General features: G+C 43.9%; 1 protein-coding gene and 1 non-coding gene across 2 annotated transcripts; both read right to left on the minus strand.

Annotated features, from left to right (window-relative positions):
- Nucleotides 1-15,988: 15,988 nt before the first annotated feature.
- Nucleotides 15,989-16,116, minus strand: LOC127205414 (small nucleolar RNA SNORA40). Its single transcript, XR_007832629.1, has one exon. It is a non-coding gene; the product is annotated as a small nucleolar RNA SNORA40 (small nucleolar RNA).
- Nucleotides 16,117-41,265: 25,149 nt separating this feature from the next.
- On the minus strand, nt 41,266-41,952 carry Sf3b5 (splicing factor 3b subunit 5). The gene has a single exon (XM_051164137.1). The coding sequence runs from the start codon at nt 41,780-41,782 to the stop codon at nt 41,522-41,524; it is 261 nt and encodes an 86-aa protein (XP_051020094.1). The 5' UTR covers nt 41,783-41,952; the 3' UTR covers nt 41,266-41,521.
- Between the last annotated feature and the right edge of the window lie 21,890 nt (nt 41,953-63,842).

A 63,842-nucleotide genomic window follows, 5' to 3' on the forward strand; every position in this document is an offset into this window, starting at 1 on the left:
GATGAGGAGGTAATGATTTTTAATGTTTTTAATGTTTTTTTTTTTTTTCAGCAGCTAGACCTTGGGAAAAGTGAGAGGATACAGGCACTTCTGGCCACATCCGGGATAGATGCAGCATGAACACCTCTCTTGCTTCGTAAAAACAGGACATAAAACCTTAGCTACTCTTCGCTCATACGTTCGACCCTCTCCACATCGTGAGCTTAGATGGCTGAGGTGATAATCACAGCACCGCCCTGCAGCTTCACAAATCCTGGAAGATGTTTTCATAAAGAAGGGTAAAATTGCTTACCTGCTGCTTACACATAACAAGTCATCCCTCCTGCCTGTAACCACACCTCCTAGTTGGCTTTCCATCGCTATGATAAAGACCATGACCAAAGCATCTTGGAGAGAATAGGGCTTGTCCTAATCACAGTCCATCACTGAGGGGAACCCAGGAGACCATGGAGGAGTGCTGCTTACTGGCTTCCCCCACTTGGCTTGTTCAGTCTGTTTTCTTTTACATCCCAGGTCTTAGGATGGCACAGTACACTGGGTCCTCCCACACCAATTATTAATCAAGCAAATGCCCCCACAAACATGTCCACATGCCAGTCTGATGGAAGCATTTTTTCAGATGAAGTTCTCTCTTCCTCCATAACCTTAGCTTGTGTCAAGTTAAACACACACACACACACACACACACACACACACACACACACACACACACGCCTAATCAGCACATCAGACCCTGGCAGAATAAGTGACAGAGAGGTTGACTCTGTGTGGCCATTCGGTAACAGCGTCTTGCTAGCACCTATGAGGAACACAACGGATCCCATCATACCGTGATTTGTCATGGAACTGTTTGATCACTGCAAAATACCATCTGATCATTTTTTTTCCCCTGCGTATCCTCCCTAGATGCCCTCCTGAGACCTCCATAGATGCACAAGCACCAGCATTCATGCACACAACACACACACACACACACACACACACACACACACACACACACACACACATACCATGATTAGCTCGTGCCTCTAACAAATTTCCCAACAAAGTCTAATCTCGGTGCTAGGGCTCCAGAAAGACTCACTAGATACACATGGCATTCCTTCCACATCTCAACTCCACATAGGGTCACATAATTGAATGGGGCAGGAGGTGGATGTCACAAAAACTTGCCAGTGGTGAAAGATTTCTGAACATGCAATGACCAAAAATTAATTCAAACTCAAACATGTAATGTATCCAGTTGCGCAGTGTGTTTCACTGCAGCCTTACCTAGAAACACAGGGTGTACTCTAGACTACACATGCCCTTGAACCGCATAAACACTAACATATGTTGCTGGAAACATCTCAATTCCAATGCAAGACTACAATGTGCTGTCAACTGCTGTGATTTTGCTGTGCATACAAAGTTTTCTGATCTCAGTGAGTTCAAGGCCAGCCTGGTCTACAAAGCGAGTCCAGGACAGCCAAGGCTACACAAAGAATCCCTGTCTTGAAAAACCAATAAATAAATAAATAAATAAATAAATAAATAAATAAATAAATATAAAATGATTTCATTACGGAGAACAAAGAATCACTATTTTCCTACCATCATGCCTAGACATGTAAGTATCAAGTCAGTATATCTTTTGATAGTTTCATACTAAAATATCTAATTTTAAAGTTTTTTGCTTGGATTGCTCATTTGAGTTTCCTTTTAAAATATCATTCAGTGAATTTCAGCTTGAGACTAGGGCAAAATTTCCGGTAATTTCTGAAATGATTCTAAACATGTGTCTGTTGTGATTTCCACTGTGTACTTATGCAAAGAGGCAATCTTAGCATGGCTTATGGTGGTTGTTTGAATGACACTGATCCCCATAGGCTTGTATATTTGAATACTTAGTCCCCAGTTGGTCGGATTGTTTGGGAAAGGTTAGGAGGTGTAGCCTTTTTAGAGAAGGTGTGTCACTGAGGGTGGGATTTGGGGGTTCAAAAGCCCGTGCAATTCTCTCTCTCTTTTTTTTTTTTTTTTTTTGGTTTTTCGAGACAGGGTTTCTCTGTGTAGCCTTGGCCATCCTGGACTCACTTTGTAGACCAGGATGGCCTCGAACTCACAGCGATCTGCCTCCCTCTGCCTCCTGAGTGCAGGGTTAAAGGCGTGCTCTCTCTCTCTCAATATCTCTCTCTCAATATCTCTCTCTCTCTCTCTCTCTCTCTCTCTCTCTCTCTCTCTCTCTCTCTCTCTCTCTCTCTCCTCTCTTTGTCTTGGGCTTATGGATCAAGACCAAGACTCAACTCCCACTTCAGCGCCACACCTACCTGCCCGCTGCTCTTGTCACTTAGTCATGGACTCTCATCCTCTGAAGCTATAAGCCCCAATGAACTCCTTCTGCTGTAAGTTGCCTTGGTCATGATGTCTCACCACAGCTGTAGAAAAGTCACTAAGACAATTATTAAATCCAAATGTCAATCAACTCTGAATAACACCTGAAGATGTTCTACATCCTGTAGTATAAAATATTCAGTCAAGTTTAATTCCTTTATGCAAAACAAATAAGTAAATCCATCTCATTAATACATAGATTTGTTTTGTCTTTAATAAGTAGTAAAATTAGGTATGTCAAAGAAATGTTTTAAAATAAATTTGTATATGATTACCAGTAAATGTTTGATTTATATACCTGTTTTATTTACCTATATACCTGGGATACTGTACAAATTTCTCAGACAAAAAGGGTCTGCTGTCTGGGAATGGTGGTGCATGCCTTTAATTGCAGCATTCACCCAGAAAGCAGAGGCAGGTGGATCTCCGTGAGTTCAGGGTTAGCCTGGCCTACATAGCAAGCTCCAGGCAAGCCAGGGAGACATATTCAGGTCCTGTCTCAAAAAGGGGAATGGAAGGGAGCAGTGGAGCAAAGACTTCAGAAGTCCTACTCCATATCACTTCCTTACCTCCTTCAGGTTTCTGCTTCTTGCTCCCCATAGCCGGAAGTTATCAGGATCACAGGCTCAGGCAAATTAGGGCCTGAAGGAAGTTATCACATCATCATCATCATCATCTACTACAATTGTACCATCAGCCAGATTTTGTTGTTGTTGTTGTTGTTGTTGTTTTTCAAGACAGGGTTTCTCTGCATAACAAGAGCCCTCGCTATCCGGGACTTGCTTTTTAGACCAGACTAGACTTGAACTCACAGAGATTTCCCCTGCCCCTGCCTCCCCAAATACTGGGATTAACCTAAGTTTAGGGTGAGCCAGTGATTGATTGATTATCTCTAATTAAAGAAAAATATAAGTCCCTCCAAACTCTTACACTGAAGCAAAATAAATAAATAAATAGATAGATAGATAAAAGTTGGTACCATTGCCAGAATCACATGCAAAAATAATTTTTTATACTAAAATTTCTCCTATGAGTGATACCTTGCAACTTGGAAGAGATTGCCATCTTATTAAATAAAAATCTACCATATGAGCTGGGCACAGTGGCACACGCCTTTGATCCCAGCACTTGGGAGGCAAAGGGTAGACAGGTTTACAAAATAAATCCAGGACAGCCAGGGGTTGTTACCCAGAGAAACCTTGTCTCAAAATAAAATTAAAAAAAAAAAAACAACAATAACAACAACAAAAATCTACCACAAGTTGCCAAGCACAGGCAAAGACTGGCGGTGTGCTGGAGCCTGGGGAAGGAAGACTTGAATGGAACATCAATGCATCCTTAGACTCCTAAGACTTTACCCAGTACTCCTGAAGACCAGAGGACCACAAGCAGCCCTCCACCCTTACTTGCTTTTATTGCCTAAAATGCTCAAACTGGCAATATAAAGGCCTGGTATGCATCTCCTTCTTTCTGATAGAAATTACTATTCTGAAAATGGGATATGCCCATATCTTATTATGAGTGTGTCTATAACCCATGTGCTGCTGACTCCTTTATTTTGTTTGGGGGAGGGGTTCAAGACAGGGTTTCCTCTGTGTACCCTTGGCTGTCCTAGATCTAGCTCTGTAGCCCAGGCTGGCCTCCAACTCACAGAGATCCACCTGCCTCTGCCTCCTGAGTACTGGAATTAAAGGCGTGAGCTACCACCACCCAGCTGTCAATTGTCAAAGTTCTCCGGGCACATCTCCCCTCTAGTGTCTTTCCCCAGGGATCCTGTGGCTTCCAGTTCTGCAACTTCCCTTTCCTATCAAAGGGAAATACTGTTTACATTTTGATAAACACTTCTTGGGTATCTATTGTTAAGAGTAGGGATCTGGGGCTGGGCGTGGTGGCACACGCCTTTAATCCCAGCACTCAGGAGGCAGAGGCAGGTGGATCCCTGTGAGTTTGAGGTCAGCCTGGTCTACTAGTGAGAGTCCAGGACAGCCAAGGCTACACAGAGAAAACCCTGTCTCCAAAAACCAAGAGAGAGAGAGAGAGAGAGAGGAGAGAGATGAGAGGAGAGAGAGAGAGAGGAGACGAGGGAGAGAGAGAGAGAGGGGAAGACAGACAGATACAGAAGAACAGAACGACTGAGACAGAGAGATCTGAAATGGTTTGGATTTTGTCTTGAAAAATTCTCATGTAAAAAAAAAAGAGTTATGTGGAGGAGGAGACCCACATTTTAACATGAAATCCATTACATCTTGTACACACCTTATTCACTCAGAAGGTGACTTCTCTTGTTATTTTTGGTGTACCCAACACTTTGAGTTTGACTTGCCACCTGAGGTCAGGTGTGGGAATTCCCCCTTGTGTCATTCTGTAAGCCTTTGAAATTTTTCAAATTTTGGAGCATTTGGCCTTTCTGGCTTTCATATTAGGGATATTTAACTTACAGATTTCACAGCCTTTACTTAACCCGAACTGGAACTTTTTGTGATATTTTAATAGATTAGCGAAACGTGTTAAGTAAATAGCTGCTTCCTGCCTCTGCACCTCCCTGGCTCTTCCAACACTAGCTGTGAATTTGTGGGAGCTTTGTTAGCGGCTGATCAACTCTACCCATTAATAGTTTCCCATCCTTGAAGCTGCCCAACAAGGAAACCTACATTATAGTTGGGGGAATCGGGGACCACTTGGGGAGACCTCTGGCTACTAGTACCTTAATTCCTCCTCCCCCCCCTCCTCTTCTTTTCTAATTTATTTACAACCACCTGTCATTCCACCTCCAAGAATCTGATGCCTTTTTCTGAACTCTGTGAGTGCCTGCATTCACATATCCACTCATACACTGATATACATAATTTAAAAATAATAAAATAAATTAAATAAAACCATAAATATAAAAAACGGTCTATAGGTATTTAGCATGCACTTTCTAAGACAAACGAACAGGAAGCAACCCCTCTCAAACAGAACCTTCTCACAAGACAATCTCCATACATGCTTTCCCTAGTCTTGCTTTTCAATGAAGGGATTTTTATTGTTACTTTTCCATCCCAATTTACCATCATGAATCAGATCTGACCCACATCCGTGAGTCTTGTAAAGCTCATGGTCCTCCTCTCTTGCATGTCTACAGGGACTGCACTGACGGGGAAAGGAGATCAGCTCCAGGATCATTGGCTGCAGAGGAAAGCTGCTCAATTGAGGGGCGGGAAATGGCACTTCCTCATGATATTATAGGTGTGTTACTGGTAAAAAAACCGTTTCCCCTTCGCTACGTGACCTCCTTTAAGCTGTTTCCACTGTCTCCTCCCTAGAAGGAATTAACTCACACAGTGTGAACTGTAACGGATAGATATGTACCTCCAGGGCATGCTTCCACGGCCAGGGTAGGATCGGGTAGGATCAGCCACAGTCCACAAGCGCACCGGACTTCATCTGAAAAGACATGCACCTTCAATTCAGTCATGTGTTGGGAGCACCAGCTGATCCCGCCCAACAGCAGGGTCTTCCTCTGCACAGAGCTCTCAGTTGGGCTCACAGATCTCCCCTACACCCCCACTCCCAACCCCCATCACCCCTGCCCTGGGATCCTGCAAAGCCTGCCAAGATCAAGGGCGGCAGCAGTCACTCCTGCTCTCAGCCTTGACATAGGAGGCACCTCCAGAACACCACCTCCTCACAGACCCACTGTAGCACCCCCACTTCACAGGGGGGGCCTGATACATCTGACTAGAGACTTGTCCGAGGTCACACAAAGCAGTCGGTTATTCTAACTTGGCACTAGTTAGTCCAGGTCTGACTATCATTTTATACCGTCTCTTTGTACGTGTTCGGAACTAACTTCTGAAGCTGATGGTCTCCACATGTCTAGTAAAAAAGGGTTAGGAAGATAGTCTTCCCAAAGACAAGCTGGCAGTGAGGTCAAGTTCACTCATTTCTAACTGCCTCCCCGCCCCCCCCCCACAGCTTCTATGTTCAGTATTATCTAAATTCTCCCCTCCCCATTTTTTGTGTATCCTCTTTAAATTCCTCTTGCTGCTTTCCTTCTGTGCCCCTCCCTCTATCGCCACGCTAATCTTCCCTACTCAACAACAAAAACAACAACAACAAATCTTTAAAAATGTGTGAAAATAATGTATCTACACGTTATCTTTAAAGCATGTATTACTTATGTGTAGGTGTGTGTCTGTGTGCATGTATATGCACATGTCCAAGTGGGAGCTGGGAGCCCAGAAGAGGGTGTCCTGAAGTTGGAGCAACAGTTAGAGCTGGTCTGGGTCCCGACAACCAAAATTGGGTCCTCCAGAAGCACTCTTTCAACTGCTGAGCCAGCTCCCTGGCCCCTTATCTAACTATTATTTTTTAAGCGCATCTAACTGGTAAGAATGAAGGGAATATTTTTGAAAATTAAGAAAAAAAAGCCCCTTTCTTGGGTTAATTTTCGATACACCAAAGATGAAATGACAGAATGCGCCACATAGAATTTTTAAAGTGTCATTATGAAACCAAAAATCATTTCCATTTTAGATAATCCATATATGATTACACTTGAATTTTATCAGATGGAGGTGGGGGGGGGATGGGGGAAAGGGGGGGCCGAGTGGAGAAAGAAGAGACTACTTCCCCAGCATGTACCCCTTGCTGTGCACGGCCTAGGCTCCCCTACCAGGGCCTCACAGCAGTTCTTTGTGTACGTTTATCATCGTCATTACAACCTGTTTACTGTTATTTTGTGTCCTAAGTCCACATTAGGCTCTCCACTAGATGGAGAGAGGGAAAAAAAAAAAAAAAAAGCCTCCGCATTGTATTCATTTTTGGATTCCCAGAAAGCTGGGTACATGAAGGTCCTCGGTGCAGGTGCATTGGATGGTAGATCAGAAATGCTCATTTAACTGGAAAATATGTGGCTTTCAGACAGACTAGGGGCAGGGGCACTTAGGTGATGGCTGCCTCTTGATTTGGTTAAAGTAAAAGAAAGCCCTTGGTTCCTCAGAAGAGGAAACATGCACGTTGCATTTGTATGAACTGTCCTTCACATCTCACCCCCATCCTGGCGAAATAATTTTCCAAATGACAGATGACTCCCAACACCCTTAAAGGTCTGATTCCTTGAAAACCAACCCTCCTCTCCTCCTGGTAATGACAGGGCAACTCTCCACATTCCTCTCGTTTGGCTGAAAGCATTGTGTACATACGTCGGACCAGTTTTTTCTTATTCTGATACCCTCTTTGCACACACTTCCCGCCATTCGATAGTATTTCGCCATTACACAAAGTTCTTAGGGACCACTCCCAATTGTGCTCAAGTATGCTCAAGGCCACCCATGGAACCCTGCTCTGTTAGCTCAGAAAAACCCTATGGAGGAGCCTTTAGCAACTAGCATGTTGTGGTGTCGGCCCAACAGTCTTCCTAAAACATAGAAGCAAACTCTCTTAGTGGTGCCATTGTTTATTCTTCTGAAGATGCAGAAATCAGTTCCTGCAACTTTCCCTCAATTAAGCCAAGTAGATGCTCGATACCATAACACGAGAAAAACACCCACAGTTGTCACTTCAGTTTTGTTGTTCAGTGGGAGTGGCTCCTGCTGCCCCCACCTCTGCACACTGGGTGAATGACACCCAAGGAATTGCTTTCCCATGCGAAGGTCCCTACCCTGAAGCACCTGCACCAAACCCACACAACCCTGAGGTCGCCAATGTCGCCACCGCGGGCGGCCGGCGGCGGGAAGCATGAGCAGCCCACCCCTAAACGCTCTCCTTTTTCTTCCGAAGCGTGTGGGGACTTCCCCGACGGCCGTCAGCAGCTTTCTTCCCATCAGCTCAGTCCCTTAGGGGATCCGCCACAATGGGACTTCGAGGTTCTCACGCTTGGAGGGGGGTAGAGGGATCAGAAGGTATCAAGAGGGTGCGGGTGCGCGGGCCCTGCTGCACTGGGAGAGGGCGCGGTGGATGGGTCCCCTGCTGGCTCCCGCGTCACCGGCCCCTCCCCCCGCCGGGGACCAGGAGAAAAGGGAATCCTGAGGTGCATGCAAAGGAGCGGAGCCCCCCCCCCCCCCGCCCCGCGCTTCCACCGCTGGCTCTGCGCGCGACACATGGCAACTACGGCCCCTTGCGCCATAATCCTGGTCTTCTTGTCGCTTCATAGTTCCCACACTTGTAAAAGTTGCCCCGCCGAACACCAGCTGTGGCACCGGGCCCCTTGCTTGGACCCCAAAAGCGGGGAGGGAATGAGGGGCGAGCGCGGAGCAACCCTCCTAGCCTGGGCGGTCCGGGACTTCCTCCCTATTATCCATATCAGGGCTTGGGGCTTAGAGACACCCTCAGTGGCCAGGCTCCAACCCAGCTCTTTATTAGTGTACAAACCTTGGCCGCTTAACTTTACCCCTTTCTGCCAGAAGTGGGGACGCCATGATACCTGTCCACGATCCATCCATGTGTCCTGAGGCCCCCGGGGCGTTACAGCAGCAGGGAGAAAGTCTTCAAGAGAAACACAAAGTTTTGGGCTTCCTAACAAGGCAGGCCAGCCCTTAATGATCATTAGCTTCAGGCGCCAACACCCTGCTCTAATCTTTATTAAATTGGTTGCAAGAATTAAATGAGGTGAGCCTGTGAGAGGCTGTGCAAAGGTGCCTGGCACACTTCAACAGGTGGTCTGTTGGGGGGGGGGGGGCTCATTTCTCTGTAGCTGGACCGGTGTTTAAAAGGCACAGTAAATGTGCTTTAAATGCAAACGCGTGCGCAGCAGAATGGCAAGTCAGAGCTCCATAAACGAAGGCACAGAGAAGCCCTGCAGCTTCCTCCGGGTCTCACAGAACAGAATTGCCACATTACAAGAACCTGGTTTTTCCATGGTCCCAGCTCACTCGGAGTGGTATGTAAATACGTAACTATAACCTCTTGTTGGGGCAAGAAAAGGAAAGAAGAAGAAATTCCCCGTGAAAGAACAAAGTACCACTGAAATACCTGTTTCTAAATTCTCACTGCAAAATTTCCCCAGCCAAGCACAACAACAAACTAAGGACGACAGCGTACGTGAAACACTGGGCTGCTCCAATGCCTTCGGGCTACACATTTGCCCGCTGTTAGCCAAGTGCTTTTACTTTTTCCATGAGTTATTCATTCGGCAGCAGTTCAAGCAAAGGGTTTTACATTCCACCCCCACCCCCACCCCAACAACCCACCCCCGCCCAAAGATTTAGAAATGAAGGCAAACAACATAAATGGGAGGAACCCTGTCAGAGAGCAAGGCAAAGAGCACTTCCGGGCCTTCCCATATTGAATATCCGCATCTCTTTGCTGTGGTGACTCTCCAGTCAGTGATGGATGCTCTAAGTATTTTAACTTAAACAAATTCAAATCAATAGCCAGGATTTGAATCTAGTTCTGCCTAGGTGTCATGCCCCCCTTTCCCCCACGTGGCCCCATGGGCCCTGCCTCTTTTTTGTTTCATTACAAGAAAAGAGTAAACCACTCACCCTTCATCCCAGCACTCAAGAGTCAGAGGCGGGTGGATCTCTTAGGAGTTTGAAACATGCCTGGGTCTACAAAGCACATTCCAGGCTAGCCAAGGCTACAAAGTGAGACCCTGTCTCAAAAAAAAAAAAAATTATATATATATATATATACACACACACACACACACACACACACACATATATATAGTGTGTATACATATATGTATATACACACACACACACATCTATATATACATACACATTCATGTCTTGCAAAAGGAAAAGAAAAGGTGGGGAAGTGAGGGACATCAAATTTTGATAGTCACCTTCTTAAATAACTCTCTTTAGCAAGATAACTAAGCACCAAACACGGTTTTCTGAAGAGGAAAGAGTCTATCACAAACAAGGCACAGACAGGAAGCTACTGGATGGATTCATTCACAACAGACTTGGCAGAATAGTATTCCCCGGTCCCTCTGAAGTCACAGGCCTTCAAAGCACTTGGTTCTTGGGGGAGGGGGGAGACAAAACAATGAAAAGCTGTCTCCCCCCCACACACACACTTTTTTTCTTTCTTGGGTAATTGGGGTTTTTGTTTGTTTGTTTGTTTGTTTTGTTTTTGTTTTTCGAGACAGGGTTTCTCTGTGTAGCCTTGGCCATCCTGGACTCACTTTGTAGACCAGGCTGGCCTCGAACTCAGCGATCCGCCTGCCTCTGCCTCCCGAGTGCTGGGATTAAAGGCGTGCACCACCACGCCTGGCTTTCTTGGGTAATTGTTAGCTAATAAAACAGTCAAAATAAATTTTAGAAGAGAGCTCAAGGAGAGCGGTAGAAAGAATGGAGTAATGACAAGCCCTCAGCGAGGGGGTGGGGTGTGAGAGGCACGCCCTCCTTTGTCTGCCTCTCAGGGGGAGAAGATTTCCCGATTTGTAAGAAACTTTACAAAAAAAAAAAAATTACAAAAGTACGTGGTATTTTCCTAGCTAAATTGTGGAATGGAAGCCATAGTCTAATGTGTTGTTTTGTTGGTGGTGGGAATGAGAATAAGGGACAGGCTATATGGCCAAATGTTTAGCCATCTTGTCAGAGCCTAGGTTCCTATTTCTCCAGCAGTCTGTCATTTACCAGAAACCAACTGACCCTGTCATGGTTCGGCAGTTAGACACCTGTTGTGGTTTGTTGTGGGGGATAGTCATTCTAAGACCCCTGAGCTACTCCTTTCTGCCTATAAACTAGCTTTTCCAATAAGACTACTGATAAAATCAGATTAAAGGCCAGCTGGCTGTGAGCAGCAGTTCCGGGAACTTTTTCCTGACTAACCAGATCTTTTACAACTTCCCTTTCTCTCTGGAATTTCTCCCTCTTCTGTGATTATAGCAGCTATAAAGGTAGATACTTGCTGCTGGAGCATTCCAGAGTTAGGTATCCATAGCAACCCTCGCTTACTCAAATACCCATGCCCGAGTGCCTATAAAAACTCTGTAAGAATTCTCAATAAAAGGGGCTTGATCAGAATCCAGACTTGCCCTCATTACTTTGTGTCTCCTGTCCCCCCACTTGTTTGCCCCCTCCACAGGTACCCAATGAAGACCCCGCAGACCAAAACAAATGGGGAAGCAGCGTTTTCTACCCAAGACAAAATTTGAACCCTCCATCTGTGCGCTTCCTAGAGTCTGAACAGGGCAGTCCAGCTAAGGCTTTGGTCTGGGTAGTGAGTGGGAAGTTACTTCTTCAAGAAGAGAAGACAAGTTCACTACCTCTTTTCCAACAGGGGAGCATTCAGGCAGGAAGTGAACTTTCAAAGAGTTGCAAAAGCAACTGCAATGAAGGGACCACCGTGAGAGGTTCCACACGCAATCTTCCAAAAGACAGGGCAGCGGTTCTCAACCTTTCTAATGCTGTGACCTTTTAACACAAATCCTCATGTTGTGGTGACCCCTGCCCCCCTAACCATAAATTTTTTTTTGTCACTACTTCATAACTGTAAATTTGCTACTGTCGTGAATCATAATGTGAATATCTGTATTTTCCCGTGGTCTTAGGTGACTCCTGTAAAAGGGTCATTCGACCCCTGGCCCCACTCCCCCAAAGGGCTGAGACACACAGGGCTTGATAGGTGCTGTTTTTCCAAGGGTCCCAGGAAAAGATTCAATAGCAGCTCTGACAGAGGAAAAAGAGCTAGGCTTAGCGGTTACCCTGTGTAATCTGACTGCAGGCTCATTTGCCTTGGCTTACCATGGTCAGCTCTGTGCAGGGGAATGAGTCAAGCCCCACCCCAGTGCTTGATAATGCGCTCATGAGGGAGACAGGAGGAACTCATGTTCCAGTGCGTGGAACACGCTCTTTCTGTGGGCATGTTCTGAGGCCCTCCAGTTCTGCAGACAGCCTTCACTCTTAATGAGCTAATGCAAGCAAGTCCTCTGACTGGCCAGAAAACAAAGGTTCCCAACTGCAACGGGCATCAGCAGTTCTCAGCCTGTAGGGCTCAACCCCCTTTCACGGGGATCGCCTAAGACCAGCTGCAGAGCAGATATTTACATTAAAATTCATAACAGTAGCAAAATTATGGTTATGAAGTAGCAAGGAAAATAATGTTATGATTGCGGAGTCGCCACAATACGAGGAACTGTATTAAGGGGTCACATACAGCAATAGGAAGGTTGAGAATCACTGGACGACATGATCTTTCATGACAGTCATAATATAATCTATTCAAGTGATTGGGACATTGGGCTATGACACCAATAGCCATCTCCTGCCTGGTGTTGCAGGGAGGGGCTGGGAGACTAACTTTGTGTGTGTGTGGGGGGGGGTGCTAACAGGCTCAAGACTCCAGCTGGGGCTTGTAGAAACTACTGCAAAGGACTTTTTAGTAATTTCTTCCTTCTAGCTATAAGAACTTTTTATTTTCCCTCATGATGGTTGATGTGGTGCCACCCCTGATCACGTGGTCCTACCTTGTATAAGAAGTCTGAGCAAGCCAAGGAGAGCAAGCCAGTGAGCAGCATTCCTCCTTAATCTCTGCTTAAATTCCTGCCTCCAGGTTCTGGCTAGAGGTCCTGCCCTATTTCCCTTCGTGATGAGCTGAAAGATGTAATTGTTATGCTGAGATTACCCAGATCGTGAGACCCCCCCCCCAAAAAGACCACCAAGACTTGATACCGATGCAATATACACAGGGTCCTGTATTATGGGCTCAGAGCTTCAGATCACAATCCTTCCTGACACAGCAGGATAGGAGAGTGATATCAGAGCTTCAAGGACAATGGGTTTATAAGGAAAAACTGTAATTAGGGGTGGGGTCACAGGGAAGTACGGACAAAACCATAAGCAGGGAGTCGTGAGTCTCAGGAATGCAGTCCTTCAGGCAGGTTGGGTGGAAGCTGGATCTCCAGGGAAAGTTGTGAGTCTCAGGAATTTCAACCTTCAGGCAGGTTGGGTGGAGGCTGAATCTCCAGGGAAGTTGTTTTATTTCATAGGATCATTGGGCATTAATTGTATCTAACTGTTCAGGTGCAGTTTCTGGAGAGCTGGCAGGTGTCATTTCCAGAACACAGGGAGAAGGGCACCCAGAGAACAAGTTCTCATACAGACCATCATTAATTGCAGAATATAAATTACATATCAGATATGGCATTAATTTTGCCCCTACAAAATAAACTCCTTTCTTTCCAAGTTCATTTTGGTCTGGATCTTTATCACATCAACAGAAAGCAAATGAAAACACCAGCAGTGGTAGCCAATCTTGGTTGCCAGCTTAATTGAATCCTGAATCCATTCACTTTGCCCTTTTCAGTCAGTCTCGGATCCCAACTCATGAGATTTTGTCACCCACAGTTAGGGTGGGTCATCCCACCTGAGTTAGCCTAATCCATACACTGAGGCTAACCTAAACAGGAGTAGGTGAATGTAGGTGCTGTCAAGGTGACAGTATTAACCGTCATGGTAACCTCGCCAAGGCAGAATTATTTAATTTTTATTTATTTTGGCTTTCTTGACAAGGTTTCTCTCTGTAGCCTTGGCTATCCTGGACTGGCTCTGCAGACCAAGCTAGCTTGGAACTTACAAAGATCCGCCTGACTCGGCCTCCCTGAGTGCTGGGTATGTGCCACTGTGCCCGGCTCAAAGGAAGGATTTGTACACTCATGATTTTCTGTAATCGTACTTGTACTGACTACTTTGATGTCAACTTAACACATGCTAGAGTCGTCTGAGAGGAGGGAGCCTCAGTTTGAGAAAATGCCTCAGTAAGATCAGGCTGTAGACAAACTGGGTCAGGCATTTTCTTATTAGTGATTAATGGGGGTCGGAGGCCCAGCCTGTTGTGGGTGGGGTCTGGGCAGGTGGTCCTGGGTTGTATAAGAAAGCAGGCTGGGAAAGCCTGTAAGCAGCCCTTGGTCCACGGCCTCTGCATCAGCTCCTGCCTCCAGGTTCCTTCCTTCTGATTTCTTGTCCTGACTATGATGGACTATGATGGACTATGCTGTGGAAGTGTAAGCCACTTTCCTCCCCAGGTTGCTTTTGGTTATGGTGTTTCATCACAGCAATTGAAATACTAACTATGACTCACCTGCTGAAAAAAAGGGGGACAAGAACTGCAAGCAACCCAAGGAAATCTCACTCATTTCTAAGCACAGTTATTATATTAAGAAACAAAAGGAAATCCTACACAAAACTGTTGTCACAAAGATATTATTTCTGTGCTGAGGAAATAAGAGGATCCATGACAGTTTGTTGCCTGGTATTGTATGGTTCTCTTAACACTGAAAATTCCTTCATCTCTATCCTTTCCCAAACATGAGGTCCCTCATGGCTAGACCATTCCCTCCATCTTATCTCTACCTGCTTCCCTCTCATGTCATTGTTAAGACAATTGTAAACCATTGCTAGACATACAGTTCCAAATCAGTATCCCTGAAGGATGCTCACGTACCCTTGTTCCTATTGTACATCTTTCCCCATGGTGTCCGCCAGCCTCTCTCACTCAGTATTCAGAGTGGAACTCGGTGACTTACCATACTAACCACTCTGGAGCAGGAGTGCTGGCACACATACCTTCAAGTACTCAGAAAGCTGAGGTTGGAAGATTATGAGTCTAAGGCCAATCTGGATTACCTAGTGACTGCCTCAGAAAAATACCATCACCCTTCTCCCGGACACTCACATGTGCAAGCTTGGAGCCTTCTCATGACTCCTTTTCTCCAACGTGCCTCCCAAATGCTATTAAAAGTACACTTAGAATAAACTTGGCTAATTTATTTTTATGGTACATGTCTAGTTTTGTCTTGCATTATAAAATGTGACTATTTTAAAGATAATTTTGCCAAAATAAATTTGAACAGACATATACAGATACCTTGATTAACAGCACGATGCTATTAATCATCCCATGATCCTTTATTTCTGACAAGGGCATGATATAAAAATCCAACTTCTACCTTGAATAATTTAATTGTATCGGTCTAAAATCGCATACAGTTATAATATTTTTACCTACAATAAGGGAATATTAAAATTTCAAAGCAATATGCCAGTCATCTTGAAAAGAAATTTTGTTATAAAAATTTAAACATGCATAGAAACAGTAAAATGAACACCCATAGGACTCCCTTGCAAAAACGGGAGGGAGGAGCAGATAGAGAGAGCAGGAAGAAGCAGAGTAGGGGGACTGTCCCGAAATCAGTTTATTCTACCCCTCCCTGTCTCACTATGCCATTATAAAAGTGTTTTGTGAAAGGGAAACATGGGCTTCTTCACACAGTATATGAACGGGGCACACAATGCTATTACAAAGCCATTTTATCATCACCAATGCTGATAGTCACAACGGCATCGCATGATTCCTACTCCCTCCAGACTAAAATTGTCTCTGTCTCGAATATGTTTCCCCCAGTTAGTTTGTCTTGTATTTTGGTTAAATTGTAAAGTACATAAATTCCAACCGCTGCTTTGGGTTTGAGCTCTGAAGTCCTTTTTAGTCTTTCTGTTTTTCCATGTCGCTGACTTGAAGAACGAACCAGGTCCCTAAGTCCAAGCTTTGTTTGCTTCCTTCCTAGCTGGGGCAGGTTAACAATTTGTCCCTCTGTTCTTGTGTGTACTGTGTGCTTGTGCAAATCACTTGAGTTTTCTTTTTTCTTTGTGTGTGTGTGTGTGTGTGTGTGTGTGTGTGTATCATACTCCTTTTTCATGGATATCAAAACTCATCCTGAACAGTGAGTCCTGGGTTACTAAAGAGGATTTCTTGCTGCTGTTGTCCTCTATGACTTTGCCTGCCAATTGACCAAAACAACACTCAAGTGCTACAAGACTTTCCCCCCTTGCATTTGCTTCTCTTGTTTCTTGACATTTTTGTTGATGTTATTGGTTTGGTTTGATTTTTTTGAGACAGGGTCTCTCTGTGTAGCCTCAGCTGTCCTAGACTCGCTTTGTAGACCAAGCTGACCTCGAACTCACAGCGATCTGCCTGCCTTTGCCCCCCAGGGGTACTGGGATTAAAGGCATGGTACTTCTTGACATTTCAATCAAAGTCAGTTGCAATGAACTAACTAACTAGTCATGGTCTAGCAATTTCCCTGAAAGTAGAATGGTCACATATTGTGGGGTGTAAGGAAACATCAATGGATAAACCAAACAAAATTATTTTATAAAATGCCCAGAAAACTGTCCTCATTCTCTTAGATAGCTGTATTAGATTCTGTTTGTTTTGTTTGTTTCGGTTTTTCGAGACAGGGTTTCTCTGTGTTATCTTGGCCATCCTGGACTCACTTTGTAGACCAGGCTGGCCTCGAACTCACAGCGATCTGCCTGCCTCTGCCTCCCGGGTCTAGGATTAAAGCTGTGCGCCACCACGCCTGGCTCTGTATTAGATTCTGAAGGCTCTCCTGGAAGAATATTGTCTTGTTAAGAAATGTGTGCATTTAGGGCTGAGGACATGGAACCTGCGGCACAAATATAAAAACCCATATTTTTTTAAAGCTGTCTTTGTCAGTGCATCCCTGTAATGCTATTTCTGGGGAGACAGACTCAGGAGGACCCCTCTCTTGCTGAAGGGTCAGTCTAGACAAATTGCCAAGTTCCAAGGTCAGGGAGCCACGTTGGTTCTTAGTTACTGTTACTTAGTTACTTAGTTCCTACTAATGTGAAGAAACATAATGACCAAGGCAACTTATAAAAGAAAGCACTTATTGGGGGCTTGCTTACAGTTCAGGAGGAGACCAATGAGCATCATGCTGAGGAACATGGCAGCATTCACGGAGCTGGAGCAATTGCTACGGGCATATGTCCTGATCCCCAAGCTGGAGGCAGGCTGGGGGCCAGGGTAGAAGGACTCAGCCTGCTGTAAGTTTTTAAAACCTCAAAGTCCACCCCCCCCCAAGTGACCTACTTCCTTCAACAAGGCCACATCTCCTAATCCTTCCCAAAACATTGCCACTATGTAGGGCCCATCATTCAAACAGATGAACTTAGGGGGCCCATTCTCACTCAGACCATCAAACCTTGTCTTAAAAAATAAACTGAAGAGCAATTGAGGAAGTCATCCGACATTGGTCTCTGGGCTCCACATGTACAATGACACACATGTGCACACGCATAAATATGTACACACATGTACAGTTCTAGTTTGCTTTCTATTGATGTGATAAACTCTATGACCAAAACCAATTTCGGGGAGGAAAATATTCATTTGGATTACACATCCTAATGACAGTCCATGATTGAAGGAAAACAGGCCTAGCACCTGGAGGCAGGAACTGAAAACAGAAACCATGAAGGAATGCTGCTTACTGGCTGGCTCCCCTTAGTGCAATCAGTTTGCTTGCCTGCCTGCCTGCTTGCTTGCTTTGGTTGGTTGTGGTTTTGCTGCTGTTGGTGTTTTGTTTTGTTTCTCAAACAGGGTTTTTCCGTGGAGCCTTTGCTGTTCTGGAACTTGCTCTGTAGACTAAAGTGGCCTCAAACTCAGAGACCTGCCTGCCTCTGCCTCCCAAGTACTACAATTAAAGGCAGCTCAATTTACTTTCTTTTTTTGTTTGCTTTGTTTTTGTTTCGTTTTGTTCTGTTTTTTGAGACAGGGTTTCTCTGTCTATCCTTCGCTGTCCTGGACTCACTTTGTAGACCAGGCTGGCCTCAAACTCACAGTGATTCACCAGCCTCTGCCTCCCGAGTGCTGGGATTACAGGTGTGGGCCACCATGTCCCGCCCTTCAATTTACTTTCTTATACAAACCAGAATCACCTGCACAGGAGATAGAGGGTTCAGTAGTTAAGAGCATTAGGTGCTCTTCCAGAGGACAAGGATTTAAATCTAAGGACCCAGATGATACCTAACAATTGCCTCTACCTCCAGTCCAAGATCTGAACTCCTTTTCTGACTTCCATGGGCACTGCACACACATGGTACACAGACATGTAGACAAAACACCTATATACATAAAATAAATAATAATATATAATTGATGGAGAAATTTTCTCAGTTGAGTTCCTTCTTCCCAGATGACCTTAGCTTGTGTCCAGTTGACAAAAAGAACCTAATCAACACATATACACAAAAATGTATTCAGGAAAAAGACATAAAATGATAACTCCTACATTAGTTACCATTTTTGATTATTTTTTAAAAGGCTTTATGTAGGGGACAGGCTATATGGCCAATGTTCAGCCATCTTGTCAGAGCCTAGGTTCCTATTTCTCCAGCAGTCTGCCATTTACCAGAAACCAGCTGACCCTGTCGTGGTTGGGTAGTTAGACACCTGTTGTGGTTCATTGTGGGGGATGGTCATTCTAAGACCCCCGAGCTACTCCTTTCTGCCTATAAACTAGCTTTTCCAATAAGACTACTGGTAAAATCAGATTAAAGGCCAGCTGGCTGTGAGCAGCAGTTCTTGGAACTTTTTCCTGACTAACCAGATCTTTCACAATTTCCCTTTCTCTCTGGAATTTCTCCCTCTTTTGTGATTATAATAGCTGTTAAGGTAGACACTTGCTGCTGGAGCATTCCAGAGTTAGGAATCCATAGCAACCCTTGCTTACGCAAATACCCATGCCTCTGTGCCTATATAAACTCTGTGAAATTTTTCAATAAACGGAGTTTGATCAGAATCCAGACTTGCCCTCATTTCTTTGTGTCTCCTGTCCCCCCACTTGTTTGTCCCCTCCACAGGTACCCATTGAAGACCCTGCAGGCCGGAACAGCTTTAGATATACCAAACAGGTGATTTAGAAATAACTAGAAGGGTTTAGCTTATATCCGTGTATTTTGTAGTTAGTAGTGTCTGGGAATACTAGGTCTTAAAATTAAAGCTGGAGCTGCGTGAAGAAATGTCTTTCCCAAAATATGAAGATACTGAAGCAAGTATTGCCACAAATGTACATGATTTTTCAGGAAGATTTAGCTTTCTAATATTTCTGTGTACTTGAGGATCATTACCAACTTACAGAAGAAGCCTGGCAAAAGATACACAACAGTTGGTAGTTATTTGTGGGTGTTGGGCATTCCAGGTGTTCCTGTGTAACAAGTCACTTAGCTGTCAATAATATCCCATGCGTGAGCCTCCAGGCTAAGCCGAAGCTCAGGCTGACCAGATTCCGTTTCTGAGCAGCCAGATGGATTAGGTTTTGTTTTGTTTTTGTTTATTGTGATATGTAAGTGTGTGTGTGTGTGTGTGTGTACACATTAATGTGTGCACCTAGAGAATATAGAGGTTGATGCTGGCTGTCTTCTCCAAACGCTTCCTCACCTTTTGTATTGGAAGGTTTTTTATATGTATGCAATGTTTTGATTAAATCTATCCCCACCCATTCCCTCTTCTCCAATTCCTTTTCTATGCCCCCTCTCTCTTTCTCACACACACACACGCACACACACACACACACACACACGCACACACACACACAGAGTCCACTTAGCGTTGTCTCTGTGTGCATGGATGTAGAACCATCTATTGGGCAGGGCATGGGTGGCCACTCAGGGGACACATCCCTGAAGAAAACTCCCCCTCCATTCCCCCAGAGGCCATCATTTGCCAGAAGCACATCAGCAAGAGGTGGGACTTCAAGAGCCTTTCCCCTGTCCACTCTGGGATATGGGTTGGCTTCATCTTATACAAGTCTTATGCCCACAGTCACGTTGTGAGTTCATGTGTATAATGGGCCGGTCATGCACAGCAAACACTGTTAGGCTGAAAATATCAGCTACCTCTGGCTCATACAACCCTTCTGACCTGATCCTGTGGAATGATCACTGTGCCTTGGGTGTAGGAAGTGTGATGCTCCATTTAGAGCTGAGAACTCTACCTTTTCTTATTCACTACATGTTGACTAGTTTTAGGTCTCTGCATTGAACATCATCTACTGCAAGCAAAACAAAACTCTGATGAGATATTAGAGACACACTAATCCATGAGTATAAAGAACTTAAGAATCAGTATACTACTATGTCCGTTTAGAAGACTCATAGTCCTAGGTTCTCCCCTTGGGGCCTATAACCTACTGAGTCATGAGCTTTAGGCCTAGTTAACAGCAACAGGTATGAGTTCTATCTTTTGGAGTAGGCTTTAAAATTTAATCAATACTTGGTTGGTCACTCCCATAACATCCATGCCATTATGGCTGCTGTGGGTATATTTTGCTAGGCCAGCTGTTACTCTAGCTCACAGGGTCCACAGCTGGGTAAGACCACTGAGTATTTTTCTCCCCCAAGAGTACAAATAGAATCATCTATCACTATGAAAACTATGGAGATGAAGCTTCCAGGTTGGTATCAGCTTGATCTCTCCTTGTCCCATGACTCACGTATGAGGTGTCTTCTGCAGAGGAGTCTTACCATCACGCTCTGGAGGATCACCGAGAGAGCAATGTGAGTAGCACATGATGCTTGGGCGGAGTCTTGCAACCTCACAGACAGCATTCAGCCTTTTGTTTGATAGCCTATCCTGTTTAGGGGCATATTGTCGTCCCCCCCCCCCAATTATAGAGTAACTCCATTTAACCTTCCTTTATGCATGTATATGTATACATTTTAAGAAGCTTCTACAGTAGAAGGTTTCCATGTGGCATTTTTCAAAGACCTCCAGTGTTAATTAGTGCCCCTCCACAATGCCCTCCTATCCTACCCCACTTAACCCTTCCTGTTCCACTATTTTCCTTACCCTAAAATACAAGACTCCCAAAATTTTAAATTTAAGGCAAAAATAAACCAGTTCCTAGACTTTACCTCTAGTTGGATTATCTAAAATACTAATTGAAATGTTAATTTTAAGCTAGTTCATCAAATGACTTGGGTCTGAAGCTTTCAAATGTTCATTGTGGGAAAATCAGATTATAAAATAAAATGTAAGAGAGATAATCTAGATATACCTAGAAATATCTTTTTACTATGCGCACAAGAAACACCTGAACTGCTTTTGCTAAACGAAGTTAAAATGTAAATTTAAAAGATTAGTCAGCAGCTGAGCTGTGTCTCCAGCCCCACAAAGGGCTATCTTACACACCGGAAGTCCATTGTCCCAGTGCTGGGTGGAGGCCGACCTCACGGTAGCGGGCGAGCTGCTTCAGTCCCAGTGTCTGCTCCACACCTGACCTTCAGTTCCTGAGGGGTGCTTGGCAATCTTAGGGGTTCCTTGGCTTCTCACCCCAGTGTCTGGCTTCCTGCTCACGTGACATTCTTCCTGCGTGAACGTCTGTCTCTGAGCAAATTTCCCCGTTTTATAAATACACCAGTCGTGTTGGATTAGAGCCCATGCTCCTGAACTCATTTTTAATTTGGTTACCCCTGTAAAGGCCCCCACTTCTAAATGAGGTCACACACTGAGCGGGGGAGGCATGCAATTCAAGCTATAGAACCATTTTCTTTTCTCAGATGAACGTTTCTTCTGTTTTGCTTCTTTCTGTTGTTTTTATTTCTATTTCCCTCTAGTTGGTTGTCCTGGTTTCATTCTCTAAAGACACAAAGCATACTTCTCCATTCTGTCCCGTTTATTCCTTCCCTCCATCCTTTCTTTTATATCCAACCCTAGTCCATCCAGTTCTGTCCAATCTATACATTGTTCCAAGGTCAGACTTCTAATAGCATAACTTTAAACAGGAAAGCTCTACACAGAAATTCCCATTGTCCTCAATATTTTGAGTCTAGGCTCCTTCCCTTGGCATTAGACTTTTTTTCGGTCTACCTTCAGACAGAGTTTCTTGAAGACTCCTCCACTTTTGACTGGCTTTCCTCTCAAGTACCTGTTTCTCATTCTTTCTTTTTCTTTCCCCAACCCCCCCCCCACTTTGATTACCAGAGTGCCATCCTAACATCCTGCTTTCAAGGCTGCAGGACCCGCTCCTTTTCAAAGGGCTTCTAGCTCACACCCCAGTTATCAGAGCCTCTTCAGAAATCATGAACAGCCGGGCATGGTGGCGAACGCCTTTAATCCCAGCACTCGGGAAAAAACAAAACAAACAAGAAATCATGACCCATCATCTCCCCTGGGCACTGCTAGTGATTATACCCCAGGACTTACTAAGTGCTAGATAAGCACCTTGTTACCAAGCTACGTCCCTAGCCTTCCTCCTCCTCCTCTTCTTCCCCACCCCCAAACCTTCCACTCCTTACAACAAACAGGTGCTTCTTTTCGTCTAACCTAAAATTCCAACGGATGTAGGATGCATCACTAGTTTATCACCGTTGCCGGGGAAACCAATGTTTCCCTTTGGGCTTTTAGTCTCATTAATAAAAGAACTTTTAAATGGAGTCAAAAAAGAAGCTTGAGGACAATTTTATTAAATTTTGAGAGGAAAAAAACAACATGACAGGCAAGCTGAAATCCCACAGCTGTCAAGAGGAGGGATACGGGAGGGAGGGAGGATGTATTATACCTTTTGAGTTATGCATGGCAGTCAGAGAAACAGCGAGAAACCCCAGAATTATGAGGAGGACCAACACTATTAGTACCATGCCTCTGGGGCTGAGTTCAGAGGGTCCTTGATCCTACCCACCATGTCCTAGGATAAAAGAGTACACCAGAAACATATGATTAGAAATAGAAACTGTTTTGTTTATTTTAAAGAAAGAAAACACACTCCCAAGAGTGGTAGTGACTAGGGAGACCTGAGAAAAGAACTCCAAAAGCACTGAACCAGGAACTGTATAATGTGGTACCAGCCCCTCTTGTTTGCATTTTCTTGTAGGTTTTTTTGGGGGGCATGCTCTGTACCTCAGAAAGAGGGCTTCTAGTCTTCTCCAGATCTGATGTCCTTGCTTCCCCAGGATCTCACTTCCCTGTACTACCTGAAATCACACACATACCCGCTACTGAGGATTTCATCAAAAGCCCACAGCTATGGAAATCTGGATGTATACCTTTCTGGATATACCAGCATCCCTTAGGAGACCACACTGAGCAGTCAGAAATTTAGAAATCTGTTCTAGTTCTGGTCTGAGTGGCAGCCACTGAAAAATCAGTATCTTTCCTTTGCAATTTAAATAACCCTGAATTAGAATAGGAAAGACAATTTCTAGGCATAGAGCCACATTCAGTAAATGCTCCTTGCCTGCCTGCTACACACTGGTTTTATGCTAAATCCTGGACTATAAAAATAAAGAAAACAGCCGGGCGTGGTGGCGCACGCCTTTAATCCCAGCACTCGGGAGGCAGAGGCAGGCGGATCGCTGTGAGTTCGAGGCCAGCCTGGTCTACAAAGTGAGTCCAGGATGGCCAAGGCTACACAGAGAAACCTTGTCTCAAAAAACCAAAAAAAAAAAAAAAAAAAAAAAGAAAGAAAGAAAACAGTTGCCCCAGTCTGGCTCTTCCTAGGTCAGAAGAGAAAATCTCCCACCAGCCTTGGCCAGCTTAGACAGCACTCAGCTGAACTTGTTGTACACTCTAATTGCCACAGAGAGTAATTTTGCGTAAGTAGCTTTGTCAGGAGAAATTTCTGTAATTACGCCATGTAATGGATACAACTCGGGCTTTCATTAACCGTGAAATTGTGATAAGCTTCATTCTTTTCATAACTATAATCCCTCTTCATAAAAAAATTAAGACATGACACCAATTTAGAACATAGATTTAATATTATCTTTGCAACTCAGCATGCTGTTTTAAATGGTTATTAGTGATATCTACATAGAAAGCAGAGAAAAGTTCAAATTATGCCCTCCTGGGCACTATGTGCTGCATACGGCTGATATTCAAGATTCGGTCACTTAGCAAAAATCTAGAACAAAAAATATTCACATTAGAGCAAAGGGTAAAGAAAAGACTATGCCATTTGGTGTAATATGTCATGCACCAGTGATGTCATGTTCACTCAACACTGAACATGGCAAAGATGATGTGTTGGATATCAACATGCTGAGCATCTGAAATTGGATGCTGGCTTTCCCATAAGTAATCTGATCCAGGAAGACTTCTGAAGCTTAGACATTGCCAGAGGAAGCTTAAGTTCTGAAACGTCATAAGAATTGTACCGTTTACTACATAGTGAAAGTGTATGCTGATTATTATTAGTGACCATTGGTGTTTGTTATAAGAATTGCCTCACAAACCACTCCGGCACCAGTCTCAGTGAAACGGTAATGGTTTATTGGAATGCCACACCCAAAGACTGACCATGACCAGGGACACAGTAGACTTGGGAGTCAAACTGTGACCCTGGTCTATTTCTAAAGCAGGTTTTTGTAAGAAAAATCATAACCAGGTAACAACCAGGTAACCAGGTGGGAAGCCATGGGGAGGGCAGCATGACATCATTTTGATTAGCTAAACACAAGAAGAATGGGTTTTGTTCTGAGCACAATGTATCCAGGTAGCTGGAAAAAGCATTTTCAGCTAATTGGCTAGGATAAAGGCTTGAGGATTTCCAGTTCCCCAACATTCTTGGAGAGAGAAACCCAGCAGGATATTGTAGTTTTGTTTAAGTAGAACATATATCATTAATTCAAACAGAACATTCAACAAGTATTAAATTGTAAGTAAAAATCTATTCAAACTCCTAGGCAGGTAGAGCCTGAGAACTTGAATTTAATTTCACCTTATGATCAAAATGGAGACTTAAAAAACAAAGTGTTTTCTGTTGTGTTAAAGATGAAAGGAGTGTTAAAAGAGAAGCAACAATTTGAAGCAGGTTACAGCAGTGTTTACGGTGTCAAATGTTAGGAACAAAGTCTCAGCAGGAGTGTGCCATATATTATTCTCTGAAACTTACAAATAGATAAGCAATTAGAGCCAATTTTTACAGTTTTTGTTGATAATTGTCAAGGACCTTGAGAGGCAGAAGCAGGCTTCAGTCTAAACTAGAAATGACACATCACAGTAGAAAGGAGCCGCCGGTCTCTGGGGACTGAGGCAAGACAATCAAAATTTCAAGGCTGAGATAGCAAAGCGGTGCAACCCTTCGATCCCAGCCCATGGAAGGCAGAGGCAAGTGGATGTCTGTGAGTTCGAGGCCAGCCTGGTCTACAAAGTGAGTCCAGGATAGCCAGGGCTACACAGAGAAGCCCTGTCTAGAAAAACAAAAACAATGAACGAACAAACAGAAAACCAAAAAACAAGCAAACAAAAAATATTTCAAGGCCAGCCTGGGAGTATGAGGAATTCAGGGCCAGCCTGGAAAACAGTGAAACTTTGTCCAGAAAACAGTAGTTTCCCCCAACCCAGATAAATTGAAAAGGACTATCGATATTTTTAAAAAAGCATTGTAGTAAGAAAACTTCCTGGGCTGGAGAGATGGCTCAGAGGTCAAGAGCACTGACTGCTCTTCCGAAGGTCCTCAGTTCCATTCCCAGCAACAACATAGTGGCTCACAACCATCTGTAATCCGATCTGGTTCCCTTTTCTGGTGTGCAGGAGTACATGCAGGCAAAAACACTGTATACATAATAAATAAATAAATCTTTAAAAAGAGAAAGTTCTTCCCTTTACAGAGCCAAGCTGAGATAAATGTGTGTGTGTGTGTGTGTGTGTGTGTGTGTGTGTGTGTGTGTGTTTCACTCTTAGGAAGATATGATCAGCTATGTTCTGATGAAAGCACCAAGCTGAAGAAATTTATAGGCTTCGAGTTTCAAATGAACTTGGAATGGTACACATATTATTGGGTATGCAGTAGATCTGTGTGTTGAACTAAATGGAAATTAAAAAAATGACAAGTACTCTGCTGGCAATCCCAGCACTCGAGAGGCAGAGGCAGGCAGCTCTCTCCAAGTTCAAGGCCAGCCTGGTGTACAGAGTGAGCTCCAGGACAACCAGGGCTACACAGAGAACAAAACAAAACAAAAAAAGTAAGTACTATCCCTAATACTTTGCCTAGTATGTGCAAGGCCTCATGTTTAAGCCTTACTTTGAAAAAAATAAAAAAGTAAAAAGCCTTAGGAGGCAGATCTGGCTTCAACTAGTACATATGACATTTTTGGGAACATGTCCCTTTGCGTGCACGCATGTGATGTTCATATGTACGTGGGCATATCTGTGTGCAGGCGGGTGGAGGCCAGAGGACAACTGAGGGGGCGGGGGAGGGTCATTCCTCAGATACCATCTATTCTTTAAAAACTTAATTATCATTTTATGTGTAAGAGTGTTTTGCCTGATGAACATCTGAGCAACCTGTGCATGCAGTGCCCAGGGAGGCCAGAAGAGAGTGTCAGATCCCCTGGAATGGGAGTGACAAACAATTTTTATGAGCTGCCACATGGGTACTGGGGATTGAACCCTGGTCCTCAGCAGCAAGAGCGGAAGTGCTTTTAACCCTTCAGCATCTCCCATCCTGACTTTTGTTTTTCTTCTGGGGCAGGTTTTTGTGTAGTCCTTCAGGACTGAATTTAGGTCCTTGGGCTTTGATGTGTTACGTAACAGTTTCCTTTGAGATGTAAACCTTTCATTTTGGAGGGTATCTCATTAAGACACGGGGTGTTTACAGGGTGGTAAAACCAAAGAAAGTTCTAAGTCAGCAATTCTCAACCTGTGGATCCTGACCCCTTTGTGGGTCACCCATTAAGGTGACCACACTGCATGTCACATCTTTACATTATGATTCTCAACAGTAGCCAAGTTAGTTATGAGGTTATGACAAAAATAATTTTATGGTTTGGGGGTAACCACAACATGAAGAACTGTATTTAAGGGTCGCAGCATTAGGAAGGTTGAGAACCACTGCTCTCCTTCCTGCCAAGAAGCTCCTTAAGCTCAGCAAGTAATCAACGCAAATAGCTTCAAAAAGTCCCTGAAACTGACCAGAATCATTAAGCCAATTCCTGCCCAAGCATATATAAGCAATAAAGACTGCTGAGAGCTGCTCTCAGGTAAGCTGAGCTGCCTAAAAGAAGCAGAGATGGACTACCTACCTAGCCAAGAGGCTCAGACCAACGAAGCTGTCTGAAAAGGACACTCTCTCCAACCCGTTGAGCTGCCTAAATCTTGTGTAGTACACTCATTTTCCAGCTTTCATGAACTGTCACCTATGAATGCTGTCTCTGAGTCATTTCTGCTCCTGTAAGTAACCGCTCCGCCCATATTTCTGTAAGTAACCACAATAAAAGTCTGGGTCACCAAGTTGGACTTCTGTATCCATACTTTGGTCAGCCGTCAGTCCCCTATCTGTAGTGACTGGACATTTGTTCTCATCTCTCCAGGAATAGTGTCAATCAAACAACAGTACAGCAAACACTTGCTAAAGTATGTCCCCAGTCCAAGATACAAGGTCGTATGTACAGGTGCCTGTGCGTGTGTGTTTGTGTGTGTGAATGCATGCACGCACATGCACACATATGGAGGGCAGAGATCACCGTCAAGTGGCTCATATTGTTCCCTACCTTATGTCCTGAGTCAGGGTCTGCTGCGTGGCTGGCGAGCAGGCTCTACAGATCTGCCTGTCTCACATCCTGGCACGAAGGTACAGATGAGCACCACCACACTCAACTTCTGTGTGAGTGTCAGGGTCCTAATGCTTGTGGGTGACAGGCCCTTTGCCAAAAGAGCTAGATTTCCAGCCCAAGATGTGCTTTTGGTGACAGCTGAGACCCTGAACATTTCATCCACCTTCACACTAAAATATTTCCAACACTCCCAGATTGGAGGTGGATGCAGTTGGTATTTTGTTATAGAATTTTTTTTTTTTTTTTTTTTTTTTTTTTTTTGAGACAAGGACTCTCTGTGTAGCCTTGGCTATCCTGGACTTGCTTTGTAGACCAGGCTGGCCTTGAATTGTTATAGAATATTTAATAAAGCCACTGGCTTATAATAGTGAATAAATCTTTGACTATGGACTCATCAAAAAAAAAATCTCTCACACAAAATAAATTCACCTTTCTTAAAACTTTTTCTCAGTCTCTCTCTCTCTCTCTCTCTCTCTCTCTCTCTCTCTCTCTCTCTCTCTCTCTCTCTGTGTGTGTGTGTGTGTGTGTGTGTGTGTGTGTGTGTGTGTGTGTGTGTGTGTGTGTCCCCATTCCTTTTCTTTCCTGGGTCTCAATGATTCCAGGCTGCCCTAGAACTAGTTATGTAGCTAGGAATGACTTTGAATATCTGCCCCTGCTGAGTCTACCTCCAGGTGTTGGGGTTTTGGGCAGGTGGCACCACGCCTGATTGTGTGATCTGCTGGTGATTGACTCCAAGTCCTTGTTCAAGCTGGTCAAGAACTACCAACAAAGCTGAAAACCTCAGCACATACCTCCCTCGGCGTTTCTACTACAGATGACTAGCTCCTGTAACTTCCTGCTGTGACCACAAAACACATTCATATTCAGAACTCATTTTTTTATGAATATAATTCTATTTAAGACAGAAAAACAAAACTTTTCTATCAAAGTGTGGGATTCTTTATGCAACTGTGCCCACTTACTACATTAAAAATACCTGTCTCTATGATGTAAAACTTCAAAGAATCATAAAACTGTTGGTCCTGAGTGTCTTAGAGTCTATGATAATCTCAGCATTTAAGAAGCAAAAGCAGGATGATCCCATTGGCTACACAAAAAGTTCAAGTCCAGCCTTGGATTAAAAAGAAAAAAAAAAAAAGACTCTTATCTGAGAAAAGAAAGAAGGAGAAAAGAAAGAAAATATGAGGGAGTATTTACTCCACTACAATAATTATCTGTGAAGTTTCCTATCACAGAATACCAAGAATCCCCCAGTACCCCTAGGGTAGAAGCAACAAACTCTCTCAAGTGTCCTCTGACCTCCAGGTTTATGCTATGGTGCGAATGTGCTCACAGTACATACAGTTTTTTCCAGAATGTTTTTAAAGAGCTTTAAAAGTCATTTCCACTAGTGATTGGAAAAATAAGAATTGTGGCATTTCATATCCAATCAAAAGTATATTTGAGATTTACTTAGCATCACTTTATGTGAGATTATGAAGTTGTTTGAGTGACTTATCTTTCTCCCAGTTTATCTGTGTGTCACCTGGTAGGATAAATGTGTAATTCTTCCTGAGGTGTTGAGGAACAACAAACCAAACTAACTAATGTTGAAATCAGAAAAAAAAAAAAAAAAAAAAAAATCCATAAAACTGCTGTTCTTGTTAAGCTTGGAAGATGAAAACTGCTTATAGGCAGACTTTAAGCATTGTAGGACATTAGAGTTTCATTTAGTGCCTAATCAATGAAAGGTCTATAATTGGTCCCTGCTTAGGCTGATTTGGGTATGTGTGTGCACGTATATGTGTGTATACATATGTATGTGAGTACATATTGGTGTGCATATGTTTGTGTACACGTTGGGGGACAGGTATGTTTTGGTGGGCATTGTATGTTCCTCAGTCACCTGCCAACTTTATCATCACCATCATCATCATCATCACCACCACCACCATCATCACCACCACCATCATCACCACCACCATCATCACCACCACCACCATTGTCATCATCAAAGACATCTTCTCACTAAACCTGGCCTCACTGAATCAGCTAGACTGGCTGGCCACCAAAGCCCCAGAGATCCTCCTGTCTCTGTTTCCCCAGCTCTAGGGACAGAAGTTCACAGTGTTGTGTCAGCCTTTTACATGTTACAAGAGATCCAAACACAGGTCCCTGTGCTTCTGTTAGCATCCTGCATCCAGAACTGTCTCCCAGAACCTGACTCTTTTCTGTGGATGAAGAAAGTCGTGGTCTACACACCTTCATGAGTTCTTTCTTCATCCCTCAGTTTGTAGATTTGTGGGTTGTTTCCACCTTTTTGTTGGTGGTGTTGGTTTTTTGTTTGTTTGTTTGTTTCTTATGGTTTTTTGAGATAGGGTTTCTCTGTGTAGCCTTGGCTGTGCTAGACTGGCTTTGTAGACCAGGCTGGCCTCAAACTCACAACGATCCGCCTGCCTCTGCCTCCTGAGTGCTGGGATTAAAGGCGTGCGCCACCACCGCCCGGCTGGTGTTGGTTTTTTGAGACAAGGTAAGCCAAAGTAAACCCTTCTCCCTTAAGCTGCCTTTGTCAGGCTATTTTTATCACAGTGACAGACATGAAACCAAGGAAATAAATTAATTATTTGTTTTGCTTCTTGAAAAACCATTGATTTTATTTGCATAGTTCCATAAACAGAATCATAATTCCTGATTGATGGTGGTGATGATGGTGGTGGTGGGTGTTGATCTGATATATTTTGATGCTGATTAATAAAAGGCCATCACACCTGGGCAGGGCAAATTAGATAGGCATGGCTAAGGTTCCCGGGCATGGGGAGACAGAGGATCTTGGGAAGATGAGAGACTGGAGGAGAATAGGAAGAAGGACGGCCAGCATGGGTTAGGTCCAGGAGAAGCACACGGCTGGCATGGATGGAGATTTGGCCCAGATGAAGAACATTAGCAAGTATCTGGGATTATGGATGGGAAGTAGCTTGATAGAAATTATTAGAAGCAGATGACATGGGATTGGGGCAGGGATCTCATTCTTTCCCCACTACGGGAAGTAGTTTAGGGGACTAATATCTGCCTTGCCCCAGGTTACCTAAGACTATTTTAAAATATAACAAGTGTCTGTGTCTTTATTGATTGCCAGCAGGTTATACTGCTGTAATAATAATTATAGTCTTGATAGTAAACATTATTAGACCCTACTGGTAAATTAACAACAAGTGGTACTCGACGTGGGACATTCATTAGGCAATACTGATAAATTAACAGCAACAAGTGGTGGTGGTGGTGATGGTGATGGTGATGATGATGGTAGTGATGAAGATGAAGATGGTGATGATGATGAGAGTTTCTAGATACAAATAAATGTATGTCAATGCTCCCAGAAGTAAATGATTGCTTTAGCAGACGGCTGTGTGGAGAGAGGAAATGCTGGGACAAGAGAGGTTAAAGGAGACATTAATTTTCTCTGCAGTTCTTTTTTTTATTTTGCTTCTTGAAAGTAGGGTGCCATGCACACACGTGCATGACACACATACATAACTTATTTTTAAAATACATAGCTCATTTTAAAATAAAGTAGGAAAGTCAATAAAGATAAATGCTTGTTAATTTGGAAGAGAAGGAATATGTTACTACTTTCTATGTTTATTTTTTAATTATAAAAAATACTTCAGCTGGCGGTAGAGCTGAGACGTACTAGAGCCCTCACCTTGCATGATCAAGGTCTTGGGCTGTGTTTGTTTGCTTTAAAGACAAACCATGTTGTCTCCACATCAAAATCAATGAAGTATAATATCAGTAATATCAGATAAGAAAGTGATGGAACTGACATCAGAGGATCCAAACCAGGGAGCACAGCAGACATCAGCTGCTGACAGCTTGGATATAAAGAGCAGGAGGGTGAGGGAGTGAGAACTTGCAACCTTTTTAAAAAAGATTTATTTATTATATATACAGTATTCTGCCTCCATGTAATACCTGCGGGCCATAAGAGAAAACTAGATCTCATTATAGATGGTTGAGAGCCATCATATGGTTGCTGGGAGTTGAACTCAGGACCTTTGGAAGAGCAGCCAGTGCTCTTAACCTCTAAGCCATCTCTCCAGCCCTCGTAAGCTCTTTAAGTTGCACTACAGCACCAAAAATTACCTACTGTGTCCTCTCTACTTACTCTCTCTCTCCTATCTCTCTCTTTTTTTTTTTTTTTTTTTTCATGAAGACATGTCTTCTTTGAAGGCCACTGTCTTTGTGAAAAGACATGGAGGAAACAAAGCTAAGACTCTCAGAAGCAGAGAGGACAGAAATGATGAGAGTACAGGCTGGGCACAGCTGAGAACAGCAGACAGGACAGGAAGAAGTGAGGATTAAGCAGGACTGGAGGCAACTGAGATCAAAGGGGCAATGCTCCAAAAGGCTCTTGGCAGTAGAATCTTTTTCTATCCCCAGATGGATTCTTATACCAGTACCAATCCCCTTGGACAGCCTTCACCATTTCAGAGTTAGGTGGCACAAAGACACACATGTGGGGGTGGGGGGCTGTAAGAAAGATGTGGAGATTCTGAAAGAAAAGCTAAGTAAATTGTCACCTCGCTGAGGCTGCCTGGTGAGCATCTCCCAGACCCAGACTGTAAGAAAGAACCCAAACATTCAGAATGCTCAGGAAAGCTGGGCGTGGTGGCCCACGCCTTTAATCCCAGCACTTGGGAGGCAGAGACAGGCAGATTGCTGTGAATTCGAGGCCAGCCTGGTCTATAGAGTCCAGGACAGCCAGGGTTCCACAGAGAAACCCTGTCTCAAAAAAACAAAACAAAAACAAACAAACAAAAAACAGAATCCTCAGGAACACTGCCTTTTTATCTTTTCTTTTTCTTACTATTGTCCTGGAAAAGAATGAACCTTACATACCAAATTATGGAATATAATTAATGTCTCATTTTCCCTGATATTCTTTTTTAAGGTAGGGTCTCATTAAGTAGATCAAGTGGCCTCCAATTGACAGAAATCAGCTTGCCTCTGCTTCCTGAGTGCTGGGATTAAAAGCGTGTACCACCATGCCCTGCTCTTTCTAATACTTTTAAATTGTTTTTTTTTTTTCCCTTTGGTTTTTCGAGACAGGGTTTCTCTGTGTAGCCTTGGCCATCCTGGACTCACTTTGTAGACCAGGCTGGCCTCGAACTCATAGCGATCCGCCCGCCTCTGCCTCCCGAGTGCTGGGATCAAAGGCGTGTGCCACCATGCCCGGCTCATTTTTCTGTTCTGAGATGTCTTTTTGTTGTTCTTTGAAGGTTTGTTTTGTTTTGTTGAGATGGGGTTTCTCTGTGCAGACCTAGCTGTCCTGGAGCTCAATCTGTAGACCAAGCTGGCCTCAAACTCACAGAGAGCTGCCTGCCTCTGCTTCCCTGAAATTCTTTAAGTACCAAACAATCCTTCCACCCTACTCCCCACCCTAAAGAAGAACTGCCAACAAATTTTCAAAGAATTGGGATTATGTAAAACCCTGCTCTAGAGCCTGGATGTTAGAACAAGATCACAGGGTAGCCAGCTGCTGGCTTGCCCAGTGATAACAGGCAAACAACCAAAATGTGCTTGTTTATTGGTGCAATGTCGTAGTAATAGCCTGCTTAGGTCTGCTGAAAATACTAAAAAAGGTCACACTAGGTACATTTTTGGTAGAGTGACACTAGACAAATACAAACATAATTGCTATTGTCCTAGGACTTGGAACTTCTTTTTCTAGCCTTATAAAAGCAAGGACTAAAGACTAGGAATCCCTTTAAACCTAAACCATAGTAAGAAGTAATAAGAGGTTGGAAAAATGGCTCAGAGGGTAAGAGCACTGGCTGTTCTTCCAAAGGTCCTGAGTTCGATTCCCAGAAAGCACATGGTGACCCATAACCATCTATAATGAGAGCTGGTGCCCTCTTCTGGCCTGCAGGTAAATGATAAATAAATAAATCTTAAAAAAAAAAAAAAAAAGTAATAAGCCAGGCATGGTGGTGCATATCTGCAACCTCAAAACTTATGAGGCAAAGAAGGAGGGTCGGAGTCCAAGGGCAGCACCCGAGCAGCATGAGACTCCGTTTTATAAAGGAAAGAGTCAGGTAAGAGTTAGGAGTGTGGAGCCTGCCGTGATAGACATGCCTATAATCTCAGGGCAAGAAATAACATAGCAAGACCCTATTTCAAAAATAACAAATGAACAAAAAACAATAGTAGAACAGTTTTGAAGTGGAGAAGGCAGATTTGATTTTCCTTCCTTGGGTGGTGGTAATACTCTGCTGGGAATTCAGTCTACATCGTTAGCACTTAGCACTGCCTGCCAAGGATCAGTTATTTCATGCAGCTGTGTCTAGGTTGCCAACTTACATTCTCAAGAGCAGGATCTGGATTTCATCTGTCCTGTGAATTAGCCACAGTGATCTATAAAGAAAAGGATGATACGGGTTTAATCTCAGGAAAACTGGCCCGCCGGGTGCACTATAGTTTACCAAGCACTTTCCAAGCTGCAGAAGCCTGGTGAGTAGGGACAGAAACTTGATTCAGGTCTGAAGTTACAGGAATCTTTTGTTCAGAGCCCTTCAGGAAAGTAACGCCTATCCTCTACTGCCCTCATGTGGTTGTTGAAGATATTACTCTAAGATTTCTGAAAACACTCGATTTATTAGGACTGCGGTTTAACTTCTGGGATGCACTTTACTTTCAGATACTTGAATGGAAATTTTCAGCACAAAACTATCTTCCCAACTCTGAGTGTTGTTGTCAGTCTTACTGATAAATATATATACAGTTTGGGTTTATCTAGATGAAGTATTTCATCTGGTCCCTTACTCCTCAGTACAAATGAGCAGGGCAGTAGTGGCAAGTGCCCTTGATCCCAGTACTCTGGGAGATAGAGGCAAGTGGAGATTTGTGTGTTCAAGACAGCCAACGTTACACAGAGAAACCCTGTCTCAAAACAAAACACAAAATATTTCTATCTTTAAAGTCTGAAATAATAACTGATGAGTTGGGCCAGATGTACACTCCTTCAGTCCTAGCCCCTGAGAGGAGGAGGTAAGCAGATCCTTGTGAGTTCCACGCCAGCCTGGTCTACACTGTGTGTTCTAGGCCAACCAGGGCTATAGAGCGTGACCCTGTCTAAAAACAAACAAAATAAAAACCACTACTACCACCACCAACAAAAAGCCCTACATTATTCCAATATTGTTTTTCTGTATCAAATCTAATTGGGAGCATTTATGTGGTTGACATAGGGACTTTGCAGCTAGAAGAGCTGGTTGGGATCCAGACTTAGTTAATAACGATAATCTAGTCTTAGCCAATGTTCTAGCTTGCTTTCTATAACCAAAAGCAACCCGGGGAGGGAAGAGTGTATTCCACCATACAGCTTATAGTCCACCATGAAGGTAAGTCAGGGCAACTACTCAAGGCAGGAACCCAAAGGTAATAAATAGATGAAGGGGAAAGCAGGTGATGTTGCTGACTGACTTTCTACTCGGGCTTAGCCTAAGCTACCTTTCTTTATCTTTGGGGTTTTTTTTTTTAATTAATGCTTTAAAATATTATTTATGTAAGCTGGGAGTGGGAGCATGCACCTTTAATCCCAGCACTTGGGAAGCGGAGGCAGGTGGATCACTGTGAGTTTGAGGCCAGCTTGGTCTACAAAGCGAGTCCAGGGCAGCCAAAGCTACACAGAGAAACCCTGTCTCAAATATAGATATAATCTAGTGTGTGTGTGTGTGTGTGTGTGTGTGTGTGTGTGTGTGTGTAATCTATTATGTGTATGTATATTTTGCTTTCATGCATGCTTGTATACCAGGTGCCCACAGCAGCCAGGACAGGTCATCAGATCCTCTGGAACTGGAGTTACAGTTTGTTAGGTGTCATATTCATATTGGAAAAGCAGCCAGTGCTCTTAACCACTGAGCTATCTCTCCAGCCCTCAACTCTCTTTCTTATCTCTTCCAGGACCACCTGTCTAGGGATGGCACCACCCACAGTGGGTGGGTCCTCCCGCATCAATAACGAATCACACACATGCCTGCAGGCCAGTCTGATGGGGGCTGTTTCTCAGTCAGGGTTCCTTCTTCCTCGATGATGCTAGTTTGTATCAATTTGACAGAAAACTAACAAGCACAACTAGTAATAATAATCATCCATGATTAGCTACTAACACTAATAATACATGTTCAGGTAATAATAATGCATGTTCTATTATTATTGCTATTGCTATTGCTATTATAGCGATATCCAGGCTCAGCTATTATGCTATAACTCTAGGCAAATCAATTTTTCTGAGTCTCTTCCATGTGTTAAATGAAGATTGTGTAAACTAAACTGTGAAGCGTTCCTCATACATGGAGTCCCCATGCTAGCCGGGACTACCGTGATGGGAAGATGCTCTCCGTGCTCTGCTTCTTCGGTATTTGCCTGTCTTGGTGAAAGCAGGCAGTGCTTGATGCACAGGAATCACAGTAGATTATCCGCACTAAGTCCTCTCTTCCCACACGGAGCACTCAGCACTTACTGAACACTTTGGGATATGCCGGAAGACAATGTTCGCGAAGCTTGAAATAAATCAGTTAGTGAAACAGACTAAAATCTCACTTTGTGTCCATTTTACAGTACAAACCCTAGCTAGCTTATGGAAACCTTTCTCTGAATTACTAAGTCCCTTCTCAAGGGACTGCAAGGGGACTTGCAGTTTTGAATGTATACATTCCTTAGTTTAGCACGGTAGTTCTCAACCATCCTCATGTGGTTACTCTTTAATACAATTCCTCTTTTTTTTTTTTTTTTTTTTTTGCTGCCTCATAACTATAATTTTACGAACTGTTATGAATAGTAATGTAAATATCTGTGTTTTCAGGTGACCCCTGTGAAAGGGTTGTTGGACCCCCGAAAGGGTTTTCAACCCAAAGGTTGAGTCCCACTGGCTTAGCACACATGTTTTTCTACTCTGTAGATCCAGGCCTTTTCTCTTTCTCCCCAGTGCAAGCTGTCATCTGTCCCAGTCCCGTTGCTGCGGCCTCTAACAAGAGTTCACTTGAACAACAGTTCATAGTCCTATATATCAAGTTTTATAAAATGGCGATTTGCCATCTAACTTTTACTCTCCGAGGTGAGCGGGGGTGGAGTGGTGCATTAGTGTTGACACTTTAATTGCATGAACACTTACAATCTGCTCTCTTTCACTTTGCCTGTCTACTGTCAGTGCAGCATCCACGGGGACCCTCTGAAGTAGCAATTTAGTGGCTTTCCCGAAGTGATGGCTCATTTCACTCATTTTTGAGAAAATGTCTGTCAAATACTCAAGTAACTATTATTTAATCTACCATCAGTCACTCAGGAAAATCAGGAAAATTGCTGTGAAAGGCATTTCAGGGAATCGGATATATAAAGTCAGATGTATAAAGTTAGCTTCTTCTCACAATAAAAACTGGAGTTTATTAACGTTCTTCACAGTTAATATTTGCACAGACTATACACAAGCAACGTCAATGAAAGTGATTATGTGCCTCAAGACAATGGCATTAAAATTACACTAGTAATGGGTAGACGCTGCCTCGCCTGCTCAGTAAAAACAGCCAGAAGTGTTTTATTTATGAGTGTCTGTGCTGAAAGGCAGGCAAGGAGGTATGCCTGTAATCCCAGCACTCAAGAGGCCCAGGCATGAGAATTATGAATTGTTAGTCATTGAAGCCATCCTGGGCTATATACAGCATTTGCAGGGAGAGAGAGTCCTCGATAAAGCAATAAGACCGCTAATTTATGACATGTTTGCCCTTGAAGACCTGCTAGGTGGTAAAATTAGTACTATGCATAAAAGCATCCATATCGTCTCCCAACGATGCTAACTGCGCTTATCTGAGCTGGGAGCAGAACTTCTTCCAAGACTCCATTTTTCCTATGAAAGAAGCAACTTTTCACTGTTGGTCTCATTATGTTCACAGTGCTGGGGGCCAAGCCCAGGGGGCCTGCGCGCACAGGTAAACACTCAGCTATAGAGCCGCATGCCCAGCCGCATGTAGCTTTCAGACTTAGGCATTTGGCACATTTGTTCTTGAAAATGAATCAATTGGGCCTGGTACTTCAGGGAAAATTACCTCTTTACTATTGGTGAGATTTCAAGCGTTTGAAATGAAAGCTGAAACAGCATCAAGTTCTGCAGCTTCTCAATACACTCCTGATGAGACATGGGGTGATTACCAATAAGCATGATATTTTTATGCATATAAATTTGTCATCATTTGGAAGCCTAATAGACTCAGTGAGCTAATACTGTCCAAGTAATTAATTATAGATCTTTGTTGTTGTTTTGTTTTGTTTTGTTTTTCAAGACAGGGTTTCTCTGTGTAATAGACCTGGCTATCCTTGGAACTCTCTTTGTCAACCAGGCTGGCCTCAAACTCACAGAGATCTGCCTGCCTCCCGAGAGTACTGGGATTAAAGGCATGTGCCACCATACCAGGCTGATTATAGATATTCTAATGTCTGGGTTCAAAGGGGTAAATTTCATAGTTCAAAACAGGTGAATGAATTTTAATGTAAAAAAAAGCATCAAGGATTTTTTTGTTGTTTGTTTGTTTGTTTTTGTTTTTTCAAGACAGTGTTTCTCTCTGTAACAGCTCTGGCTGTCCTGGAACTCACTCTGTAGTCCAGGCTGGTCTGGAACTCACAGAGATCCACCTGCCTCTGCCTCCCAAGTGCTGGGAATAAAGGCGTGCACCACCACTGCCCGGTGCATCAAGGTTATTGATTTAGCTTTCTATTGCATATTATAACTTGGATTTTAAAGCTATGAATGCTGGGTTGTCCTAAAGTATCAATAAAGAATATGGACAACTACTTGAAAAGGCTAATCATTTCTTCCATACTGCAAATTACTACAAATGAATTTTGGGAACCCTAAGACCCCTCAGTGGGTAAAGATGTTACCATCCCTGAGTTTGAACCCAAACATAACACAACAAAACAAAAATGTAAAGGGTGTATCTTTAAAAGCAGTTCCACCAACTTCCTACCCCAACAGTTTGAGGGTAGAAGCCAGTTTGAAAATCCAGCTGACTTCTATTAAAGCGAGATACTGAAGAAATATGTGAAAGAGTATTTTAGGAGCCATTCTTCTCAGTAAACTGTTTTGAAAGATATAGATAGATAGATAGCTATAGAGATAGAGATATCTGAAGTGTTTCATTGTTTGAGTGTGGTATATGCACTCATGTGGCACACGTGTGTGGATCCATGCACACACGAGGCCAGAGGAAGATGTCAATCGTTTTACTTCATTATTCTCATCTTAGTTTTTTTGTTGTTGTTGTTCCATTTTACTTTTTATTTTGGGAGGAATTATAATATATAATTTCCCTCTTTCCTTTCCTCCCTCCAAACCATCTCATATACTCCTCCTTGCTCTCTTTTAAATCCGTGCCCACTTTTCATTGTTGTTACATGCATGCATACATACATACATACATACATACATACATACATACATACATACATTTGCACCCTAAATACACGAATACAACCTGCTCAGTCTGTCCACTTTAGGATGGCTACTGTTGTTGCCCTTGCTCTCAGTTCATCTTTAGGCTGCCATGTTGGTGAGACTTTATGAGTATAGCTTGACATTCCTAGGAGGCACTCTCACAGCACATTCCCTGACCCTCTGGGACTTACACAGTATTTCTGTGCCCTCTTCAGAAATGTCCGGAGCCTTGGAGAGAGTGGTAAGTGTATGGGTTGTGATTGGGCTCCGGAATTCTGCCATCTTGATTGGTTGTGCTTCTCTGTAATGATTTCCATCTGTTGCAAAGATGGAAATGTGTATAAGATGTTTATGCACACACACACACACATTTTCCTGCATGTATGTGCATGTCTGTCTGGTGTTCATAGATGCCTGAAATGTTAGTGGATCAACTGGACTGGAGTCAGAGAGGATTGTGAGCTGCCATGTTGGTGCTGAGGAGCAAGACAGGCTCTTCTGGAGGAACCGCCAGTTCTTACCCATATACCCATCTCTTCAGCCCACCCTCCCCTGTTCTTTCTTTTACAGGTATGAATGATCAGTCTGCATGTACACCTGCATGCCAGAAGAGGGCAGCAGATCCCAGTATAGATGCTTGTGAGCCACAGCGTGGTTGCAGGTAATGGAACTCAGGACCTCTGGAAGAGCAGTGTCTTCAGTACGCGCCCTCCTTATTTTCTTGAGATGGGGGTCTTTCTCTGAACCTGGAGCTATGAAGGCAGCCAGAAATCCCAGCTGTCTTTTTGTCTCAACTCTTCACAATGCAAGGGTTATATGCCCATAGAGCTACACCTGGATTTTTACACGGGTAGTGGAAATTTGAACTCAAGTTCCTGTGCTTGCATAGGAAGAACTCTTTACCTTAGAGCCAGCTTTCCTGAAATCCACCACTGTTGCTTAGATTGTTTGTTTGAAACAGGGTATCCCTAATAACCCTGGCTGTCCTGAACTCACTATGTTGACCAGGCCGGCTGTGAACTCAACAATCCGATTGCCTCTGCCTCCCCGTTTTTGGGATTAAAGGCACCACCACGCCCAGCTACTGTTATTTTTAAATTACTTAAGAATATATTCAAGCCGGGCGTGGTGGCACACGCCTTTAATCCCAGCACTTGGGAGGCAGAGGCAGAGGCAGGCGGATCGCTGTGAGTTCAAGGCCAGCCATGTCTACAAAGTGAGTCCAGGATGGCCAAGGCTACACAGAGAAACCCTGTCTCGGAAAAAAAAAAAAAAAAAAGAATATATTCAGTTTTCCCATCTCTGAATAGCAACAGCTATAACCCACATAAAAACCAGCCTCCACTTCCTCTTGTTGCCCTGGTGCTTTCTGCAGCTCACCCCTTCCAGCCATATTGTTTGTAGGGCTGGAGTGGAAGGGTGGTGGTTTAAGACACGGCTTCTCTGTGTAGCCCTGGCAGTGCTGAAATTACATTTGTAGACCACGCTGGCCTTACACTTGTGATCCTCCCGCCTCTGCCTCAGGAGCACTGGGATTAAAGGTGTGTACCATCTATTTTGTCATGATCTTGATACAGTCCCCCAGACTGTGCCTCTTGGGTGCTGGGAGTAAAGGCGAGCACCACCACGCTGAAGATTCACATTGTTTTTATGCTTTTCTTTCAGTAAGTCTTGGGCCCATGGGTAGGAATGGGATGTGGAAAACTTCTTTGCTTGAAGGGTTTTGGGACCTGACCCTGTAGGCATTTAAAAAAAAAAAATCTAGGTGAGGGAATGTGATAAAAGTGTGTATGACAGAGCCGGGCGTGGTGGTGCACGCCTCTATTCCCAGCACTCGGGAGGCAGAGACAGGCGGATCCCCTGTGAGTTCGAGGCCAGCCTGGTCTACAAAGTGAGTCCAGGATGGCCAAGGCTACACAGAGAAACCCTGTCTCGAAAAACCAAAAAAAAAAAAAAAAAAAAAAAAGTGTGTATGACGGCCTTAAGGACTTGGCAATGAACGTTTGCCCTATGCTTCCACCCCCATTACCTATTCATAGTCTCTCGAAACTCTGGCCCCCAGAACCCTCCCCACATCCCTCCTAAGGAACAAAGCAATCCACACCAAAAGATAGGACACATCGTAAACTTTATAAAAAAGGCAACGAACGACAATCAACTATCGAGAAGCCAGGACTTTTCGTCATCACTCCCGTTCAGTCTTCTCCCTCGCTTGCCGATTCTTGGACCGCTCCTTCCACACAGTTCCCAGTGGACCCGACAGTCTCTCGATGACTTGTTCGGAATCGTCCATAGGTCAGCAGGTCAGGCGAGACACCCGACACAGAACGTGGAGAAGCAGGAGCAAGGAGGATCGGCACTGCTGGCACATGGGGAAGACTGGCAGACGCTCGCCTCAGTTCTCCTCGGGCTTGTCCGCCGGTGGCCCGCTGGGCTGCAGCATTTTCTCCATCAGGTTGAAGCGCACGCGCGCTTTGCTCTCATTCTCCGCAATGGCGAAGTAGTTGAGGAGGTCGAAGTGACCCATGTAGGAGCAGTAGGAGTCCCGGTGTTGGTTCACAAGCCATTCCCACTTGGTGGTGTCGGCGTGGCCCGTGCCGATGTACTTGGACTGCAGGTGCTCCAGCTGGCTGTGGATGGTGTACCGGTCAGTCATCTCGCCGCTTTGCTCTAGGTTTAGAGATCAGGCCGCAGACGAGAAGCTGTCGCTCTCAGCGTTCAAATGAGAGAGACGCCGCCGCCGACGCCGCCACACGAAACCTCTACTCGTGCCGGCGCGGGAGCAAGACGACACGGCGACGCCTAAGTAGACGCTCTTCGCCAAGGCGGAAGCGGAAGTGCATTCTGTAGCGGGATTGGAGTTGCCTAAGAAACACTGGGCGGTCTCCTCATGGAGCCCGCCTACTTCGGAGACCGTTGCACGATGGTCCTCTTAGTGGCTCTTGGGTGATCACGTTCTAACCTTAACCTTAACGTTGCATTCTGGGATTTGTAGTCCAAAGAGTTTGGGTTTTTTCCGCTTATTTGCACGGCTTGTGCAGGACAGAGGTGGCCAACGGCCTGGAAGCATTATCCAGCGGCTCCGGGATACAAAGAAAGGGGAACCCAAGTGGGTTATGGCTACAAGCGACCGAGAAAACTCTTGTACCTAGAAGCTAATGCGGTGGCATGGTCCGCCCTTGGTCCCAAGCTTTGTCTCTTAGATTTGGGTACTGAGAAAAGACCTAGCAAGCTGCTTAGTGACCATTGTCAGCACCAGTAGTCTCACGTGATGGCTTCTATACCAAGCTCCTTGCTCCCAATTCCTCACCCACACCACCTAAGGCCACTCACTAACATTTCCTTGAAGTTGGTTGTGGCGCTTTCCCCTGCACCTTGTGCTTTTCCGCCTTATGTTCACCTTGGGATTTACGTACTTCCTCACGGGTCCAAACTACTTGAGAGGAAGATTATGACTACTTTTAGGGTGTTGTTGTTGTTTGTTTGTTTGTTTTCAGTCTTTTCTTTTTCTTTTTTAGACTGGCTCTGAGCTTACACCTATCTTCCTGCCTTTACCTCCTGAATGCTGAGGTTAGAGGTGTGTACCATTACACACCTCTTCTGTTTAAACTTTGTTGTAACAAGCATCTTGCCAGGCAGTGGTGGAGCAGACCGTTAATCTCAGCACTCAGGAGGCAGAGGCAGGCAGGTGGAACTCTGAGTTCGAGGACAGCCTGGTCTATAGAACTATTTCAGAACAACCAAGTCTACACAGGGAAACCCTGTCTCGGAAAACAACCAACCAAAAACCACCCAAAACTCAGACAACAGAATAAACATCTTATTCTGAAAATATAAAGACTGTACCTCATACTTGTGGACTCACCAGCCAGATGTACTACACCTTGCTTCTTATTATTATTATTATTATTATTATTATTATTATTATTATTATTAGTTTTTAAAGACAGGGCCTCAAATTCTCTGCACTTGCATCAGACTTTAAATTTCTTATTGTTTTAGAGACCAAGTCACCGTGTCAGGGTTCCTTTTGCCCCTTTTATTGTTTACAATTTTACTGGTGGTTTATTTTAGTTTGGAGAGGCTTGTTTGTTGTCTGATTTGCAGTGAGGGTTGGAGACAATATTTCTGTGTGTGTGTAGCCCTGGCTGTCCTGGAGCACACAGATCTGACTGCTTAGCCTCCCAAATGCTGAGATTAACAGGCAGGTGCCACCATCGCCCTGCTCCTCTGTTGTGTCTCCGCTGCTGTCCATTGTGGGTTCAAATCCTTTGCTTATTTCTTGTCAGCACAGAAGGAAAGAAGTTTTTTGTTTTCTTATTAATTTTAGGAGCTCTTTATATATTAGGCTTCTGGATACTCAGGTTATATGCAGTAAAATGTCTTCTTTTTCTGGTCTGTGGTCCCCCATCCCTTCATGAGAGCTTTTGTTTTTACAGAGGCTTACAAATGTATCAGCCAGGCTGGGTGTGGTGGTATATGCCTTTAATCCCAGTACGGGTGGGGAGAGGGGGAGGCAGAGGCAAGCGGGTTGCCATGAGTTCAAGGCCAGCCTGGTCTACAGAGAGAGACCCTGTCTCCGGGGAAAAATTATCAGCCCTCTTTTAAATTTTTTTGTTTTGTTTTACTGTAGAGATAAGGAATTTTGGTCTAGAACCAATCCCTTAACATGTGTGAGTTTTGCCTGCCGTCTATTCATCACTTGTGTGACTAGTGCCCACAGGGGGTACTGGGCCATGGAACTGGAGTGACAGAGCTCTTAGCCACCATGTAGTTTCCAGGAGTCACACCTGGGTCCTCTGCAAGAATAGTCAATGCTCCCCATAGGGTGACTCACAGCCTTCTGTAATTCCTGTCTCTGGGTATCCTCTGAGGTCACTGCACACATGTGGCAAACAGACACAGACATACAGCCAGGCAAAACCCTCAAACCTAAAAATATAAAGTTGTGGGCTGGAGAGATGGCTCAGAGGTTAATGGCATTGACTGTTCTTCCTAAGGTCTTGAGTTCAATTCCCAGAAACCACATGGTGGCTCATAACCATAACTATATATAATTTAAAGTTATAATTTATACAAAATGTATATATATAAAGTTATATATAATGTAAAGATACATAATATAAAGTTATAATGTGTGTGTATATATATAAATAATATATATATATAAATATATATATAAATATATATATATAAATTCATAAAAAACCAATCAACCTATCTTTCCTTCCTTCGTTCCTTCCTTCCTTCCTTCCTTCTTTTACTGAGATGGTCTATCTGTGTCGTCCTGGCCTGCCTGGAACTCAGTATGTAGATCAGGCTGCTGACGAACTCAGGCTGGTGCCTGCCTCTGGTCCTGACTTTTGGGATTAAAGGCTGTGTGACCATGGCCAGCTTTCTCCTTTTGGGGTCTTGTACTACAACTACATGATGTCCCTGTGGGCACATCATGTAAATAACCACCCTTTCATTGGTCAACTATATGCTGTTTCCAACTCTGCAGGGACTAATATAGTACATGGGTATGACTTGACACATGTTTATTCATAAGGAGAGTTCTTCACGGGGGCATTAAAACACAATTTAAACAGGATCGCTCTAACACAGTGGTACTCAATAACTTTCAATATCTTGTGCTGTAGAACTTATGTTCAAATTCTGCTATGATTTAGAAAACCAAGAGTTTAAATAAAAAGTAACTAAAGACACTATTCTTAGTGAAAGCTTATTTCAAATATCATTTTTAAAACTACACTATTAAAAACTGTTATGTATAGTGTTGCAATAATGCCTGACACTAGGGGGCGCCAAAACAACACTTAAAGCCAGTGCGCTGACCGGTGAACTTTTTTTTTTTGATCAGGCACCCTTGAGTTTACCAACCAGAACAGGTCAGAAAGGGGCTGGATACTGACCTGTTGGAAGTCAGACTTTGATCCGCTGGATCTTTAAAGGCAACCAGCTAAGCCTCATAACTTAGGGAAAAGAAGGAATGATTTCCTTGTCACCTTACAGAATATTACTTTGGACTTTTCTATTTAGTTAGAATACGTGGTGGTATGGGATTTCAGCGACAGTGTGATGTATGGGATGTACAGTGTGTGTGTGTGTGTGTGTGTGTGTGTGTGTGTGTGTGTGTGTGTGTGTTGCTGTGTGTTGCTGTGTGTTGAAGAAATGTAAAGTTTCAAACAAGTTATCCTATGGCTTTATTTTCCTGCGGGTAACTAGTCTTCGGCTACTGTTCTTCTCTCTCAGCCTCTGGGTTTCATGTATTGAAGGAGAGTTGGAACGGTGTTTGGGAGGCTTTGACCCTACACAGGCGTACACTGTTAAGTCCAATTGTCATTACCTTTTTCATACTCTGCGGCTAGGGCAGACATGCAAGGGCGTCCACTCCATGACCCCTTTAAGATCTAGTGGGCTGATTCTGTCTGACTGTCAGTGATAACAGAAAATCACAGGCTGGTACAATTTTTGGAAAAAAAAAATTCTCATGGGGAAACTTTTTGAAAATAACTTTGAGGCATCATAAACATGTGCACTCTAACAGCCACAGGGATATTATGACATTTGTTTTTATGACAAGATTCTTTTTGCCGTTTGTTTTTTAAGACAGGATTTTTCTGTGTAGCTGCCTGTCATGGGACTCCCTTTGTAGACCAGGCTGGCTAGAACTGGAGATCTGCCTCCCAAGTGCTGAGATTCAAGATGTGCACTGGTACCACCCCTGTTGCCATCCCATAACCACCAGGTGATAAGATTCTTTCTTGCTTGCAGGACGCTTGCGGCTCATACCTTTAATCCCAGCACTCAGGAAGGAGCCAGAGGTAGTCAGACACTCTACTCTTTGTGTTTTGTGGCTAGTCTGGTCTACAGAGTGAGTTCCAGGGCAGCCAAGTCTATTTAAGACCCTGTCTTGAAAAACAAAAAAAAAGGGGGGGAGGGGAGGTTTGTTTGTTTGTTTTGCTTGTTTTTACAGGGAACAATAGTGTCTCAGCTCAGGCTTGTTTAACAAAATTCTATAGACTGAGTGGCTTAATAACAACAGATTTAGTACTCACAGTCCTAGAAATAGGCAAGGCCAAGACATGGGTACCAGAGGACTTGGTGTCTGGTGACAGCCTGTCGCCAGTTTCAGAGCTCTTTCTTCACTATGTTTTCACATGGTTAAAGTTGTAAAGGGAGCACTCCTTTGATAAAGGCACTAATCCCAATTCTACGGGTCCCACCCTATTGGCTAGTCACGCCCCATTGCCTAATGCTGTGACTTTTACTAATAGAATGAGACATGTAACCAGTTAGAGCATAGTAAATTAAGAATCACAATTCACCTGCTTTTCCTGAGAGGCAAGTTGTTGCTAAATATGTTCTAAGACTAGGTCTCTAGTGTAAAGGGGGGATTTGAAAACTGGGTGGTGGTTATGACTTTATATCCCAGACTTGGGAGATAGAGGCAAAAGAACTGCAAGTTTGAGATTGTCTTCAGCTATGTGAGTTCAAAGCCTTTTCTCAAAAACAAGTGTGTGTGTGTGCGCGCGCGTGCACACGCGCTCGCACGAGTGCATTCACTGCTTGGTGGTGGAGCCAAGCGATAAACAGGAGCGGTGGTAGAGAGTAAGGAGGAAGGGGTGGGAGGCATTGAAGGGAGGGAAGGAATACGGAGAAGCATTCTAAAAGGTGCCACTTAGCAGGACATGCTGGTACAGACAGGTAAGAAAAAGCCAACAATGACAGGAATTCTGGAAGAGCATTCCAGGCACAGAACAAAAGCTCCAGAGGCAGAGGACTCTCAAAGTGTTCTGGGCGGATGGCGGGGTGTGGTGTGGGGGCGAGGTGGGGGCGCTGAATAGCTACAGCGTGGTGACAAAATGCCCCTAGAAGTTGGAGATGGCAACAGAGGCCATTTCAGGCTAAAGGATCTGAAAGTGCGATCTGTCCCCCTTCCTCCTAAATGTGCCTTTCCTCTTTAGCACCGCTAGCATACATGTTTAACACGTGCATAATACATAGCTCATGGCTTGTCTCCCTAATTAGAATACACGGTCCATCAGGACAAGGAGTTTTGTGTTTGGTTCAGAACTCAGTGCCCCAGCCCTTTCTTTTGTCCTAAGTACTAAACATTTTTAATGCTGTTGATTTGGGTTTTTGTTTTGTTTTGTTTTTGTTGTTGTTGTTTTGTTTTGTTTTTGGAGCTTTACATCAAAAAGGAATTCGGAGGAATTTGGAGGTGGGATGGACTAGCAAGCCCAGCCATGCATGGCTCAACACCACCAGTGCCCCATCCCTGCTCGTTCTTTGGGCATTTTTCTTCAGCTTACATAAGTCTCTAGGTTCTCTCCACTTATGGATCACACTATCAGCCTCAAGGGTGACTCAGAGAAATTCTGACTAGGGCAGGGAGGGTAGGGAGGATGGCTGGGGCAGGGGAGGGGTGAGGGAGCTGGTGGATTGCCTCATTGAATTAATTGCTTCATAGGTTGAAGATCTGTTTTGTTTTGGTTTTGGTTTTGGTTTGTTTTCGAGACAGGGTTTCTCTGTGTTACCCTTGGCTGTCCTCCACATGCTTTGTCGACCAGGCTGGCCTCGAACTCAAAGCGATTCACCGGCCTCTGCCTCCTGAATGCTGGGATTAAAGGCATTGCGCCACCACACCCAGCTAGGTTGAGGATCTGATTCACTGTTAGAGAAGTAAAAATATTTCAGGAAGAGCCCATCTTCGGCGTCTTAAAGCATTATGTTTATATTTCCGTGTGTTTTTTTTTTTTTAATTAAAAAAAATTTTTTTTTTTTTAGTCCAGGCGGTGGTGGTGCATGCCTTTAATCCCAGCACTCGGGAGGCAGAAGCAGGTGGATTTCTGTGAGTTTGAGGCCAGCCTGGACTACAGAGTGATTCCCAGGACATCCAGAGCTACACAGAGAAACCTGCTTCGAAAAAACAAAAAGTAAAAAAAAAATAATAGCCGGGCGTGGTGGCGCATGCCTTTAATCCCAGCACTCGGGAGGCAGAGGCAGGTGGATCACTGTGAATTCAAGGCCAGCCTGGTCTACAAAGCGAGTCTAGGACAGCCAAGGCTACACAGAGAAACCTTGTCTCAATAATAATAATAATAATAACAACAACAACAACAACAAAACAAAAGAGAAATGTTTTTTGAGACAAGGCTCATGTATCCCAGGCTATGTAGACAAGGATAATTATGAACTTCCGGTCATCATCCCTAGTCTGTGATGGCAGGTGTACCAGTAATGTGCTGAGTATCCAACCCAGGGCTTTGAGCATGCCGGGCAAGCACTCAACGGAATCAGTGCCATTCTCAGCCCCGACATGACATGTCCCTTCTTCTCCGCGTTTGTGTCTCTTCATTTGCCAGGGAGAGAGAGCATTGCAGTCTGTTTGATCCTTTCACTCACGCTGTTAAGAAGAATGCTTGCGGTTTTGTCTCCGTTTTCCCAACATTCCGCCTTGAGAACAAGCCGAGTGTTAACAGCGCTCCAGGTAATTTACCCTCTTCCCTTGCAGAATCCGCTCCATTCTAAATGCTGTGCTCAGCTAGGCTAAGCCACACCCTGCTCTGTGGTCCGCCAGCTCCTGCTTCCAACACTGGTTCGAAACATTAAGTCCCAAGCACAAAATGCCCAAGCTTTCTTCCAAGCCTGGCTCCTCTCTCCGGAAGCATGCTCTGCTGGTGAGCACACGCGAGCAGGCACCGTGCAATGGGAACTACGGTGAGCTGGGGTGTTGAACTTGGGAGCTCAGAAAGAGCCCAGCCCGAAGAGTCCAGCAGACATCCCCCCTGTTAGAGACGATTTCTCTCCCACTCAGGTGTCTGTCAACCCGCAGCTCAGAAAAGATGGCTCTAACGCCCTTTCCTATCTTGCAATGACAATACTGCTTTTCTTAGTGGCAAGGGATGTCATGGTCAGACTTGGTACACTTGGTGACCCGAACCCGCTTCAGGTGCCATCTCTGTTTTCGTGAAATGGGACCTGTGACTCCATGCAGAGCCAGCACAGCTACTCTGTCGTGAGTCCTTCACATAGAAGGGAAGACATATGAGTAGAGATGAGGACAGTGGGTGAAATTCCACTGCCAGGATTAATGCTTTCGCATCAGGGTTGGAAATATTCTATTCGTGTTGTTGCTGAAGATGTCTGGAATAGTTAAAAAAGCGTAGCAGACTCTAACAGTTGTCTCAGGATTCAAGCTCTTTAAAAGATGTAATTGACTTATAATTTCAAATATAAGACACCGAGAATATGAACAAGTGCGTGTGTGAGCTTCTCATGTTTAAGAGAAATGGACTCAATAAATTCCTGAGTTAAATTTAGATTTATAAGAGCCTTTGAGATGTTCTGGAAGGTTTTTCTTATTCGGATTCTGTGCTTGCTTGGTCAATCATTTAAAACGCTAAAAATAAATTAAATAGATTAAACCCATTAATGCAGTTTAAAATATTTAAGGGTGGTTGCTGGAGCTGAAAATCAATATAAGAAAGTAATAGTGTTTCTGTACTTCAGGAACGAGAACACAAAAAGGGCCACACATAAATGCATATTTAATTTGTGAGACAGGCAGAGCACAGTGAAAGGGGAAAAAAAAAAAAAGCAGTCTTCCTATGGGACACTGGGAAAACTGTGTATCTATCTCATAATGTGCAGCATTGTCAATCTCATCTCCACCTGGAAGTGCAAACAAGAATGAGGTTGGACACACAAAAGTCACTTCCAGATGGAGATGAGATTGACAACGCTGCACATTATGAGACTATCCTCCTGTAACCCCAGGCTGGAGGATTTCTTAAACAGCTCGCTAGGTGTAAAAGCAGGAGAGTAAATTTAATTGTAAATTTTAATTTTATGGAAGCAGGCTCCTATTGTTTATCCAAAAAAAAAAAAATGCCTTCTCATAGATTGTGATACTTTTTACACCAGCATGCAGAGTGATGAGTTTCATTGTGGCATTTTCACTCATTACCCTTTAGTCTTATTCAGCCTCACCCCCCACCCCCGACCCCATGCCCTACTTCTTTTCCTCATCTGGCTGTGCCCCTCCTGCTGTTCCCCTTCCTCCTCTTAAAAAGTTCTCCTTTCTGCTTTTATATCACATGGATCTCATTACCCACTCTCCTGATCTAAGATCTCCTCCTTCCTTTCCTCTGTGCCCTCCCTCCACCCACATGTTGCATTTGTCAGTTTCACTTACTGCACTCACCATAGTGATCTCTTGCTCCATCCACTTTTCTGTAGATGCTGTAGTTTCAGTTTTCTTTTCAGAAAAGTAAAATTTCATTGCGCATCTCGGCCACATTTTCTTTACCCACTCATCTGCTGATGGATATCTAGGCTGCTTCCATTTCTTAGCTGCTGTGACTAGTACAACAATAAACATGAATGTGCAAATATCTCCATAGTAAGGTATAGAGACCTTTAGGTATAACCTCAAGAGAAGGTTCTTCTTGCAGTTTGTTGAGAACCTTCATGTTGATTTTCTTAGTGGCTCTACCAGTTTCCATTCCCACCAGCAGTGTATAAGGGCTCTCTTTTCTCCACACCCTCACCAGCACTTGCTGTTGTTTGTTTTCTTGACAAGCATTTTGACTAGTGTGAGCCATCTCATATTAGTTTTTCCACAGCAGTTTTAATTTTGCATTTCCCTGATGACTAAGGATGTACTTATTAGCTATTGTGTTTCTTTCATTGAGAACTACCTATTATGTTCATTAGTCCACTGATTGATTAGATGATTTGATTTTTTCTTTCTTGTTTTGGTGTTTAATTTTTTTTTTTTTTTACAGTTCTTTATATATTTAGATACTAAGCCCTTATTGGATGTATAGTTGGCAGATTTTTCTCCATTCTGTGCTGTCCCTTCACTCTGGTAAGCTTCTCTTTTACCATGCATAAACTTTTAATATCATGTACTCTCATCTGTCAGTTCCTGAGATTATTTTCCCTATTATTGAAATCCTTTTTAGAAAATCTTCATCTAAGTCTCTATCATAAAGCATTTTTCCTGATTTCCATTTTGAACTAATTTTTGTGCAGCATCAGATATCTATATCTATATATATAGATAGATATAGATATATGCATCTAGTTTTATTCTTTTACATGTACTGTCTAGTTTTTGCATCATTGTTGAGTAGGCTGTCTTTGCCTCATATAGATGAGAAAAATATGTATATATATATATGCACATACATATATTAGATAGAGATATAATGCCATATATTTGTACTGAAGAGATAGAAAAGTTGTTTTTCGACCCTGGCCACTTGGTACTTTCCAAGACAGCCTCAGGGCTGTTCTATACTTTCTGAGAAAACCACACCCTCATACCTGTCCCGAACACCTGACAGCATATGATGTCCCAAGCTGAGCTCTTGTCCCCTCAGGGATAAAATAACTAATAACCAATCATTTTATTTATTTATTTTTATTTTTTTTTGGTTTTTCAAGACAGGGTTTCTCTGCGTAGCCTCAGTTGTCCTGGACTCCCTTTGTAGACCAGGCTGGCATCACACCTGGCTAACCAATCATTTTTAAGGGCATTCTTAAGAACTAATCATGGTCCAACCACTCTGCTTAACTGCCAATTCTGCTTCTGTAAGGGCATTAAAGACCCAAGCTTTGCTTATTCCAGGTCTCCAGCTCAATAGAGCTTGGTAGACCCCATTGTGACAGGTCAATAAAGCATCCCCTGCTATTTGCATCAGACTGGACTCTCGTGTCTCATTGGGCCCCAGGAAGTAGGACCTAGCCTCCAGGTCTTGCAGTATGTGTATGCAAATATATACATTTATAGATAGATATAAATATAATGACATATGTGTTTATGCAAACATATTAAAATGTATTTATTTTGTATATATTTGTTGTATGCTTTTATATAACAAAAAGGAGGGAGGGAGAGGGTCCTGAAACAAGGTTGCCTGAAGAATCCACCACTCCAGCCTGCTCTCTCCAGCCAGGTGCCACCTCTTACATTTTTCAGAACCTCCCAGATTAGTGATAGCAAGTGGTGCTAAGCATTCACAACCTATCAGTGGGAGACATTTCATATCCAAATCATAACATTACCAACTCTCACTAGCAGCGATCTATAGTAAGGTTGTATACAGAACCTTTCATTTCTTTCTTTCTTTTTTTCTTTCTTTCTTTTTTTTTTTTTTTTGTTGTTGTTGTTTTTTGTTTTTTAGGCTCTCCTCCTCCTCCTCCTCTTCCTCTTCCTCCTCCTCCTCCTCCTCCTCCTTCTTCTTCTGGTTTTTTTTGAGACAGGGTTTCTCTGTGTAGCCTTGGCTGTCCCGGACTCACTCTAGACCAGGCTGGCCTCGAATTCACAGCCATCCGCCTGCCTCTGGCTCCCGAATGCTAAAACTAAAGGCGTGCACCACTATGCCCGGCTATTTTTTAGGCTTTTCTAGACTGGGTTTCTTTGTGTTGCTGTCGCTGTCTTAGAACTCACTCTGTAGACCAGGCTATCTTTAAACGCAGACATCCACCTGCCTCTGCTTTCTAAGCGGGGATTAACAGCCTGCACCACCTTGCATTTCTTTAGGGCCTATGCACTTTTCCAGCTTGGTTAAACTGTAATCAGACTTTAGTTATCAGTGCCGGGGGGGGGGGGGGGGGGCGACGAGGAGATGAGGAGCGTGGGTCCTTGACAAGCAACACACTACACTCTTGACAGGTACCTGTTTCACTTGAAACATCTACCAAACCTTCAAGAGGTGGACTCTATTGTCTAATAAGGCAAAGTTGGCCACTTATACCAACCCAGAAAGTTAAGAGTTTAGATTCTCTGGCCCCACTGCCCACCGCCCTCACCCCACCCACACCCCACACCCAACCCCCGCCTCGTACGTACTTGAACTCGTACTCAGGTGTCTCAGGAATCTCCATTCGGCCCTCTGGGGCCTATTGAATTTTCTCTTCCTCGGTGCATCAGAGGCACTAAGCAGTACACTGCTTTCAGAAGAAAGGGCTTGTGGAAAGCTTCGGGCAGAGAAAAATCCAGGGCTTAGAGCAGTGGCTCTCAACCTTCCTAGTGCTGCGACCCTTTCATACGGTTCCTCGTGCAGTGACCGCCCACCCCCAACCAAAGCATTATTTTTGTTGCTATCTCACAACTGTAATATCGCTACTGTTACGAATCAGAATGTAAATATTTTGGGGAGCAATGGAGGTTTGCCAGGGGGTCATGGCCCACAGGTTGAGAACCACTGGCTCAGGCCTACTTAGCAAGAAAGTGGGCTCTGCAGAGGGTCCACTTTAACTTGGGGAAGTCCTGTCCTATCATTGTCACGGTCTCTGCTAGCGATTTGTAATCGCTGTCTTAGCCTTAGTCACTGCCTGTGAGTCCAGTGGGATTGTAATTTGGGGCAAGGCGGTGCCCTACAACTGGGGACAATCTCTGGACTAAAGAGCAGAGAGCTTCGTCGCAACCAGGTCTTTTAAAAGCAATATCGGAATAGTGGGACACTGGGCTGCTGAATGGGCAGAAGCAATGCTGACAACCGCTAGGCATTATGGTCCTCCTGCTACACAGTTGATTATCAATGCCGGCTTCACAGATTCATTTGCAAGGTAGATGAGGATGCCGGGCAGCCTGAATATAAATGGAATCCAGACATCCCCGGATGTCAGGAAATGGACTGACAAAGCTGTCTGAGGTCTGAGGTCATGGAGCTTCTGGGAAATAAACTTCTATCGTCAAGATCTGTTCTTTGACTCAGTCATTCATTTATACGAAGATCTGAGCAAAGACCTTAGTAGTGCTCATTATGGTCTGAATGCCTTTGTGGAAAGCTAATCTCCAACGGGAGTGCTCCTTCTAAAAGGTGGGACTTAGGGAAGGGATTAAACCATGGGAGTTGAAACTCCAGGTCTCCAGCCATGCCTTAGCCTCCTGAGTGCTGGGACTGCAATGGGTGCCACAGCGGGCCTTGCTTAAGTAACAGACTGTCTGTTTTCATTTGTTTCAGTTCTGAAGATCAAATCCAGCGTCCTCCTCACATCGAATAACACTTTGCACTGAGCTACTTCTCCAGGCTTTTTACTTTGTGTATGTGTGCATGTGTATGTACGTACATGTGAATAAAAACTGTATGCTCCCATTCATGTGTGCAAACTCAGGAGTGCGTGTGCCACAGCGCACATGTGAAGGGCAGAGGACAACCCTGGTGTTGGTCCTCAGCTTCCACCTTGTTTGGGACAGGATCTCTGCTGTTTTTCTGCTGTGTACCCCACACCTGCTGGCCCATCTTCCTGTAGGCACTGGATGCCACTAACACACCCTTTACATGGCTTCTGGTGATTTGAACCCAGGTCCTCGCACTTAGCAGAAAGCACCTTTACTCAGTGACCCATTTCACCCACTTGTCCTTGCTGCTGTTCTTCTTCCTCCCTTTGACACCACTTCATCAAAGTGCCATGTCAACCTAACAGCTTGTTTTCTTCCTGACTCGGGCATGTAAGTGTCTGGGATGGCTGCTGCGCCTCACCACATCTGTTTCACAAACCCCTTCTCTACTTTAAGATTTGGCTGGAGTGATGCGCTCCTGACCTCAGATCCATGTTCCAATTCTTATGACAGAACAAACACAAAGTGGAGAAGATTATTGTGTGACCAGCTGAGAAGAACGAACTGTCAATGCAGAGGTCAGAGAGAGCATGGCAGAAGGGCTGGCTAAGGGACAAGGGACATAGGTTGACAGGAAGCCCATTTCTCAGAAACAGATGTCCTTACAATGCCTTTTAACGTTGTTTTTAATACTATGTGTATGGATGCTTTGCCTGGGTACTGCTTGAACCTTCTGGTGCTAACTCTGATGGAGACCAGAAACCAGTGTTGGCTCCCCTGGAACTGGAGTTAGAGACACCATTTAGTTGCTGGGAATCAAACCCAGGATAGACCAGAAGAGCAGCAAATGCTCTTAACCATTCCAGCCCCAACTGTTAGTAATTTCTTAATTGGGAGTTTCTTGTTTATTTCAATCACTGTAGCTAAATTTTCCTGTCTGAACTTAGTAAAGAGCCAATGAAACTGGCCAATATGGACAAAAGATGAGTATAGAAAAAGGGTAGTGTCATGTTTCAACACACAGGCAATTCCATGTTCAAACTGTTTTCATTTCTCCCAGGTATCACAAGAAAATTAGCAGCAATTAAAACCATTCCTTTTTTTCCCCCTGATTTCCATGCAGAGCTGAGAGTTTAAAATAGAATGTTAAATAGCATAAGTGACACAGTAAACGTCCCAGCAAGTGTTTGACAGAGATAAGTTTTAACACTTCTGCTAAGAATTGAAAAACTGTCACTTCCGTGTTAGAGCCGAAAATAGCCATTGCTTACAAGTTGTTCTTTCTGATGCAAACGCATGTCACTCTTTGTGTTGCTAACACCAACATGCAAACATTAATGCGTGTAGCACTGCATGATGAATGATGCTGGCTTGTTGATGATAACACATTTAATCTACTTTAAATGAATGCTCTCTCCACAGGGACCTGACTTGGTTCTTTCTTCCCTTCTGTAAATTCAAGGCTTCCATACCAACCACACTTAGTAAATATGTATGGTGCGGCTTTTAGCTAAAACTTCAGGGACCAGACAGTCCCCAGACTTGACAGGTGAATGCAGATGTGACAAGCACTGTGGAGAATATAATACAATTGTGCCTGTGAATACGATGATTTCATGGTGCGACCAGAGCAAGAGTAAATTAATTTTAATATAGTTGATTAAAAGGAAAGTTGCTTCTGGGCTGGCCTAATGTAGGGTTGTGGGAGGGGTAGCTCACATTAGGAGGCTGAGGCAGGAGGATTTTCATAAGTTCAAGGCCAGTCTGGGCTATAGAACAAAAGCAAAACTAAACAACAGAAGCAGGTGTTAGGTGGCCATGGGAATAATTTTGGTGGGAAGTGAAGCTACATTTAAAGGGCTTTGAATAACTGGGCAGCTTTGGCATGGCAACTCTGTCTCCCAGTTCCCATCCTTTTGTTCAGTACTTATATCCACCCCCACCCCCCATCTTCCTTCCTACTTGAACCGTGGGCCTCACAGTTAAATGGCTCCGTGTGTTTACATTTGGGTCAACCAATACAAGTGGAATGCTATTTCGTGGTGACCTTCAAGGGAGAGACTTGCTGTTCTTTAGCTGTCTCCTGATGGTTGGAATGTGAACACAATGACCAGCAGCCAGCTCAGAAGCATGGAGCAGGCTCAGGTGTGGAAGCCAAACACGCAAAGCCAGCCATGTAACAGGATTCCGAGTCTCCACTATCTTGCTCCTCAAACCAAGCCCAGTTGCTTCCCTCAGAACTGCCTTCCAGGGAAATGAATGCCTGTGCTGCTTAAGCTGTGGTCACTGGAGTGTGTTGCCAGTATGACCTAATAACGTTTATTATTAGGCCTATAATTATTATTACAGCAGTATTTTCTAACCTGCTGGCGATCAATCAAGACACAGACACCTGTTATATAGCCTTAGTTAACCTGGGCAGGGCAGATATTAATCTTCTAAACTACTTCCCATAGTGGGTCAGGTATGGGATTCCTGCCCCCATCCCATGCCATCTGCTTCTAATAATTTCTATCAAGCTACCTCCCATCCATAATTCCAAATACTTCCTAATGTTCTTCATCTGGGCCAAATCTCCATCCATGCCGGCCATGTACTTCTCCACCTAACCCATGATGGTGCAACCTTCTTCTACAATTTTCTCCTCCAGTCTCTCTTCCTCCCAATAGTCTCTCTGTCTCCCCCAGCCCTGAAACCTTAGCCACGCCTATCCCATTTGCCCTGTCCAGGTGTGATGACCTTTTACGGGTCAAACAGGTTAGGCAAGGTACAGGTGGGTCACAGAGACAGCAAGCAGTAAAAATTACATCAGACCAACCTCCAACAGGGGTGTCTGCCTTTCTTTCCTCAGTTTACTTGTCACCCACCCACAAGCTGTGATGAGCTTAGATAGGATAAAGAGATGGAAAATAAAAGGAGTAGAGGCGTGTAATAGAGCATTTGGCTTCTGTCTCTCAGCTGAGTCATGCTTTGGTTTAACTCATCAAACCACCACAAGCATGCTTGCAGAGGTGGAGATGGGAGCTTGTCTCGCCTGGTCGATGCGTTTCAGTTTCAATGAGAGACCCTGTCTCAAAAATTAAAGGGAAGAGCAACTGCTCTCCTGGCTTCTACATGAAAATGAATGTACGTGTAGTGCATCCACAAAGGAGCATGTGTATATGCAGATACCACATGCTAAAAAAAAATAATACATTATGTCCTTTAGGCAATAATATAACTTCAAAAGCCACAGCATGGTGAAGATACTTCAGCATGCATCCTTCATAGTTTTGAATCTATCTTTTTGGGTGTGAATTTTCTTTTTCTTTCTTTATTATTTTTTGTTTGGTTGGTTTGGTTGTTTTTTGTTTGCTTGTGTTCTGTTTTGGTTTTTCTTTTGTTTGGTTGATTTGTTTTAGTTTTGAAACGGGGTTTCTTTGTGTAGAATTGGCTGTCCTGGAACTTACTCTGTAGACCAGGCTGGCCTCAAATTCAAAGATCTGCCTGCTTCTGCCTCCTGAGTACTGCGATTAAAGGCCTGCACCCCCACTACCCAGCCCCTTTTCTTTTTAAACATTAAATTAAATAACTATTTTTATTATATGTGCATGTGCATCTGAGTATGTATGTGTGCACCACATGCATGCAGGTGCCCATGAAGGCCAGAAGTGGACATCAGATACACCAGAACTGGAGTTACAGTTGTCAGTCATCTGATACCTGTGCTGATGACCAAACCCAGAACCTCTGCAAGAGCACAAAGTGCTTGTAACCACTGAGCCATCCCTCTAGGCCATAACTTAATTATATGTGTTATTCTCATGTGTATGAAGGATCTCGCTCTATCCCTCTCTTTGTCTCTCTGTCTGTCTGTCTTTCTCTTTCTCTCTCTTTGTCTGTCTGTCTGTCTGCCCCCCCTCTCCCTCCCCCTCACTCTCTCTTGTGTGTGTGTGTGTGTGTGTGTGTGTGTGTGTGTGTGTGTGTGTGTACATGGTCTGAGCATGCTACACCTTGACTGTGGAGGTCAGAGGACAGCTCACAGGAGTAATTTCTGTCCTTCCACTCCTCTGTGCTCTGTATCCAGACTAGTGCTCCTGAGCATCTGGCTGAGTCTCTTGGTTTTGCCCACTGTCTAGCCCCAGAAGTGCTAGGGCTATAGATGTATGCTGCCACATGCAGTTCTTAACAGGGATGTGGGGTTAGAACTCAGACTATCATCAGGCTTACAGGGCAAGGACTTTGACTTGCTGAATCATCTCACAGGCCCACTGTCCTTTGCATTATTATAGCATTTATTATTGTCCTTGTTGCTAATTTACATGTATGGAAAATTTGCCTGCATACACAATTGTGTCCCATGTATGTGCTAAACCAACTCTTTGCCCTCCCCGCCCCAACTCTTTTTCTTAATAAACTCCAATTTTGTTCTTACACTGACTGGAGCTGAAGTTATTTCCTGTAATATAAATCAAGATCTTGGCTGCATTTCAGTGGAGATCTCTGAGAAGCTTTCAGGCAGCATGGCTAAGAACATGGACTTGTATCTCCTGCTGTGGGCGACAGAACCGGGAAAGGTGTAAGTGGAGAAACAAGACTATCAGGACAATCTCCTCCACGAGATTGTCTGTTCATTGTGCCATGGAAAGAGGCAGTAAGGAGCAGGACTTAGGCATTTAGGCATTTGGCTTGAGAGGTGACCTAGTTTGCTATCTATTTGCTGTGATAAACACCATAACCAAAGTCAGCTTGTAGACAAACAGGTGTAGTTTACCTTGTATTTTATAGCCCATTATAAAGGGAAGCCAAGGTGGGAACCTGTCTACAGGAGCTTAAATAGAGGCCTTGGAGGAACACTACTTGCTGGCTTACACTCCATGGCTTGCACAGCCTACTTACTTCGTTACACAATTCAGGAGGACCACCACACCCAGAAGTTCACTGTCTACACTGGGCTGGACCCTCTTGTATCAAGCATTAGTCAAGAAGATGCCCCCACAGATTTGCCTTCAGGCCAAACTGATGGAGGTCTTTTCCTGGTTGAAGTTTCCTTTTCCCAGATGACCCTGACTTGTGTCAAGTTGACCAAAAAGCTAAGCAGCGCAAGTGGGGCCCAGGAATGAGACAGGGGTGTGGGATGGTTTGAAGAAATGTGTGGCACCCTTCCCCAGAGATGCCATTACTCTTCTCAGGTCTCTACATCCTCTCTCTCCCTCCACTCCTCCCTCTCCTTCTTCTCTTCCCTGTCCATCCCATCCATCCCTCCCCACTTCTGATTAGAATGACTGGCCTTGTGAAATTGCCAACCCTCTCATATGCACTCTGTTTCCCCATAACATTTTCATATACACTCTATAACATTTTGTCTACACTTCCTTTGTTCATGCTGTTGACAGAGCTTCAATACATGAAGAGAGAGTTGATCTAGTGCTTGATTGGCATACGTGAAGCTTCTCTAACGCCCCATATGATGAGAGTCATGGCGCATAGATGGAATCCCAGCCCTTGGGAGATCAGGCAAGAATTTCAGCATCATTCTTGTTTCTTTGTTTGGTTGGGGTTTTTTGGTTTTTCAAGACAGGGTTCCTCTGTGTACCCTTGGCTGTCCTGGACTCGCTTTGTAGACCAGGCTGGCCTCAAACTCACAGTGATCCACCAGCCTTTGCCTCCCAAGTGCTGTTATTAAAGGCGTGCGCCACCACTGCCTGGCTAAAACAAACCTTTTTTCTTTTTGTGGTTTTTGCTTTTTCAAGACAGGGTTTCTCTGTTTAGCCTTTGCTGTCCTGGACTCGCTGTGTAGACCAGGTTGGCCTCGAACTCACAGCAATCCGCCTGCCTCTGCCTCCCTGCCTCACTAGTCCTGGGATTAAAGTCAGCTTCATACTTAACTATCTCGAGGACTGCCTCCTTCTTCTGGTAACTGGATATTAACTGATCCAGTCTTGTGCAGGTCTTGTGCAGGAAACAACAGCTTCTGTGTGTTCAAGAAAGTAGTGGCCATAGAATGCCCAGAAAAGAGCGTTCCCAAACACTACCTCTGGCTCCTGTATTCCTTCTGTCCCTTCTTCCCTGATGTTCCCTGAGCCTTAAGGGGAGTGATACTGATGTTGGTTTTTTTTTTTTAAAGATTTATTTATTTATTACGTACACATTACTCTGCCTGCATGTGTGCCTGCACATCAGAAGAGGGCACCAGATCTCACTATAAATGGTTGTGAGCCACCATATATGGTTGCTAAGAATTGAACTCAGGACCTTTGGAAAAACAGAGAGTGCTCTTAACCTCTGAGTCATCTCTTCAGCTCCAGCTGTCAAATTTAGAGCTGTGAATTCAACAGTTACTTATTCTTAGGCTTTGGACCAAATATGAGTCTTTGTTAGCTATTGTTTTAAAGCTAATAGCTTTTTTAGCTATTGTCCGCTACAAAAATAAAACTTCTCTAACCAAAGCTGACCGCTGTACTAGTCTATGAACATATCATTTGGAAGGCAACTTAATGTGCAAATCATGTCCATTTAGCAAACCAGTAGCTGTAGCTTCCCAACGAGGGCCTGTGACCTGACTCCCTCGGCCACGAGCTGTTGATGCAGTGCACAGTACCTAACATGAACTCCCTCCTGTGGAGCAGGCCTCAAATTTGATCAAAAAGTGATTAGTTATCACCATAACATACTTGCCACTATTGTATTGCTGTGCTCCTCTCGTCTGACCAGTCAGCAGTATCGGGCATAAGGTCCACAGATGTATAAGACAGCTGATGGCAATTCTCTAGTAGCCTGCACAGAATTTTCTGGGACTATGAAGAATATCCAATCCAGCAGAGACAAAGCTTCCAGATCAGCTATACTGTTTTTTCCATGTTCTGTGACTAGAGATTGTGATGTGGTCAGCGATAGGATTTTACCATCTAGTTCTGGTTGTCAATGAACATCAATGACAATTGTCATATATTATAAATAACATACATGCATACGTGTATTTAGTTGTCATAAGCTCAAGTTCAGTAATTACTCCCAAGGGTATGACTGCAATTCTGCTTTCCTTTTAACTTAAAAAACGTAATTACAGGCTCACAGAAAGTTGTGCAAATAGTTTAGACTCTAGTCTACCTTCTTCCCCAGTGAAGACATCTTATAGAACCATACAATATCAAAACAGGAAATTAACATTGGTAAGTTACTATTAACTAAACTACAGTTACTTACTCCTTCAACATTGAAAAAAAATTTTTTCCCATTCACTAGTGTGTATGTAGGTGACACTTAAATGAAAGTCTATTAAATATATGCAGATGAGGTGAAGCAATGGGTGGTGTGGGGGCGGGGAAACAGCAGGAACTGATGCTCCCAACAGGCAGAGCACGGAAGTCTTCCTCACGTAGGCTGCTGCCAACAGAAGCTGGAGAAGCCAAGGATGCCACAGCTAGTATCGGAAGCCTGGTGTTCCTTCTCTGGAGGGAGCAGAGAAATCCCTGACGTTGCCTCCTTTCTGCCCCTTGCTGTTCTGTTAACACCTGCTCATGCTCAGAGCAGCAGGCGTCCCTCAGCAGATGGACACTGTTAATTTCCTTTTTTTTCCTCCCTCAAATAGAAAATTGCCATATAAATGATTGTCCTAACAAAACAGACTCCACTGTCAATAAAAGTGACAGAGCGAAACCTGTCACATTCTCACTCTCTTACTCATACATTTTCTCTGCGTGTTAGTCAACCTCTTCAAGTGTTCTGAGTCACTGTAACCCATGGCCCAGCTACTGAAAATGCAAGTCAGCTGTTCCAGGAGGAAGTCAGATAATGGGTTAATTTGTTATGTAGGCAATAGCGCTAGGAGACAAACAGCCAGTGCCCTTTACTCAAAAAAAGTTAGAGATTCAAGGCCAGAACAAACCCTCCCGAGTACAGTCGCTTTTCAGTATGGCTTTGTTTACAATATGTCTGGTCACCCTCCCGGCCTGTACATAAGTGTTTATATCAACACTGCTCCAGGGCCTTGAGCTAAGCAAGCCCAGGGACTTTCTAAACTTTGACCTTAAACTGAGCATGCTCAGCAGGGCACATGAGAAACAGCATGCCAATGCTTTCCAATGGAGTAGCTACAGGCTCCCCAGGTGAAACCCCATGCTGCCTTTGTTCAGAGGCCCTGCTTCCAGAACACTCCAGGGAGTTTTCCTCACTTTCATCTTCTGGTTACTGGCTTTGATCTCACCAAGTGATAACCGCATCCTATTCCCTTAAAACTTCACTCTTCTTAAGAGACAGGAATGACTGTTATAATAGCCAAGACTTGAGAAGGAATTCTCCAATTTCTTAGTTTATTATAAGGCTTTTAGAGTCATAGGCATATGAAGGAGCTTAGGAGGTCTGAAATGATGTGCTGTGTGGGGCGGGAACAGACAGGTGTGAGGGAACTTACTGGCCATACCTATTTGACCTTAGGGACTCTCCTAAAGACTTTGGTATGTTGTGGTTAAAAGTAAGGCCTAATAAATATTTATTATTAGACTAATTATTATTACAGTGGTATTTTCTAACCCGCTAGCAATCAATGAAAACAGACACCCGTTATATTTTTAAATAGCCTTGGTTCACGTGGGGCAGGGCAGATATTAATCCCCTAAACTATCTCCCGTATTGGGGCAGGTATCCCACACCCTGCCCCAATCCCATGCCATCTGCTTCTAATAATGTCTACCAAGCTCCCTCCCATCCATAATCCCAAAGACTTGCTAATGCTCTTCACCTGAGCAGAATCTTCCATCCATGCCGGCCATGTGCTTCTCTTTACCTAACCCAGGGCACAGCCTTCTTCCTCCTGTTTCCCTCTCCATCCACCCACCCTCACAAGAACCTCTCTGTCCCACCAGCCCAGAAGCCTCAGCCACACCTATCCCATTGGCTCTGCCCGGGCGCGTTGGCTTTTTATTGTCAGAAAGGAATAAGTTCTCAGGCAAAGTTACAGACATTTTGGGGTATGTGAGGTCTGGGCAGCAACCAGACCAAACCCCAACAATCCAGTCCAACCAAGTCTTTGCTTTGCTTTAGAGATAGGAAATCCCTCCCCCCCCTTTTTTGGGGGGGTTTGTTTTTCGAGACAGGGTTTCTCTGTGTAGCCTTGACTGTCCTGGACTCAACTTTGTAGACCAGGAACTCACAGAGATCTGCCTGTCTCTGAGTCCCAGGTGCTGGGATTAAAGGCGTGAGCCACTACTGCCCAACTGGTAGGAAATCCTCTTAAGAGAGAATGTACACTTATGATTATGGCTAATGTGGTAATAAGAATGCTCATAGAACTAGCCACTGATATGTCAGCAAAGTACTTTCCCATTTCACTGTGCACATAAGATTTGCGGAAATAATGACTGTTTAGGAAAAGGCAAGTTATGTCTTATTGTAAGACCTTGCTATAAAAACTTATAGCAAAAGATTTTAGTCATGAAAAACTGAGCCAAAACCAATAATAATGGCTTGCCTTCTTGGCTCTGTCCTGAGTGGTCCATATTAGTTATTGAATTTTCACAGTTCCTACATATGATGTATCTTATTGTTATGGTCTGGATGTAAAATGTCTCCTATAAGTTCCATGTGACTCCCACTGGTGGTGCATGTGTGTGTGTGTGTGTGTGTGTGTGTGTGTATGTGTGTGTGTGATCGAGAG

Source organism: Acomys russatus, chromosome 21, assembly GCF_903995435.1.
Source record: "Acomys russatus chromosome 21, mAcoRus1.1, whole genome shotgun sequence".
NCBI classification, from domain to species: domain Eukaryota; kingdom Metazoa; phylum Chordata; class Mammalia; order Rodentia; family Muridae; genus Acomys; species Acomys russatus.

Excerpts from the sequence above, each read along its gene's own strand:
- Sf3b5 (XM_051164137.1), bottom strand. The coding sequence starts at position 41,782 with ATGACTGACCGGTACACCATCCACAGCCAGCTGGAGCACCTGCAGTCC.